The sequence below is a fragment of the Papaver somniferum genome, chromosome 8 (assembly GCF_003573695.1).
Source record: "Papaver somniferum cultivar HN1 chromosome 8, ASM357369v1, whole genome shotgun sequence".
NCBI classification, from domain to species: Eukaryota; Viridiplantae; Streptophyta; class Magnoliopsida; order Ranunculales; family Papaveraceae; genus Papaver; species Papaver somniferum.
In genome coordinates, this window is record NC_039365.1 from 167178486 (window position 1) to 167250574 (window position 72089).

General features: G+C 37.5%; 3 protein-coding genes and 4 long non-coding RNA genes across 7 annotated transcripts; 2 read left to right on the forward strand and 5 right to left on the reverse strand.

Moving 5' to 3' along the window:
* The first annotated feature begins 10677 nt into the window (after positions 1-10677).
* Positions 10678-13227, forward strand: LOC113306611. Its single transcript, XR_003338734.1, has 4 exons — positions 10678-10796; positions 11161-11271; positions 12077-12211; positions 12851-13227. It is a non-coding gene; the product is annotated as an uncharacterized LOC113306611 (long non-coding RNA).
* A 6467-nt stretch (positions 13228-19694) lies between these two features.
* On the forward strand, positions 19695-20646 carry LOC113301930. The gene is made up of 2 exons (XR_003336548.1): positions 19695-19849; positions 20168-20646. It is a non-coding gene; the product is annotated as an uncharacterized LOC113301930 (long non-coding RNA).
* Positions 20647-34070: 13424 nt separating this feature from the next.
* On the reverse strand, positions 34071-35850 carry LOC113304689 (S-adenosylmethionine synthase 3-like). Its single transcript, XM_026553831.1, has 2 exons — positions 35710-35850; positions 34071-35429 (listed from the first exon to the last, which is right to left on the reverse strand). The coding sequence occupies exon 2, from the start codon at positions 35417-35419 to the stop codon at positions 34244-34246; it is 1176 nt and encodes a 391-aa protein (XP_026409616.1). The 5' UTR covers positions 35420-35429; positions 35710-35850; the 3' UTR covers positions 34071-34243.
* A 3810-nt stretch (positions 35851-39660) lies between these two features.
* On the reverse strand, positions 39661-41722 carry LOC113301191. The gene is made up of 2 exons (XR_003336074.1): positions 41274-41722; positions 39661-40159 (listed from the first exon to the last, which is right to left on the reverse strand). It is a non-coding gene; the product is annotated as an uncharacterized LOC113301191 (long non-coding RNA).
* Positions 41723-52784: 11062 nt separating this feature from the next.
* LOC113306403 (F-box protein At4g22390-like) lies at positions 52785-53504 on the reverse strand. Its single transcript, XM_026555347.1, has one exon. The coding sequence runs from the start codon at positions 53502-53504 to the stop codon at positions 52785-52787; it is 720 nt and encodes a 239-aa protein (XP_026411132.1).
* Positions 53505-66517: 13013 nt separating this feature from the next.
* LOC113303607 lies at positions 66518-67044 on the reverse strand. The gene is made up of 3 exons (XR_003337622.1): positions 67020-67044; positions 66792-66859; positions 66518-66679 (listed from the first exon to the last, which is right to left on the reverse strand). It is a non-coding gene; the product is annotated as an uncharacterized LOC113303607 (long non-coding RNA).
* A 318-nt stretch (positions 67045-67362) lies between these two features.
* On the reverse strand, positions 67363-68935 carry LOC113306404 (hexokinase-2-like). The gene is made up of 5 exons (XM_026555348.1): positions 68925-68935; positions 68846-68875; positions 67806-68052; positions 67662-67736; positions 67363-67437 (listed from the first exon to the last, which is right to left on the reverse strand). The coding sequence occupies exons 1-5, from the start codon at positions 68933-68935 to the stop codon at positions 67363-67365; spliced, it is 438 nt and encodes a 145-aa protein (XP_026411133.1).
* Positions 68936-72089: the final 3154 nt, after the last annotated feature.

The window sequence follows — 72089 nt, forward strand, 5'->3', positions numbered from 1 at the left end:
CAAGAAACTAAACAAACAAGCCCACAAGTAATTAAGATTACAAGCCCAAAGAAAATATAAGCCCAAATGTTGGGTTTAATATTACAAGCCCACAAGAAAAATGGAAGCCCACAGTTTGGGTTCTCTTAATGGGTTTAGGCTTACTTGCTTAAGCACAGCCCAGCTGTTCAGTTTGGTTGCAAAAGCCCAGTTGGGCTTTGGATCATCCTAAGCTTTTGTTGAAGCCCAGTTGGGCTTGGCTTATGAATGGCAGCAGCACCACTTCAGGCCTAGCAGCAGGAGCAGATCAGCAGCAGCAGCAACAGCACAACAGCAGGCTTTGGGTCAGGTCACACAGCAACAGGTGCAGAAGGCAGCAGCAGGCAGCAACAGGGAAAGTAATAGCCTCAGTTCCACCAGTTCAACAGCAACAGCAGAGGCAGTGCAAGCAGCAGCAGCACCAGGTTCAAGGCAGAACCAGCAACAAAGGTGTAAATGGGCTAAGCAGTTCACAACAGTGCACTAAAGCAACAGGAAAGAAGATGCTCTGATGCTGTGCAAGAACAACAAGCAAACAAATAGATGAAGATGCAAACAGCAAGAATGCACTGTAAACAGCAAATGATGCAAGTACAGCTGCAAGCTAAGAGCAACAACAAGCAAATGAGCAAGGAAAGAAAAACAACATATGCGCCGCCACCGAGTCCCCGGCAGCGGCGCCAAAAACTTGGTAGGCTTTTAAGAGTGTAAAATAAGAGCAAGAAAGAAGCCTACTTGTTATACCTGCAAGTGCACAGGGTCTGTTGTAGTAGATGTGTGCAAGTCAGGGTCGAACCACAGAGACTAGATGTGTGTGATTGAAGGTTTCCTAGCTAAGCTAGATATCTAAGTGTAGCAGTGGCAGTGAGCTAATGAAACAAAGGCAATGAGCCCAAGGCAGTGAAGTGACAGCAAAGAAGTAAAGGGAATCAAATAAAAACAAGAAACAGAAAAGGAAAGAGGGGTTTTGGGTGAAGACTAGGGATTAGATTCCACCATTTCACCTAGACTAAGTTATCCTAGTTCCACATAAATCTTGTCCCTTGTATAGTTATCAGTGAGCTTCTTGGCTCAACTGACTAACTAGATGGCAGTGGAGGTTCTATGCCTGCTGCTCATCAAAGGGTTGGGTTAGAAAGGAAGCTAAAGGCACTAAGATAATTCTAATCCTAGTAGTAGTTGGGGCTCTCACACTGCAACTACCCACAGAGAATCCACTTAGGTGTTTTAACAACCTAAAGGATGTTCTAATCACAATTAAAGTATTCATCCTAAGTACTAATTGTCTGATTTAGAGTACAACTAGTCAGAGGATTCATAATATACAATTAAGCATGAGCTGTAGCACAATCACATAGTGGTGTTCTAACTACAATGCATACATGATATGCACTGTGAGAGCAAAATGTAAAGTGCTTTGATTAAGACTATCCTAAACATTTCAAGCACAACAAGAATTATGTTTATAACTTAATGAAATTTAGCAATGGCTCAAAGGGTTTCCTCATCACCCTAGCTATGAGCTTAGAACATGGAAATTACACTTGAAACAACATTGCATTCAAACAAAACATGAACTGAAGATAACACAGTTGAGGAACTGGCTAGTCCAGTCCTCTTGGGTGAAGCCCTGGCTAGCCCAGGCATGAACTCAATGTTGTTACAGTTCTTCAATTTATACCCAAAAGAAAAATTAGGGTTACACAAAAAGTAGCAGTAGACAATTTTTTTGGGTTAATCAACTTACCCATGCCCTGAATTTGTCTCCTCTGTCGAACCCATCTCTCTTCTGCTATTGTCTGCTCGATCAACTCCTCGATTTGTGTCTCCTCTTCAACTGTGATGAAACCCTAGTTTCATCTCTCTCTTGATTGTAGCACCTAGGGTGTGTGGGTGCTAAGAACGAGAAAGAAAGGCAACTAGGCAATGGGTTTATGGGGTTTTTGGTGATGGACATGGTATGGAGATGGTGGCGCAGAGGGTGAGGGGTGAAGAGATGGAGTTGCAGAGCTCTGGTCGGGGAGAAAATAGTTTTGGGAGAAAGGGAAAGTTTGGCTCGACTGGTGTAGAAGATATTTGATGATTCGGTGTTGAGCGGTACATCGGAGTCTGATGCACAGCGAACGAACAACGCTGGATGATCAGTTTTGGATGTAATTGAACGGCACGATGGGATGAAGCTTGAAGCGACCGTTGGATGATGAGATGCAACGAAACTGACGGCTCAAGATGGGGTTAGGTACTATGGTGTTTGACAGGAGCTTTGGATTTTGATGCACAATGATGAGGTGGCCGTTGGATGATGAGATGGATCCAATATGACGGCTCTCCTGGAAATGGGTATGGATAATGGAAATGGATTTGGGTAAGGGTTTTGGGTCTTGGGTATGCCAAGCCCATATCTTCTTTAAGAACAATTCTTCCTCTTCAAGCCCACTTCTAGTTGATCCGGCTCTTGCAAACATCATTCTTCGCTTCCTCCTAGCGGGAGTCTTTGACGTTCCTTTGCTCTTTTCGCTCCGTGAGGTAACCAGGCTTTATTTAGTACCTAAAAATGCAAAATTAATTAAGAAAAGTATTTATTCTTGAAAAAAACGAAACACAGAATATGGGATAAAATGGAGCGTTAGTGCACAAAGGATGAGTTAAATGCCAAGAAAAATATATAGAAATATGCACTTTTTAGCACTCATCACCGCACCACCATGCCAGCCACATCTCCGCGCCAAAGGCATGTCGACCATGCCAGCCACATCTCTGCGCCAAAGGCATGCCGACCATGCCTGCCGCACCACAGTGCCAATGGCATCCCATGTCAGCCACATCTTCGCGCCAAAGGCATGCCGACTATGCCAGCCACATCTTCGTGCCAATGCATGCCAACCATGCCAGACGCACCACAGTGCCAATGGCATACCATGCCAGCCACATCTCTGCGCAAAATCCATGCCGGCCCTACCACATGACGATGGCTGCCAAACGAAGGGTTGAAACAATCAAAGGCTACCCTTCCATCTGAGACGCAGATCTCAGCGGTACAACTTCGCCACCTAACGCATGGCAAATTCCGGCCCAAGGAAAAACATCACGGTTTTTCCAAAACTCTAATTTTGGCCGCGCCTAAAATATGCCAAAGCCATGTCGGCCATACTATATGTCGTTTCCTGCCAAACGAAGGGTTGAACAATCAACGACTACCCTTCCATCTGAGATGCATATCTCATAAGTCCAAGTTCTCCAACTAACGCATGGAAAATTCTGGCCCAAGGCCAAACATCACAGTCTTGCCAACACCCTAATTTGGGACCCGCATAAAATATGCCAAAGCCATGCCAGCCCTACCACATGCCGTTGGATGCCAAACGAAGGGTTGCAACAATCAAAGTCTACCCTTCCATCTGAGATGCAGATTTCAGCCGTCCAAGTTCGCCACCTAATGCATGGCAACTTCCTTCCCAAGGCCAAACATCACGGTTTTGCCAAAACCCTAATTTTGGCCGCGCCTAAAATATGCCAAAGCCATGCCGGCCCTACCACATGCTGCTGGGTGCCAAACAAAGGGTTGCTACAATCAACGACTACCCTTCTATCTGAGATGCAGATCTCAGCCGTCCAAGTTCGCCACCTAACGCATGGAAACTTCCGTCCCAAGGACAAACATCACAGTTTTGCCAAAACCCTAATTTTTGCCGCGCCTAAAATTTTCCAAAGCCATGCCGGACCTACCACATGTCGTTGGATGCCAAAAGAAGGGTTGCAACAATCATCGGCCACCCTTGTTCCTGAGATACGAATCTTAGCCATACAAACTTGCCACCAAACGATTTGTGGCAATCTCTTGGCCACAACGCCAAAACCCTAATTTGGCCGTGCCAAGAACATGCAAGCGCTGCAACCATGCCTATGGTTGCCAAACGAAGGGTTGCAACAATCTACGGCTACCCTTCCTCCTGAGATGCAGATCTCATCCATACAAACCTACCACCAAAGGACTCGTGGCAATGTCTTGGCTGCGATGCTAACTCTTGGTCACGACACCAACTTGGCTACGATTCCTATTCTTTGGTCACGGCACCAACTTGGCTACAAACGCCAAATCCTTTGGCCATGCCACACGCAGCAACATGCTACACTTTTTCCATGAAAACACTCGAGACATCAAAACATGTTACAAACTGGGGGATGCTCATCATGGTATTGGTCTGGCGGTTTACAGCGTGCGGCATACACTACGTCCGTTACAGGAAAGTGTCATAAGGGTGAGGCGGTTAGTAAGTACAAGAAGTAATGGTGAAATGTTTCCTTCATTATGGAAACATCAATTCTAGGCGTTACCCGTTACCATTTTCTTCCATTTACTCAACTGTTTCCACTTCTTACGAGACCAGGGTACGTTACATTGTGAATTGTATAAATATGTCTCACCTACCACCAAAGACAAGTTTTGGGTCAGGAGAATACAACACTCAGAAATCACTTGTTAGCTTTCTCATCTGTTAGCTTTCCACTTTCTGATACAAGTCGTCAAACAACTACTCTTCACGAATCAACTATTCTGGTCTCAACACTCTCTTCGCTTCCCTCCCTAGACCAACCCTTCTCCTTCACTTTATGACCGAAGCAAGTCTGGAACGGCCATTTCTTGGTTTAGGCCGGATTTGTACAGATTGATCTCTCGAATCAAAGTACTCCCTTGAAGTACATTTTTTTAGGGTTTAGACTCGTTTCTTACCCACACACTCGAAATCAGCAAAATCAACAGAAACTGTTTTCACCCTCAAACACGGGGAAAATAAAAGGCGTGTTCTAGGACTAAAATTAAGGTTCTTTAGATGAGGCAGACAATGACTTTGGATAAAGTGTAATGGATATACTTTTAAAGTGATTACATTTATAGCAGTTCTAAATAGACCGCATAAAAAAATAATGAAAAAATCTCTCCTCACATTAACACGGGTCCCGCGTGTCAGGGATTAGCAGGGGGCCAGTTTTTGGCCCCACCATTAGGAGAGTGTGAGAGAGGATGGTTTTCTTTTAGTTTTTTTGACGGTCTGTTGAGACTTTTTGTTACTAGTTATTAAGTTGCACTGCTCCTCTTTTTCTTTTTTGGCTCTTGAAACATTAAAAGTGTGTATGTCAAGGGATGTCTAAATTTCAAAGGACATTTTCTTTTGACTGATACATGTTCCATTGTTATTTCAGATGATTTATCCATATATTTGCGAATCCATTTTTGTTACGTTAAATGGCTAAGATAAAGGAACAATGGATATTAAATTGGGTTTATTGGCGGAGAATTCCTTAATCGTGGATGCGTACGCAGGGATTTAAAAACATGGATGTCAAGCAAATGATTGATGCGGCAGAGTTCTGTTATACCAAATCTTCTACATATGAAAAAACTAGTGCTTTAAATATGGATGTCAAGCAAATGACTGATGCAGCAAAGTTTGTCATTTGTAAAAGTGTTTTATCTTGTTTTTTGAGGCCTGGTGGATATTTTTCCCTTAGAAATAGTATGGTTTCAACTTTCAATCCAAGATTGTAGTTTCGACTTTCAATTTTTTTTTTGATGATTTTGGTTGGCATCAATTTTGTTGATTCTATTGAGTGTAATTTAGAATTCTACTTTGGTTTTGATTCTAATGAATCTGACCATTACATAAGAATATCATTTATAGTGGTAAAATTCTGGGAGTCTGTCTCACCTTTTGAGTGGACAAAATGGTCAGAAGACCACAAGGGATAACATTGTAAGTCGAAGTGGACTTCCACGGTATTATTAGGGTCTGGTCATTTATAAGCAGAGATATATGGTACCCAAGGCTGTCCACTTAATGAAGTGTAACATGGATGGCGGGGTAAGGAACTTTTCGTTAAGGATACAACTATTATCACTCAATCAAAGCCGTAATTGTAGCTGTATCCTCCAATTCTACAGTTGCAATTATGTCGACATTATAACCTCTATCAATTACATAATTGAAGCACACAAAATATGTAATATCTTTTGTAATTAAAGTCCTATATGGATCTATATAGTGAATGAGGATCCACCGTATCAAGTTTGGAACATTTCACCAAATCTTCTTGTTCTATCTTGGTATCAGTGCAGAAGATCCAAAACTCACGCTTCTCTTCTTTCTTTCATCATGGCTGAAACATCAACCCTTCACCAAATTCATATTAACCATCTGATCAGTGTCAAACTTAACGAAAACAACTATCTCTTGTGAGTGACACAGTTTAAAACCCTTCTCAAAGGGTACAAGCTACAAGGTTTTGTTGATGGTACACTGGAAAAACCAGCAAGAACCATACCCAGTACTGAAGAAGGTGAACAACCAACTCCTAATCCTGATTATGCAAAATATGAGGAACAAGACCAAATAATCTTAGGATGGATCCTCTCCTCCTTATCTGAAGGTGTATTAGGTCATGTATCAGGTATTTCAACATCACAAGAAGTATGGGAAGCTCTTCAAAAGAGATATGCACCAAAAACCAAAGATCATCAAATGAACCTGAAAAGACAACTACACAGTCTTTGCAAACGTAATCGTTCAATGCAAGATTATTTCTCGAAAACTAAGCAACTTTTTGATGCACTTGCAGCATCAGGAAAACCCCTCTCTGAAGAGGATATGCAGCAATCAATTCTGTTTGTACTAGATCAGGCTTATGACTCTATTATCACAGCCTTAAGCACTGTCGATAAGACCGACATGGATACTTTTCAAGTCCATATGCTTTCATATGATCTCCGTCTTGAACAACAGTTAGCCATTTTGCAACAACCATTACCCAATGTTGTTTCCTCAGCAAACTCCATGCCATTTCAGAAGCAAGACCAAAGGAGATACTCCAACAGTCGTCCACAAAATCAACACAACCGTCATCCTAGAAACATGTATCAAGGTGAAGGTCCTTGTGAGATCTGCAAACGCTAGAATCATGATGCTCTATTCTGCTGGTTTCGTAACAAAGTGGACAACTCAACTTAGAACAAGCAACCAACTGTATACTTGGCTCTACCTGGTGGTCCTACTGATAATAACTGAGTGACTGATACAGGTACAACTCATCACCTAACTACAAAACTCAACAATCTCAATATTCGGCATGAGTATGATGGAACTGAACAAGTGCGTATAGGAAATGGTGAGGCTCTCCATATCGGAAATATTGGTAATGTCTCTTTTATTCATAATAACAGATCTTTTCATTTAAACAATATTCTTCATGTTCCTCAAATAAAGACCAACTTACTTTCAGTCTCTAAATTCTTCAAAGATAATAACGTATTTTTTGAATTCTATGCAACTTGTTTTGTTGTGAAGGAAATTCAGTCGGGGAAAACTCTGTTGCAAGGAAGACTTAAGAATGGGATATATGTCTTTGATGTTGTTTGAGAGATTCAACATACAACACCAGCTGCTCTTCTATTCAATACAGTCCCTCTATGGCATCAAAGATTGGATCACCCAATGCTTTGCACTGTTTTTAGAATGATTAAAAATATTTCCCTTCTTGTTTCAAATAAGAAGTTTGATTATTGTCACTCTTGTCATATGAGAAAGAGTCATAAACTTTCATTTCCTACTAGTAGTACAATTACTGATGAATCTTTGAGTTTAATTATTGCTGATTTATGGGTTTCACCGCACATTTCAAAAGATGGTTTTCGATATTATCTGCTTCTTCTAGATGTTTACTCACACTACACTTGGATTTATCCACTAGCTAGAAAATCAGATGCCTTTCCCATCTTTATTCAATTCAAAAAGCTAATAGAAAATCAAACAGATCATAAGCTCAAAGTATTTCAATCAGATAATGGTGGAGAGTTTAGAAACTCTGCTTTCCTTAATAATTCTGGTGTCATAGATAGGTTTTCTTGCCCTCATACATCTCCACAAAATAGCATTGCTGAAAGACGCATTAGACATATCACTGAGTCAGGATTAGCTCTTTTGTTTCATGCTTCCATGCCAAAATACTACTGGGTAGAGGCTTTCTCTACTACATGTTATCTTATTAACATACTACCTGCATCTCAACATGAGACCAAATCTCCACTACAACTCTTATACAACAAAATACCTGACTTCTCTTTTCTAGAAGTCTTTGGTTGTCTATGTTATCCTTGGCTCCGCCCATATGTCTCTAATAAGCTTGAACCAAGATCACTACCATGTGTATTCATTGGTTACAGTGGTGCTCACAAAGGCTACCTATGCTTACATGTACCTACAGGAAGGTTGTATATCTCTCGGAACGTCAAGTTCGTAGAAACAAGCTTCCCATTCGCTGCCAGGCAACATGTATGTACCACTAAACCCGTTTCCAAGTCATCCATATCCACCAAAATATTTTCATCATCCACCTTTTCTACTCCATCATCTGAGAACATTGTTTCTCAACCACCCTCTCCTCTGCTACATACTCCATCAATGTCATCTATTGTGGATAATATGCAGTCACCACCTATGTCTCCCAATGTGGATATTGTGCAGTCAACAATTAATACAGCAGCATCAGAATATGCAACTACAACCACTTCTACAACAACACTTCCCTCTACATCACATCCAGCTCCTCCACCAGCTCCATCGGCTCCATCATCTCCACCTCAACAACATCATATGATCACTAGGGCTAGAGATGGTATCAAGAAGCCGATCAACAAACTTTGTCTCACAGCAACGAAATATCCACTTGTAGAGACAACACTCACCGCCCCATAGTCTTATACAGAAGCATCAAAAAATCCAATATGGATACCTCCTATGGATGATGAGATTAACGCATACATTCGTAATGGTACTTGGAGCTATGTACCATATGAGCCATAGATGAATTTAATTGGTTAGAAATGGGTTTTCAAGGTTAAACAGAAAGCAGATGGTACAATTGACAGACCAAAAGCTCGACTAGTAGCTAAAGGATACAATCAAAGAGAAGGTTTTGATTATGATGAAACCTTCAGTCTTATGATAAAACCAAGTACTATCAGACCTGTTTTATCAATTGCAGTGGCAAACTGTTGGTCTTTGAGGCAATTAGATGTTCAGAATGCTTTTTTGCATGGTGTTCTGACAGAAGATGTTTATATGAAACAACCAGTTGGCTATGTTCACTCTGACTATCCAACTCATGTCTGCAAGTTGAAAAACTCGATCTATGGCTTGAAGCAAGCTGCACACACTTGGTTTTCACGGCTAAGCACCTATCTAATTGAACTGGGTTTTAAAGGATCAATTGCAGACAGTTCACTCTTTATTAAGAAGAATTCAGATGAAGTAACATATGTCTTGATTTACGTCGATGACATTATAATCACAGGTTCCAATTCTTCTCTTATTACAAATCTAATAGTTGCTCTGAATACTGTCTTTGCAATTAAAGATTTAGGTGACCTCAGCTACTTCTTGGGCATATAAGTTATTAAGCAAAAAGAATCAGTTCTATTGAGTCAACAAAAATACATCACTGATCTGCTTAAACGCACAAAGATGGATGCAGCAAACACTAGTCCAGAAAGGGCTATTAATCACGTTTTTAAATGACAAATTAATTATGTGAATAATATTTTACAAACAAATACCGTCTTATAACATGAAAATAGTGGGGTCCATCATTTAATATAAGAAAACCGTCATTCTGGAACGTGATAATTTACCAGTCATGTGATTTAACGATGATTCATTAAATAACAGAAAAAATGCGATAAATATTTTAGTTTTTGTACGCCCACTACAAACTTCTATCGTGCACCCAAAAATGACTAGCCACATATACTACCGTGTAGTTATAAGTCTGAGAGTGGTTGGTCATAAGTCTAATTTGCCACAAGTCTTTCGCATAGTCATATATTGGTCCTATTCTCACAGATAGGGCTGCACATGGGTCGGGTTGGGTCGGGTTTGGCCTCACCCACCACCCGATCCAATGCTGGTGGGTAATTGAACTTTTCACCCGCAACCGACCCACCATAACAATGGGTCGCTTTTCACCCGACCCACAATAAGGCGGGTTGGGTCGGGTCGGGTGGTGGGTTACCCGTCATATTTTATATCTTGCGGGAAATTGAAATCAATTTCAAATGAATCCCTAGATTTATTTAGAAAGTCAAGAAAAATCAACAATACATAGAGTTCAACTAGTTGGGAACAAGTTTTAAGTTGATTCATACCTTCAGTTCACTAATCAAGATTCAAGAACAACGAATTGACGAAGGAAGAAGAGTCTCCGTGACTCTGTCTCTGAGAAGGAGAGAAGAAGAGGCCGAAGTGATAGGTGTGGGCTGCGAGTGCGATGCTTAGTTAGGGTTAGGTATTTTATTTTTTCAATCCAATGGCTGAGATTCATTCTAGGATAGAAAATCTAAGGGGTAGCATGCTAGGGAATATTGGGCGGGTTGGTGGGTCGGGTCGGGTGAAGGAAGTTCCTACCCGCAACCGACCCAACATACGGTGGGTTTTCACGTGCCTCACCCATAGTCGACCCATACCTAGGTGGGTCGGTTCGGGTACAGGTATTTTTCGACGGGTGTGGGTCGGGTCAGCGGGTCGAGTCGGTTATGTGCAGCCCTACTCACAGACCCAGAATCAAAAGTGAAGTAGTTCGCTCGGATGGAGATGACCCTCGCCTCGTCCTTATCACCCGGATCATTTGGCTTCCGTACTTCTTTTATCAAAAACATTGTAAACCCTAGCCATAATTCCTTTTGCAGATGATGATGAGGTAATGGAGGTAGACGATGTTCTTCTCGATCTGTATGTATCCATTTTCCAAATCTCCTTCTCTACCTATGGATTTTTGGATTTGATTTCATTCGATTGATTTGGATTTTAGTTGTACTTTCGCTTTGATGGTGTTCCAATTCTAAAAACGTGAAACTGTACTGATTTGATAAAGATGGAAATCAATGGAAAAATGAGGAGTTAGAACTACAAAGATTCTTAAACATAAACAGACTGAGAAAGCATGTTTGGTTATGCGACAATCTAAGGCATTGAAGATCTGTGCTAGTCATTTAGCTTTGGCGTTTTTTGTTTTTGAATTGATTAGGGTTTACTTGAGGTTTTGATTTGATCTGTTAGATTTGATTAAGGGGTTTTTTGTGATTTTGATTTGTAGTGTTACCAACAATTTATATTCAAGAGAAATCATGTCTATGGCACGCTACTGATTTCTCTGATGGTGAATTGAAAGAACAGTTCTTTTGTGTTCGATTTGCATCCACCGAGAGTAAGTATTTTCTTGACATTTTCATTGATTTTAATTTTATTACTGTATATTTTTGAAGAACGTTTTGCAGCATTAGGGTTGTCTTTGTTTTCTTGTTTGATTGCTCATGTTAATAGTCATAATAACTCAATGTGTCATTTGGCTTAGGACATATGTTGAGTTTTTTATTTGTGAGTTGAGACTTTCTAGTAGGATACAGTGATTCTTGTGCAGAGATCCTATTCTTTTTGATTTTTTAAAGATTCAGTTGAGATTATGTCTTGAGTTTAGATTATTATATAATGTAATGCTCTTTGGTTGGCTGAGTTAGTTTCAATGTTCTCTTGCGATGGCGTACCAATTCAATCTTAGTAGAAAAAAGCTAAGGGTGTACATGTTAATTCCGCTGTATGACTTAGTGATACCATTGGTTGCTTAACTGGTCGAGTCTCATAAGCATAATTGCAAAATAAAATTTGCAGAATTGTTGACATAAACTGGCTTCAAGTCTTGATGATTCTTAGATGGTCAAGCCAACATTTAATAAAAAAATTGCATTCTACTTTAAATTGTTTGCAATTAGTATGGTTAAAATGGATGCAAATTTAGTATTATTCCCCAGAAAGGTGCACATTCTAAGAGTTCCATTTTTGTAGATGTGAACATAACATTCTGGAGGCATGTATCTATGCATACCATCACATGAGCCAATTGTTACTGTTGCTAAAGCCATTGATATCTCTCTCCTTAGTATGTTGCTTATTTCGACTTTATAGTACTGGAATACTACCTAAATTGATGAATATTCTTGTACTGTCCTTTACAGTACCGGAATACTACCTAAGGTTGCTGCATCAAAGTTTGGGGTACTGGTACATTTTTTGGTGCCGGTGTATCTTATTTGCAAACAAAGCTAGATGCAGGAAGACATGATCATGCCTCCACTATCTCTTGTCTGCAGGTGAAGCTTTCTATAAATTTGATTCAATTTAATTACTAGGAATACGCGTATTCTAATGGTAGAGTATGAATAATATTTGAGATGAATTATGCAAGGTCAACCAATTTATACCCAAATACTTGTTATACTATTATGATTTTATCTGTCGTGTGACATTTGCTGAATGCATCAAGTGATGTACGTGGTGTACGTCCAAGTAGAATGGTTGTTTAATTTTTTTTCCTTGACTATTAGGCACCATATTATTCCACAATAATTTTTAGAGCAGGTTAATTTCACAAAGGAGTTCAATGTGGCTATTCATGTGCGCAGTTATACAGATCTGTACGATTCACAGATGAATTTCTGATCATGTATTCAGATTTTTTTTTGTCACCCTCTAGTTGGCATGATTCTACTAGGCAATCTACACAAGTTTTTCTTACTTGGACAATCCTCCTACGAGTCTATGACCCACATGGGAAGAGTATAAGTTTGTCTCCCTTTCTAGCTCGTCCCAGGATTGTTTCCACGTCTTCATTGTCTCTCTTAAAAAATGATTCTTCATGTTTTGGTTATATACCTTTAATGCTGTAACATTTTATAGCTTTGATGTTTGTTGGGGGTGTTTTTAAACTAACTTGGCATCTTCTTACACAGGATACTGGGATTACTCGACATCTCCCTTACGTATTGCTTTGTGAGGAACTGAAGGGAGCTGTTGCAAGTACTTTTGTTGCTTTTACCATGCCACCCAGCAATGCCGAATATAACTGCCTCTTAATGAAATGATGGATTCAAGTGGAATGTTATACAATGTATATGGAGTACTTTGGAGATGTTTCACTAGGTCATATGATTAGGCGTCCAAAAACTTCTTTAATCCTATAGGAGAAACCGAACTAGATAGAATGTTTCCGTTAAAAATTTTAAGTGTGATTTTGAGTTGTAAGTGCAAAATGAATTTATCCTTTTTTGGTTGTAAACTTGTAATGTGAAATTGAAGTATCTTTAAATGCAATGTATATCCGATTTCAGATTACGTTCCAGATTCCATTGATTCAGCTGATTCAGTTCAGATTCTATTTCAGATTCAGTTCCAAATGTAGCTTTGGCTGATTCAGTTTAAATACAAAATCAGCAAAATAGATAAATAATATTATCAATTAAATTCAATTATTTAATATCAATATTTTATATTAGAACACGAGATTTATGACAAAAACACACTATCATTTTAAATAACGAACCACTATTGTTATTCTTAATTACAAACTTTACTCGTCATTTTTAATGACAAACCAGATTCGTGATTTTAAATAACGGTTTTTATCCGTCATTTATAAAGAATTACACCAAATAAATAACGGGTCGAATAACAGATAAAAATCGTGATAAACGATGTTTTATGACAGATTTCATTCGTTATTTATAGCCCCTTCTGGACTAGTGAAAACCAGTTGCTACTCCCTTGACTATGAACACTAAAATCAGCAGAATGGGTACACAAAAATTTGAGGATCCAACTCTCTATCGCAGTGTCTGTGGAGCATTGAAGTATCTATATTTCACTCGCCCTGATATTGTTGTCGTAGCTAACAAACTGTGTCAGTTCATGCGAGACCCTTACATCGAGCATTGGGAGCTAATCAAACGCATACTCTGGTATCTCAAGCACACAATTCAACATGATTTGGTTTTGCGAAAATCTCAGATATCAGTCTTCATGCCTACTCTGACTCTGATTGGGCTGGGAGTCTCGATGATCGCAGATCCACCAGTGGATACTGCATCTATTTTGGCAATAATCTTGTATCTTGGAGTGCAAGGAAACAGAAAATTGTTTCCAAGTCAAGAACGGAAGTAGAATATAGAGGCATAGCCATAGAAACTTCTGAACTAATATGGCGTCAATCATTGTTAAAAGAACTTGGTGTTGAAGTAAGAGCTCCGTCAATCTGGTGTGACAACTTGGGGCTACATATCTCACAGCTAATCCAGTTTTTCATGCTCGTATGAAGCACACAGAAATTGATTATCACTTTGTGCATGAAAGAGTAGAAACGAGAAACTTCTAGTACGGTTCATCTCGACTAAAGATCAAATAGCTGACATCTTCACTAAGGGTTTGTCAGTACCAAGGTTTCTTTATCTCAGAAACAAGTTGAACATTCAACAACTCATGTACAACTTGAGAGAGGATGTTAAGGATACAACTATTATCACTCAATCAAAGCCGTAATTGTAGCTGTATCCTCCAATTCTACAACTGCCAGATTATGTAGACATTGTAACCTCTGTCAATTACGTAATTGAAACACGCAAAATATGCAATATCTTTTGTAATTAAAGTCCTATATGGCTCTATATAATGAATGAGGATCCACCGTATCAAGTGTGAAACATTTCACCAAATCTTCTTGTTCTATCTGTTTCTGTTTTTGAAAAATATAGTATAAGAAGAGTTTGATGTTCCCTAGCTATTGAATGGAATGGCAGGCGCATCGCGCGTGCATGCTATACGAGTGAAAAGAAAAGATTAACATAATTTAGAGAATCATTACTCTAATTAATCTGATTGATCTTTGATGTAATCATAGAAATAAGATCTTCATTATACTCTTTGTTATCTGGTCGATCCATGTTATGAAAGCCAGAACTAAGAAAAAGAAAACGGCCTTGGGCGCATTATAGACTCCATAAAGTTCCAGGAGGCATACTCAAGCGCCTCGGAGCGAAATCTGGCCGTTTCATAAACATTTCATCCTCTTTTAAGTATTGTAATGACTGAAAATCAAACACTCTGGATTGATAAATTTTATAGAGTTGAGTGTTGAGGCCAAGATTCTCCCACTCCATCCTTCATCATCCACACTTCGTACACAAATTTTTTGCAAGATCTAAAGCCCTTAAGACTTCCCAATGGTAAGAGGAAGGGTTTGTGTTTCGATGCAAACATAATTTTGCAAACCAATGAAGAGATTCATTATAGAACAGCCGTGGTACCGGTGCCTTTGCTTTACACACGTTAGGGATATTCCTTGCCATGCACTTGATCTCAATGGATATAAATGCATTTCACTAGTTTACTATGAGAAAAAAAAAAGCTTCCTCTAGCTCTCATAGAATTGAAACCAAAGAAACAATAAAAACACACAAATTAAAGAGAAGCGAAGAATAGGATATCTGTGACACTGCAGTCCCCTATCTTTCATGGTTCTTGGGTTTACACCAATATCCCATTTCAGACGATGATTATTACTTAAAAATGCATAACGAAACTTTAAACCTGATTCTAACTATGTAATACTGACCAACTGAAAGTAAGTGTGAAATGTCTTCATCGGCTCAGCAAGAACTTAACCTCACAATTTATTGGTCTTGGAAACATTAGTAACTGCTCTGTTGCTTTCTTCTGTGCCTCGTAGTTTCCGGAGAGGCATGGGGAAGCTACAATGGTCATCGTTTCAAGAATTCCAGAATACTTCAAAAAGAATCCTATCACAGCTAGCTCCCTTGGCGTCCCATTGAAATTGTTGAATTTGATTGACAGAAGGTGTACTAGCGAACACGCGGAACAGTTGTGATCAGGTGACCAACTGTCGTCATCTCCTTTGCAGCAGATTATGCCCTACAACAGCCAAAGCAAAAAAAAATCAGCTAATTAAGACACAGCAGCAAAAATAAGGAAACACCAAGTTTCAATGAGAGAATGGAATACCAATGCTTAAGAAAAAAAATTTATTGCATTGGAAGTAAGAGGTAGGTCACTTGCCTTGGCAAAGACAATCGATTCTAGATAAGGCGAAAGCTGGAGAAGCCTGAACAAAGTTCCATAGTCATGCAGTCGTACTCTGAACTAACTTCCAGATGGATCAAGTTCTTAAATGTAGGCAAATTGATTAAGAGGAAATTCACCTCACGCAGAACCTAATCATTAAGAAAAACAAAGTATACCAGTGCATAAGAGTCAGAAAAACCAAAGCACATTAAGATCGATCCTATACCAAAGACAATGCCTTGTTGATCAAATTTATGATAACAAATTAAATTCGTAAGAACATTTGAAGTATTTAAGCATACCTGAAAGGAGTTAATAGACATTTTGAGAAGCTTTACATGAGAAAGCTTTTCAAAAAGCTTTATCATCTTTTTGGCCCGGTGTTTCCCACAATAACTATATAAGCCAATATCCGCCTCAACTAATGACGGTAAGCTGTCAATCACAAAGCCCGCCGGTACGTCTACTCCGTAACTGATGGACTACAGATTTGGTGCATGAATCTTCACTTTAGAATGTTCAAAATAACATAAATTAATGTGCAAGTTCTTCAGTGCAAGATGTGCAATGCACAAAACTTCCTGGTTCAATCCACCACAGTGTATCAAACTCAACTCTTAAAGGATGGGGCAGTTAGAAAGTAGCTTTTCGATCGAGTTCCCGCTCTCAAAATCCATATATCTTAACCTCATAATCTTCAGCCTTGGAAAAGACACCTTGTTTGGAACATTAAGTTTTGTCCTGTCCAAGTCCAACAGTGTCAACGAGTCAGAGGTAAAAAATGATCGAGGAAACACAAACGATGTTGTAAATTCTATTGATAGACAAATGTGAGCACACAAACCACGAGGGGTCCGAACGCTCACAATCAATCATTATCATCTAAAGAGATTATGATGATGGTACCCTGGTGTTGATTCATTGGCTCAAAACCTTCGGGTTTATCATGGCCTCATCCAACAACTCCATGCGTGGCGTTTGTGCATGGGATATAAGTATTAAGGAAAACAAAACATATAAGTAAACATGCACGGAGCTAAATGAATGTAAAGTGCTGAAATGTAAATAAGACCAAGGTTTACGTGGTTCAGCACTAAGGCCTACATCCACGGAGTTTGTTGTTTTACTATGTTCTTCACGGTTACACGAATAGTTGAATGAATTTTGGGGTTTACATGTTTCTCTCCTCTAAGGGATTAACTTACCCTTACTATTTCTCTCTCTCTCTCTCCTTCCCTTCCTAATATTTTCGATCCCCCTTCCTCTTGGTGGAGATTGGGTATTTATAAGGTTAGAACGTGGGACCCATCTCTGATGACCGTTGGAACCTTATCTTCTTGTGTCCTTGCGTCTATCACGCGGAGGTCTGCGTTTGCCCCTTGATCCCGCAGAGGCATCCTCGGTCGTTCCACAGGTTGGTCGACACGTACACTGCTCAGAGTGTTTAATGTGGGTAGTTGAGGGGTCTGCTCGTGTCAGACAAGTGTCTTCTGCCCCTGTCAGTCCGTGTCAGCTAACTTTCTCTCCACCGTTGATCTTAGCTCCTCTTTTGGGGATGAGATAAAGTAACTCCTCGGGGTTTATTTGGTGTTTCGTGACGCATCATGTTTTGATGTTTTGGCCTGCATGCTTTCCACGTACCTTTTTATATGCACGTGTCTGATAGTGAGATATATGTGTACACAACAAAGTTCTTGAACTTTTCTCATTATAACAGTACTGATCCATTTCTTTACTCTAATTTTATCAAAATGGTGATCCCAACTGAGATAGAATTTCTGAATTTCACGCTTCTGTTGGAAACTTAATGCCACGTCCAGAAAACGCATGAACTGTTGGGTTTTCATGCGTATTTCTTCTTGAGAATTAGAAAAAGCTCGCCATTCACGAAAATAAAAAGTGGCGATAGAGTAGGACACACACTTCCATCTTTTAGATAAAATGCAAGTAGAAAGAGCACATTTCATCGGAAGCAAAGAAAGAATATGATGAATTAGTTCATCAGGCAAATTACTTATCTTATCCTCTCCCGCACTCACATTGCTGTTGTGCAATTTTTGGAGTTTCTTCTTGTGCAACATGATTGTCAATGATTTTTCCTGCAGAAAGAAAATGGGAGCCGAGCCGGTAAAGAAGAAGCTTTGCTCTAATATGCACTTTCAATAAAGTAACCCTTAATCTTTCATAAAAACATAAAAACAGAAGTTATAGAAGATGACCACTTATCCCTCCCTCCTTAGTATTGTACCCAAAACCTTAGGCAGCACCGCTGTTTCAATCCTTTCATGTGCATTTCAACCATGTCCCAATAAGGTGGAACTAATATTAGTCTTTGAGCCAGTTAACTACAAAAAGCTATGGCAAGCATTCCGTAAAGCTGGAAGTCTACAATAGTATAGGGAAAGGGTTGAAGCTATGGCAAGTATATTCAAGTTGTTAATGGTTGCAGATTAGAGTCGTTGCTATAAAGGTACTACGAGATATAGAAACAGTGAAATTATATCGATGCACTCATTTTTGTAAACCATAACAATGAATTAGTAAGAAACACATTACAGCACATATATAATTGTATCAGGAGCAGTAATATGCTTCATAGTTTCGCTCTTATATTTTCTAAGTTAAGTCTTTGTAGCACTCGTTTCAGTAATGTCAATAAAAGAAGCATATTGAATTACGACCATTTATACCCACCACTACCTCAGAAACAAATGGGCAAATCCTTTCAAGTTTAGGTTTTGTAGTCAAATAGGGCGCATGCGATCACTAGATCTGCAGATAGAGAAGACACTATGCTAGTCATTTCATCAAACGGTTTGCACTAGTTGTGTAACTTGTGTTCCCCTTATTCGAAGTTAGACAAAGAGTTCTTAAGAGTTTACCTTAAAAGAAAAGAACTCCTAGAATTTCCAGTAGAATCCAACGACCACCAATGTTCAGCGCAGTAAATCCAAGTTCAACGACGCCGCAACAAAAGTTTTCTGTTCACCTACAAAAACCTCAATATGAGATACTTGACTAAGTAAGATCGGATAATCGGAGTGATTACGCGCGTACCCTAGGTTTCCTTGTGTAGGTTGGTTTTTGTTAATACTTGTTGTACAAGTCTTTCAAACATGGTGAGAAAAATAACTTGTGGTGAATTTTCCAAAACAGTACATATCGGTCCCTCTTAAAAGTTCCAGGCTGAGCGTAAAATCGTAAATGCACAAGAATTTGAGATCTCATCTTATTAAAAACGGAATGAAAAGGAAGGCTATTGAGAAGATAAAATAGTTTATCATCAAACTAGATTTATTCTCTAGTATCTCAATATAAAAAGTCATTAAAAAAAGCCTTATTCGTAAAAGATAAAATAGTTTATCATCAGCCATTGACCATAACTCGAGAAAAGAAAACGCTTCCAGTTATATAGTCCAGTCCACCATATTATTCCACAGGTTCACCATTTCCAGATTGTGCATACCCAACCGTCCATATTTTTGGGCCAAACAAACTGGCCCGCATCAAGTAACAAAATGAGAAAAAGGAAAAGGGAAAGTAAGGATATATGATGAGTAGGGAAGAATAAGAATAAACCGACCCTTGTTGTGTCATGGGTTTCTTGCCACACTTTGCTTTCACTGTTTTTTAACGTGGAAAGTCTACATAGATATTAAGTAAGAAACCATTAAGTCGGTTTCACGAATCTTCTTTCCATCTTTCTTTCTCAAACCTTCCTCATGAAGATTCTGGTGGAGTTGTGATTAATATAAATACAATCCCATCTACTCATTTCATCAACTTAAGCTGTTTGTTTTGTGATTCTCGTGTCTAGGTGCTTGTGTAACTGATCAAGATGAGTGATCCCAAGTATGCTTACCCATACCCTGCTCAAGGTACAATCACTTCATCACTTCAATTACTTGTTTCTTATTACATAATTTCTTTGTAAATTATACAGATATCGGTTTTCTTGTGCTTCTCTTAATTTAGTGGAACTGGAGCTTCTCTCCCTCCCTCTCCCTCTCTCAATTTATGATTTGAATCAGAGGATTCAGTCTGTTCTATCTTCCCTTTGACACCTTTGAAATGTTCTGTGGAAAACAAAACCTACCTTTTTGATGAATACTGGTGGGCTCTTCTTCTTTAGAATCGCTTTTTCTTTTTCTTTTTTTTTTTTCAAGATACTGTTTGTTTGGATTATCTGTTGACAGGTTATTATCAAGGCCCCCTTGTAATGGCACCACCACAATATGCTGCTCCACCACCAAGAAGAGAACCTAGTTTTCTTGAAGGATGTCTTGCTGCTTTATGTTGTTGCTGTCTCATTGATGAATGTTGCTGTGATCCTTCCATAATTTTTATCAGCTAATTAGTGATCTTGGTCATTGTATCGTCTAGTTGAAGTGTTAGTGAATTTACTAAGAACCCTTTTCAGCTTTTTGATTGTTGTTTCTTGCATTGTGAACCTGTGATGGGTTGTTTTTTTTATTTTTGCTCGATAAAGAAAAGATATATTGAGAAGATTAGCAGCCAAAAATAGCAGCTAACCACCAAGCAAACATTCTGTGATAGGGGTTGATAACTTGATATCAAGTCTTAAAGAGTTGCTCCTTCATGATCTTTGGGTTGTATTTTATGTAGTTTCTTACGTAAAGCCATGTTTTGACAATGGAAATGAGAGCATCTCAAGTTTAAAAATCCGGGTTTAGTTAGTTGGCATGTATCACTGCCACTGGCCACCACTGAAGTATGCTCATTAAAAACAATTCTCCCATGGTTATGGAAAGTCTAATGATCTATGTAATAGAAGATATTTACCTTATTTACGGTCACAGGATATTCTCCTTAATTGACCAAAACCATAATAATATATATATGCCCATTATTCTCTCTAAAAGAGGTAAGGGGTGTTTTACCAAAACTCTGACATGGTATCAATAGCCAAAGATTGATCCTTCTTCTTCTTCTTCCCTAACAACTTCCATGGCGGGTGATAAAAAAACCCTACACCCGGCCTTCACAGTTACTAATATCAAAAACCTTATACCCATATTTTTAGACATCAAACAGGATGAGTACTCTTCATGGGTCTTTTTGTTCAAACTCCATCTTCAAGCACACAACCTAATGTTTCTTATAGATGCATCAACCCCGCCGTCGGATCTAGACGCTTCCACCGTCCTTCAACTGAACACCTCACCCATTTGCTGCTCGCTGGGCCTATCCATCTTACTCAACTGCTGGCCCAAGCACACCGTACTCAGCTCCTGCTCGCTGGGCTTCTCCACCGAGCGCCTATCCAACTGCTGGCCCAAGAACTCCTAACCATCATGTCCCATACTGGGGTTCGTACTCAACAGCACCAGGGCGTGGCCGTGGTCGCCAGAACCATGGGCGTGGGCGTGGCCGTGGCCGCCACACACTACCTGCCCGCACACATCAAGCTCTCCTCACTCCCACAACTGAATATCTACAACCAACGGATATTGCCGCAGCGTACAGCTCCATGAGTTTATACTCACCTGATGACAATTTCTATATGGATACCGGGGCCACATCACATCTCACTGCGGATTCAGGTACTTTAAATACTGTTTTTAATACTAGTAATATTCACTCCATCTTAGTTGGCAATGGTCACAGTATTCCAGTCACTGCCTCTGGTACCAAGCTCATAGATATTCCATCTCGCACCCTAAAGCTCAAAGATACTCTTGTTGCTCCCGACATAATCAAAAACTTGGTTTCTGTTCGTAAATTCACCACTGATAATCATGTGTCTGTTGAATTTGATCCGTCTGGTTTTTCTGTGAAGGATTTGAATTCGAGGAAGCTTCTCCTTCGATGTAACAGTTCCGGGGAGCTTTACCCTATTACTGCTTCTGCCGTATCACCTACAACATCGTCTCTGTCTCGTCCTATATCCCTTGCCGTGTGCTCTCATGATATTTGGCACAACCGTCTTGGCCACCCAGGGAAAGCTGTCTTAGATAATTTACGTGCAAACTCTTCCATTCAAATTAAGAAAAATCAGTCTACCAAACTTTGTCATTCATGTCAAGTTAGTAAACATGTTCGTCTGCCATTTTTTGAACCAAATTCTGTCACTTTTGCCCCTTTTGATATCATTCATAGCGACTTATGGACCTCACCATTGCATGTTGAAACTGGTTTTAATTACTATCTTATATTGTTAGACGACTTCACAAATTATCTATGGATCTATCCTCTCAAATTAAAATCCCAAGTTTATACCAAGTTCTTGGAATTTCATTCTTTCGTTAAAACTCAGTTTGAACGAGAAATCAAATCTTTTCAGTGTGACATGGGTCGTGAATTCGACAACTCTTCTTTTCATGATTTTGCTCACAAAAATGGGTTAGTTTTCCGTTTCTCATGCCCTCAAACCTCCCCTCAGAACGGAAAAGCTGAGCGAATGATTCGTTGTGTCAATGACATCACTCGCACGCTTATGTCTCATGCTTCGGTGCCTCCCAAATATTGGGCCGACTCCCTACATATGGCCGTCTACCTCCACAATATTCTTCCTTCCAAAATCCTAAATTTCTCTTCTCCTGTATCCATCCTCTATCAACGTCAACCAACATACTCTCATATACGTACTTTTGGTTGCCTATGCTATCCAAATTTGTCCGCCACTACTCCTCATAAGCTTTCTCCTCGTTCCACTAGGTGTGTTTTTCTTGGTTTTCCAACACATCACCGTGGCTATCGCTGTCTCGACTTAGCCACTCACAAAATCATCTTGTCTCGTCATGTGACGTTTGATGAACACGTTTTTCCATTCAAGGACAATGTGTCTATTCCATCAAACTGTCAAGACTCTTCTTCCGCACTGCCTTCCACTCTTCTTCCCATTCGCTTCCGCTACCCCACAGCTTCCTCTTCCGCTACACAGCAGCGCTCAACTGCTGCTCCACCACCTTCCACCACTGCACATGCACCTTCTCCTGCAGTGCAGCCCTACACACCTCCTCATCGTCGTTCTCCTACTGTCACTCCAACAGCGCCTGACTGCACTATCCAGGTAGTCACGCCTCCATCTTCCACACCGCCTGATACTACAGCCAACTCAACTCGTCCTATTACTCGTGCCTCCCGTGGAATCTTCCGTCCCATTCACCGATTGAATCTCAATGTTCAGACACAACATCATATCTCCAATCTGCCTAAATCTCACCTTTATGCTCTTAGGGATCCCAACTGGACCAAGGCCATGCTAGATGAGTTTATTGCTATGTTAAAAACTAACACTTGGGACTTAGTACCACGACCTATTGGAGCTCATGTTATTCGTTCCATGTGGTTATTTCGTCACAAGTTTAATGCAGATGGCACATTACAGCGACACAAAGCCCGTCTTGTTGCCAATGGTAAATCACAACAGGTTGGAGTTGATTGTTTTGAGACTTTCAGTCCGGTTGTTAAGCCTGCCACCATTCGTACCGTTCTCAGCATTGCCACATCCAGATCTTGGCCGATTCACCAATTAGACGTCAAGAATGCTTTTCTACATGGCGACTTGTCTGAGACAGTTTATATGCATCAACCTCCAGGATTTGTTGACCCCGCTCGTCCTGATTATGTTTGTCGTCTTCGACGATCTCTTTATGGTCTCAAATAGGCGCCTCGGGCGTGGTTCCAGAGGTTTGCGACTTTCATCACAGGTTGTGGTTTTCGGGGTAGTGTTTGTGATCCATCTCTGTTTATCTACCGGTCCGGTAGAGACACTGCATATTTATTACTATATGTTGATGATATCATACTCACTGCCTCTACTGATGCTCTCCTAGCCCGCTTTATCGACCTGATGAAACGGGAATTTTCTATGACTGATCTTGGCCCGTTACATCATTTTTTGGGTATTACTGCTACTCGTTTTTCCTCAGGGTTGTTTTTATCTCAGTCACTCTACACAAAGGACATCATTGCTCGTGCATCCATGACGAACTGCAATCCAGTATCAACTCCGGTCGACACACTCTAAGCTCAGTGCTACCTCTGGACCCGCACTTTCGGATTCTACTTTATACCGCAGTCTGGCTGGAGCGTTACAATACCTCACTTTCACTCGACCGGATATATCCTATGCGGTTCAGCAGGTATGTTTATTTATGCATGCCCCTCGGGAGCCACACATGCAAGCCATTAAGCGCATTATTCGATACCTTCAGGGCACTATTGATCATAGTTTGTCTCTATCGGTTTCGAATATTTCTGGCCTCACCGCCTATTCCGATGCTGACTGGGCGGGCTGTCCTGACTCACGCCGATCAACATCTGGTTACTGTATTTTTCTTGGAGACAATCTTGTCTCTTGGTCTTCCAAACGTCAAGCAACGATGTCCCGCTCCAGCGCTGAAGCCGAATACAGGGGTGTCGCTAATGCTGTGGCTGAAACAACCTGGCTACGAAATTTACTTCTTGAGTTACATATGCCATTACAGCGGGCTACTCTGGTGTATTGTGACTATGTGAGTGCTGTCTACATGTCTGTTGATCCAGTTCAACATCAACGCACGAAACATGTAGAGATTGACATTCACTTTGTTCGTGAACGGGTTCGTATTGGTGATATTCGTGTCTTGCACATCCCTTCCGAACATCAATATGCTGATATTTTCACTAAGGGTCTTCCAAGACAGTTATTTATTAATTTTCGTTCTAGTCTTAGCGTTTGTTCCTCTCCCGCTCAGACTAAGGGGGTGTAATAGAAGATATTTACCTTATTTACGGTCACAGGATATTCTCCTTAATTGACCAAAACCATAGTAATATATATATGCCCATTATTCTCTCTAAAAGAGGTAAGGGGTGTTTTACCAAAACTCTGACACTATGGGAAAGATGTTACGAGTCCAGGTCTGTCCTATCCTGAAGGCACAGGAGGGTGATGCCTTAGCTAAGTGTGCGTAAAACCGGTATTGAAAAAAAAAAAGATACTTGCAACGACAGAATCACATACAAGGATGTGGAAATTTTCTCTATCGCTGAAACCATAAAAGCTATAAAGAAAGCGAACAAGAAGGAAAAACAAAACATCACGAAGTAGTAACTAACACTCGGGATATAACTTGGAAGTCGGACAAACAACCAGCCGACCCAGATAGACCTCTAAATCATTTATCCACATATATCAACAGCAATTTCGTCATTGGTCACAGTTTCATCGTGTTGCGTGGAAATTAGTACACGAAATCTACTTAGATGGGTTGGTCACAGAAGCAAGCGACTTTCTCTTCCCACTTAGCTACAACACCATTATTTACTGAGGCTCAATGCCAAATTATAACGCACCCACTCAGATCAGGGCACCATCACGATATCTTGTTAAAATTTATTAGAAACACATTTACATTAAAGTAACTCTTTTATTAGTTTGGTGAAAACACTATACAGCTTGGGGTTGACACTAAATGTGATAACTGTTGGTTAAACTTCCACATAGAAGTCACTAACAAGCTGGTTAGGACAAGATTAGGAAATTGATGTAATCCTAAGGGAATTAGAAGTCATCTAGTTCTAAGAAAAGGAAAGACATGTAATAAGATAATAGGACTAGGAAAAGGAATTCATAGTTCTATATATATATGATCACCAAAGTTGTGGTTGATCATATGAGCAAGATTAGAGTTTGTGTTTAGTTTTGAGAGATTTTCTAAACATCAATAAAGAGAGTTGTCTTTATATAAGCTAAGTTTCATCTTGCAATTGCCATTAATTGGTATTAGAGCTTGTTTCTGAGCCATGGAAAACGAAACCACCATTATGGGTGCAAAACAGTTCACGCCACCATCAATACAAGTTTCAATCCTCAACGCCACAAACTACACAGTATGGGCCATGAGAATGAAGGTACTGATGAAAATCTACAAAGTTTGGGAAACAATTGATCCTGGTACATTGGACCCAGACAAAAACAATGTTGCCATTGGATTACTCTTTCAAGCAATACCAGAATGTCTTGTTCTACAAGTTGGTGAACAGGAAACTTCAAAGAAAATTTGGGATGCAATAAAGGCACGTAATCTCGGAGCTGATCGAGTTAAAGAAGCCCGTCTGCAAACCTTAATGTCTGAATTTGAAAGAGTGAAGATGAAAGACACTGATACTATTGATAGCTTTGCAGGAAAGCTATCAGAGATAGCCTCAAAAGCTGCGTCACTTGGACAATCCATTGATGAAGATAAACTGGTAAAGAAGTTTCTCAATAGTTTACCAAGATCCAAGTATATTCATATCATAGCTTCTCTCGAACAAGTCTTAGATTTAAATAAGACTAGCTATGAAGATATAATTGGAAGATTGAAAGCATATGAAGAAATAATCCTTGATGAAGAAAACAATGGAGAAGCTCAAGGAAAACTCTTGTACACAAACTCTTACCAACAAAACTCTGCGACAAGAGGAAGAGGTCGTGGAAGAGGTGGTAGAGGAAACAGAGGCCGAGGAAGGGGAGGAAGGTTTAACTCACAAGATAGAACAACAAGTCAGAATGATCAAAACCAAGGGAAAGAAAAGAAGGATAGATCAAACATTATTTGTTACAGATGTGATAAACCGGGACACTTCTCCTCTGTATGCCCTGAAAGAATACAAAAGATGGAAGAAACAAACAAGAATGAAACAAGGGAAGCAGATACATCACTTTTCATGCACGAAGTTGTATTCTTAAACGAAGGGAAACTAATACCAAAGAATACGAATCAAAGGATGGAGAAGAAGGAATCTGGTATTTAGATAATGGAGACAGCAATCACATGACTGGTAAGAGACACTACTTTTCTGAACTCAATGAGAAAATCAAAGGACAAGTGAAGTTTGGGGATGAATCTTCTGTAGAAATTGAAGGGAAAGGATCAATTCTATTTCAGAGCAAGACCGGGGAACAGAAGCTTGTTACAAACATCTACTTCATCCCAAACTTACAAAGCAACATTCTAAGTTTAGGACAAGCTACAGAAGTTGGATGTGATGTTAGAATGCGACAAGATTATCTAACAGTTCATGACCCAAGTGAAAGACTTTTAGTTAGAGTCTCACGCTCACAGAATAGACTCTACAAGATAAGTCTCATGATTGGAAGGCCATTGTGTTTGAATATGAGACTGGAAGATCAGACATGGAAGTGGCACGCAAGGTTAGGACACATAAGCCTTAGAACCTTAAAGGCAATGTCTCAGAACAAGATGGTTCGAGGACTACCACAGATAAATGATAAAGCAAAAATCTGTGAATCATGTTTAGTTGAGAAACAAACTCGTCAAGGTTTCCCAAAAGTAACAACATTCAGAGCCTCAAAGCCATTAGAGCTTCTTCATGCTGATTTATGTGGTCCTATTACACCATATACACCACAACAAAACGGAGTGGTGGAGAGGAGAAACAAGACTCTAATGGAGATGACAAGAAGTTCTTTAAAGGCTATGCAGGTACCTAATTATCTATGGGGATAAGCTGTACGATACTCCACATACCTAATAAACAGGATACCTACGAAAGCTCTGAAAGACATCACTCCATATGAAAGTTTGCGAAAGATAAAACCAAACATAGATCATTTAAGAGTGTTTGGTTGCAAAGAATACGCAAAAGTTGATTCTGCAACTCTTAAGAAACTGGATGATCGATCTCAGACCCTTGTGCATCTAGGAATTGAGCCTGGATCCAAAGCTTATAGATTATTCAATCCAACAACGAAAAGAGTGATAGTGAGTCGAGATGTGGTATTCGATGAAAAAGCAAACTGGAACTATAAAGAAACTAATGATGGATCAAGTAGGGATCCAGGAATGTTTCACATGATATGGGGTCAAGTAATTGATGAAGGCGAAGGACCCATAATCATCAATACCAATGATGTTAATCAAGAAGAAGAAGAGAATAATGAAAACACTGAGAATAACGAAGAAGAAGAAGAAGAAGAAGAGGAGATCGATGAAATAACTCAACCCATTCCACTGCGAAAATCAACAAGACAGATACAAAAGCCACAGTATATGGAGGATTATGTTCTTCAAGCTGCAGAAGAATGTGAGATTATGCTACTTTCTGTTAATGATGAACCAAGGAATTTTCAGGAAGCAAAGGTCTCGACTAAATGGACACAAGCATGTAGAGAAGAAATTATTTCAATCAACAGAAACAAGACTTGGTTTCTAGTTGATAAGCCAGGTGGGGTAAAAGTGATTTGTCTTAAGTGGATCTTCAAAATAAAACAGAATGCTGATGGTACTGTCAACAAATATAAGGCAAGACTTGTAGCTAAGGGATACGTTCAAGAATCAGGCATAGACTTTGATGAAGTTTTCGCACCAGTTGCTAGACTAGAGACAATTCGTCTCTTAATAGCAGAAGCAGCATCAAACTCATGGGAAATTCACCATTTAGACGTTAAGACAACATTCTTACATGGTGAATTGCGAGAAGATGTGTATGTTGAACAACCAGAAGGTTTCGAAGTAAAGGGACAAGAACATAGAGTTTACAAGTTGACAAAAGCTCTATATGGTCTAAGACAAGCTCCTCGAGCCTGGAATACAAAGTTAGATCAAATCTTAAGAGAAATCAGATTTGTTAAGTGCTCTAAAGAAACATCAGTATACAGAAGAGAAGAAAAGGGAACGCTTCTTGTGATTGCAGTCTATGTAGATGATCTATTTTTGACTGGCAACTCCCTTAAGGTGATCAATGAGTTCAAGAGAGAAATGTCATCAAAGTTTGAGATGTCAGACCTCGGAAAACTCACTTATTACCTTGGCATAGAAGTCCATCAAGGAGTAGATGGGATTCAGATTAAACAAGAAGCTTCTGCAAGGAGAATTCTGAAAGAAGCAGGACTTGAAACTTGTAATCCAACTAAGATACCAATGGAGTTTGGACTTAAAGTTTCAAAGGCACAAGAAGAAGCTGAGATTGATCCAACGAGTTATAGAAGAAATGTTGGATGCCTTAGATACTTGTTACACACAAGACCAGATTTGGCTTTCTCTGTGGGAGTAGCAAGTTGTTATATGCAGAGTCCACGCAAGTCTCATGGTGATGTAATAAAGCAGATATTAAGATATATAAGAGGAACAATCACGTATGGATTGAAGTATGGTCGAGGAGGATCAAAAGGAATTGTTGGGTATAGTGACAACAGTCATAATATTGACCAAGATGATGGAAAAAGTACAACTGGTCATATATTTTATCTAGGAGAAGCACCTATTACATGGTGTTCACAGAAGCAAGACATTGTAGCCCTCTCATCCTGTGAAGCTGAGTTTATGGCTGCAACAGAAGCAGCTAAACAATCAATATGGCTTCAAGAACTGTTGGGTGAAATCAAAGGAAGAGAACCTGAAAAAGTTCTTATCAAGATTGATAATAAGTCTGCAATTGCACTCACTAAAAATCCAGTGTTTCATGGGAAGACGAAACACATTCACAAAAAGGTATCATTTCATACGAGAATGCATCAAGAAGGAGGTCATTAACGTAGAACACATACCTGGAACTGAGCAGAAAGCAGATATATTGACAAAGGCATTAGCTCGGATCAAGTTTGAAGAAATGAGACAATTGATTGGAGTACAAGATATGTCACGGGTAAGGTTGAAGCTTAACGGGGAGAATGTTGGTTAAACTTCAACATAGAAGTCACTAACAAGCTGGTTAGGACAAGATTAGGAAATTGATGTAATTCTAAGGGAATTAGAAGTCATCTAGTTCTAAGAAAAGGAAAGACATGTAATAAGGTAATAGGACTAGGAAAAGGAATTCATAATTCTATATATATATATGATCACCAAAGTTGTGGTTGATCATATGAGCAAGATTAGAGCTTGTGTTTAGTTTTGAGAGATTTTCTAACATCAATAAAGAGAATTGTCTTTATATAAGCTAAGTTTCATCTTGCAGTTGCCATTAATAACATACAGATCTTTCCGTCAATTTGACTTCATTATGAGGCAATGAAACACTAATAATACTCTAAGATATACATGGGGTCTGGGGGTGGATTCCAGCAAGAGAAGACAGGCGGCTAATGCGGATACCCGAATTCAGTCGATACTGGGGGATATCAAACTTGGCATGTCTTATGGTCAAAAATTCGGAAAACTGCGTAACTTGATTGGCTACGCGCTTGCATTTTTCATCCAAGACCTGTAACGAGAAAAAAAATCAATTATTTTCTATTAAAAATGAATAATATGTATGCTACAATAAAGATGGCAGAACTCAAGGAAGGTAGGTTTTTTGGCTTGTAAAACTATTTGCTTCGACGAAGTTTCATAACTTGGGTATAAGTCTGGCTAGAGAATTGAATTTGCAGCAAGTAATTATAGAAGGTGATACTCAAGGAGTTACAGACATGATTAATGGTCCGCATGATCATAATCCGTCTCATATTAAGATGGAGATTATTAGAGCAAAGGAGAGTCGTTTTGAGTTTAAGGACATTATGTTTACGTTTGCTCCTAGAAGTGCTAATATAAAATGAGAGGTAATTGATCTGACTTAATTCCTCGAAAAATAAATAAGTAGAAAAATATAGTAGAAAAAAGATTACGCACCATATATTCTCCTCTTATTTCTTGGATGTAACTTTCCCTGTCTCTCTTTCTCTTTAGTGACGTGTAGTCTTGAAGACTGAAGGCCTAGGACCTCTTCCTCTTCCTTCGAGACTCTTCTTTCTTTTCGAAAAAAGGAAAACATGATCTCTTTTTATCAAATATGTAGTCCTCAATTTCTTCTCTGTATTCAAAGTCGGATACACACTCTTCCATCCACTCAATGTGTGATTTAGGAATATAACCACGGGCATCCAATATATCCCAAATAAGTAATTTCATTTGGAACAAATTCAAGTAGGCCAATTTTTCTTTAAGATAAGTTTCCTCGAGAAGGTTATCCGACTCGTGCCATTCATGGGAGAGCTTTGAATCGAGTTCTTTAAGCACCTTTACATGGTGAAGCAAAGAATCTTTTGTAGGACAGCATTCTTGGTCAACTCCTCCATTTAAAGCATTAATATAAGCAGATTGTATAGAACTTACGTATTTGAAATATCCATCAATAATCCCCATTTTAAAACCGGAACTAGTAGATCCCCAGTTATCAATCAAATTCACCGTATCCAATTGGGAAAGCCTGAAAAAAGAACTTTTATGCTTGTCAGTTTCCCGGAAAACTTCCATGATGACTCGCTAATAAAACTTCTATGCTTGAGAGAGAGCGAACCAGAGAACTTTCGCCGGCGGAGAAGGAAGAATACTATAAGTGATAAACTTCTATCACTACCTTCTCACGTAGATTGATGACGAAGATCGTCCGCTAGAAATAATGCAGAACGGATGTGGAAAATAATAGTGATTACACTGGACTTGTCTCTTTTTATAGAAAAACAGTAGAACAAGTTAAGGAAACTAAGGAAACTTTAGTTAACTCGAAACCAGTATCATTCTAAAAATAAACAACTTCTTAAAATAAATAAATTCTAAAAACAATAATTACCTAAAACTAGTTTGTGTTATGTTGTGATTGTTTAATTTGCATCTCTTTTATTAAAAACTAGATTTGGTAATGAGGAGGAATAATTTCTTGAAACAGAGAGAGGTCGAGCAAACGATGGACGGAGACGGACAGAGAACAACAAAAGATCAAAATTAACCAAAATTCAAAGGTCTTAACCTAATCAAATATTTGATGTTCACATCTACCTGAACATCAAATACTTTAAATAGTAAACAAAGGCACCCTCTAAGACTCCCAAGCTATAATTATAGATATTCTTATCACTCTGGTAAATGTAGCCCTTCAACTGCCAAGTCCATAGATATTCTCATCACTCTGGTAAATGTAGCCCTTCAAGTGCCAAGTCCTTGAATGTCTCAGTACCGATATCCAAAGCTATTACGACAAAGTTGGGTCACTAATTTTAGCTCCTAACCAGTGCAGAACTCTATTTACAATTACCCAGGGTATTTTATAACTAGGAAAAAGATAAGGTACACGACGACCAATATCTTTCCATGAATTTGATCCCAACGTATACACTTCGACGTCAGATCCACTATCATCATAATTATTATAGTAATAGTCCACGACTCTTACAACCTTGTAATCATCAGCATGATAGTCATAGCCAAAACCATACAAAGGCCAGTGTCCTGATCACTTGAAAAATGGTTTGGTGAAGGTAATTCTTTGTACTCATTAGAAGATGGGTTCCAAAGATCTATAGGCCCTTAAGACTCCCGAATAGTAAGAGGAAGGGTTAGTTAAGGTTCGTGTTAAACTAATCGAGTTATTATCGGCTAAAACGTCTCTTGACCGGTCTAATAGCGTTGACGTGCTTGAGGGTCCTTACAGTAACTGGCCAAATCGATATTCTCGGTAATTTTGTGGGCACTTTTGGATCCCTGGGAAGGCGGTATGGGACGTTTGCTCAGAAGGTCTAAATTGTTGTTCATGACAACTCGACGGTACGTTATTTGACAACTAGCCGAACGAATACCTTGTTGAGAAATCCTTTGGAAACTAGCCCAACGGATATTTCTTTGCAATATGATTTCTGAGCATCTGGTGTGAGACTTTTTCTCAGGAATCCAAACCGAAGAAATTGTCCATAATAGTTTTTGTTTTGAATTTCAGAGACGAAATTCAAAAAAGGGTGAATAATGTAACATTCCGTGTTTTTAGCATGACCCGTGCTGAAAGATGCGCAATGGCATGAGATGAAACTTCATCTCAAGCTCCGTTGCATGTTAAGAGGAACATTGGCCTAGGCCAATACGATGCCAAAAATGGCATATCGCGTTGGCATATTGACCAAGGCTAATATGGCACGAAAAAGTGTAAGCTGTAAGCTATATTGGCCAAAGGCCAATCTCGCATCAAAAGATGCATTAGGACGGTTGGGTGGCTTGCCTAGAACAAGGTAGCGTCACAATGACGCCTTTCACAAGTCATTGGCCTATGGACAATATCGCAATAGGCCATAGCAGGCTGGCCTTGAAAATACTCAGCCATCATGGCTGGACATCGGAGTTGGCATTGGCAATGACAATGTACAACCATCATGGCCGGACATTGGAACTGACATGTGAACCAAAACAGAATGCTCAGCCATCATGGCTGGATATTCAGGGAAACATGGCAACGTCCATGAATAGTGAAGTAAACACCTCAAAAGTGAGACCTGGTGAATGATATTTGCTCCCCTAACCTAAGTTCTAAAAATGTCAAATTAGTTTATATAGGGAGGGGTAGTTGATTGAAAGTTCACTTGCGGACTATGCACCAAGTAGGCTTCATAGCTTAGCCGGAACGGTGTAAATAATGCTTTGGCCTCATTTATAGCTGCACGGCAATGCCAATGGAACATGTTAAGCATGAGCATGACCATGCCATGCCGCGGACTCGATGATGCATTCCTTCAATGCATTTTGACCGAACGGCACAGATAGTTATAGGCTGCCTATGATGGCGTCACATGAATAAAACTGCAATGACCTCAAGTACATTGAATTTACTGATTAGGTTGGAGTTTGTGATCCATTATCTGCTAATATCTTGATTGCTCACCCTTCTATGTTGGCAACAGTACCACAGTTTCTCTTTGGTTACAAATTCTCTGAATGTGATCTTATATTATAATTCTTTCTTGCACAATAGTTAGAAAAATATCTAAACATGGGTCTCTGTGAGTAATTTCTAATATGTATTGGTTCTGCATATGTGGGTCTGCAGTTAACCTAACTGGGATGAAGATTTTATTGATCCTTGTAAACTTGTAGTTGGTCTATGACCACCTGTTCTTCTGAAAATCTTGCCATTGAACTGTAAAGTCTCTCACTTTTTCTCTCTAGGTTTTTTGAAATGTCTAAAGAATTTGATATCAGGGACATGGTTTTTGATGGGTTTTATTTTGTTGCAGAGGAGCCCCTAGTCAGAATTTATCAGGAACTTTATTAGAGGGAATTGGGAATCTTACAAATCTTGGCCAATACCTTAAGAATGATACCGACTAATCTAGTTATGTGGCTGATGATGGAATTTACATACAATAAGATATGGAAATTTTCTTCTTTTATTGAAATCATAAAATCAACAAATTCCATTAACATTCTTCAAAAGGAGACGAATCCCTGAAAGCACACAAGAAAGAAACAAACACTTATGATCTAACTTGAAGTTAGGCATACAAAACATAGATTTTTATTAGTGAACAACCACCCAAGACACATAATGGCGGACCTCAGCAAACAAACTTTAACTTAAGCCTTCTTGAGTGGCTTCACAACCTCCCAAGTGAAGTCAGGGTCATCCCTACCAAAGTGACCGTAAGCTGCAGTCTTCAAGAACCTGCTGTTTCCTCCCCTCTTAAGATCAAGGTTGATTGAGATCATCCCTGGTCGGAAATCAAAACTCTCCTTCACAATCTGTAGAATTTCCTTGTCTGGGATCGTCCCTGTTCCATAAGAATCAACAAATACTGACAAAGGCTCTGGAACACCAATAGCATATGAAACTTGGACGATGCATCGTCTAGCTAAACCACTAGCGACGATACTCTTTGCTGCCTGTCTTACAATGTACGCCCCACTTCTGTCCACCTTGGTGGGATCTTTGCCGGAGAATGCACCACCACCGTGAGCTCCCCAACCGCCATAGGTGTCAATGATGATCTTACGTCCAGTAAGACCAGCATCACCATGTGGACCACCAATAACGAAACGACCTGATGGGTTCAAGTGGAAGATGGTTCTATCATCTAGGTACTTCTCGGGAATGACTGGCTTGATGACATGCTCCTTAAGATCAGCAGCAATTTCGTCATTGGTGACAGTTTCATCATGTTGCGTGGAAATCAAAACGGTGTGGACACGGATGGGAACCATGGCACCCTTGTCGTTTTGGTATTCGACGGTGACTTGGGTCTTACCATCAGGTCTCAACCAGGCACAAGTACCATTTTTGCGAACATCAGTTAGACGAGCTCCAAGCTTAGTTGCAAGAACGTGGCTAAGGGGCATCAACTCTGGGGTCTCATCAGTGGCATACCCGAACATGTGGCCTTGATCACCGGCACCAATATCCTCAGGACGTTTGGTTAAGTGACCATGGACACCCTGAGCAATATCAGGACTCTGTTGCTCAATATTAACCAGAACCTTGCATTTATCAGCATCAAGGCCGAAGTCATCAGATACAAACCCGATATTACGACAAGTATCCCGAACAATCTTCTCATAGTTGACATCAGCCTTTGTTGTAATCTCTCCAAAAACCATAACCATGTTTGTTTTGGTGCAAGTTTCGCAGGCTACCTTACTGTCAGGGTCTTGTTCAAGACAGGCATCAAGAACTGCGTCGGAGATCTGGTCGCACAGCTTGTCGGGGTGTCCCTCGTTAACAGATTCAGAGGTAAACAGGAAAGTTTCCAATGCCATCTCTTCCGAACTATCAAAATCAGAACAATCAAACCCATGTCATTTTCGTACCAAGTACTTCAGTTCAATCTCAAATACTACACAATTTATCAAGATATAACTGAACGACTTTTACGTAAAGTAAGCAAATAAGTTTAAATTATCTGAATTATACTGAATCACAACTTAAGAAGAGTCAAAATCCTTCAGTTACATGATAAAACAGTGTAAAAAAGACCTGATTTTTCTTACTGAAATTTAATAGGAATTAAAAATAAACAGAATACAAAAATGATTTTAATTTAAAATACCTGAAAAAAGAGCAATACCCTTGAAAGAAAGTGCTATAAAGATCAAATTCTTGTTTTAGTTCCTTCTTCCTTTTGCTGAACTCTTGCAAGTTTTCATTTCAGAATTCAATTCGGTTCACTATTTATAGACTCAGCGTTCAGTATACAATTTGGTGGTGACACTAAACTTGGTGTTGACATACAATTTGATATACATACATTTTATTATACAAATGTGCTAATTAGCTATTGGTGTTGACACTAAACTTGAGTAAGTATAAAATATTAGAAATGTGCTAACTATTAATAAACACAAATCTTTCGGTCGATTAATTTGTCTTCATTACGAGGCAATGAAACACTATTCTAAGAAAGAAAACTAAAGATTTATCACATAGTGGCGGCGTATGTGAGTATATCAGACCTCTCCCTAGTCATAGTTACCTCTAAAGATCCATTTCTCTTAATTACCTGTTACTCTTAAAATATTTCTTAATTAATCTATTTGGAAGTGGGTGCCGCACAACATGGTGGATGAATGTATATTTAACAATCCATGGAGTTGTTGAGGTTGGTACAGTGTTTTGTTGGAGTATCTTTCCCTTAGAATATTTCATTCTTAGCTTAGTTACATGTCACGGATCAAGAAAAGTTTAGTTAAAATTCTGATTAGCATTACTAAGAAAATATTTTGCTCGTGCATTGTTCTTATCTAACAAGATTACAACAAACCTCGCTGTGATAATAGTTGGAAAAACATTTATATGAAAAATTTGTGCAAATTAAATTGATTAAATGGCGTTCTAATATTAAATGGTTTGTGGATAAATATGTTTGTGTATTATTATTATTATTATTATTATTATTATATTGATGGGAAAATGAATATATTAACTAGCAAATATAGTACATAAGATTTATAATTTTTTCTCATTTTTACAATTTGGTTTCTATCAAATACATTAGAGATAATGCTAGATTGCTTAATTTTTTGTTGCAATTTCGTAGACATATGTTGAAGGCTCTTTATTCTTACTTTCTTGGCAATTCGATCCGCTGCTGAATTGTATTTTCTATTTGTAAACTTTACCTGAGTTTGAGGAAGATTTTTTAAAATTGTCTTGGCTTCTTGAACGGTGTTTTCGGTTGTCCATGAGAGATTTGTGTTGTCCATGTTGATGTTGTCTGCCAAGACTTTACAATCAGTTACTATTGAAACGCCAGACAGGACGTTGTCTCTTAGCCATATGACCGCTTTTTGTAAAGATTTCGCTTCCGCATGAAGAGCCGGAGTAACTGTCTCTGATCTGCTGAAAAGTGCATAAATGTCTGGTGATCTATTGAATAAACGATGTGAGCGCATCCCGTTGAAAAGTCTTCTTCCTTGAAAGAAGCATCAATAAATATTATCCGATCTGTGTTTATATCTGACCATTTGGTATTAATCGTCATCAACTGATTGTTATCCAGTCCCTTTGTTTTAATCTTTTGAGGGATGGATTGCAAAAATATGTTGATCTGATCAATTAGTTGCATTGGATTTGGGGTTATCTTTTCAAAAACCACCGAGCATCTGTATTTTCATATGAACCATAAAATGGTTGAGATTTTTCCTACCAAATTATCCAAATATGGGTTTAAAAGCCACCCTTTAACCCATGATGTAATCGGATTCGTATTAGCTGAAAATGTTAAATTCCCTAGCGAAAATCTGAACCAAATAGCTCTGGCGAAAGGGAAAGATCCGAATAGATGATTCTCGGTTTCCTAAACATGAGAATTGCATAGTTGGCAGTTTGAGTCAATTTCCGGGTTATGCGCCCCTAGTCTCGAAGATGTAGGCAAAGCTTTTCCATCTAGCTTCCACACAAAAAGTTTAATTCTTGGAATTGCTTGAATTTTCCATATACTTTTCCATGGGAATCTATTAACGAATTATCATCTTCTTGAGCTTGATTTGCTAAGAAATTATAAATGTTTTTTGCCGAGAAGAGTCCTGAATGATGGTGTAACCATTGGATTTTGTCTTCTTCTTCTTTTCTCGGGGTCATGGCTTGAATTTTCTTTCTAACCTCCGGGCTAAAGTAACTGTCTAGTTTTCCTTGATTCCATTTATTCTCTATAGTTATGAGCTCTTGAACTCTTTTTGGAGTTGTGTCCTGCGAGTCTTGTGGTTGCGGTATTATTTCCGAATTTGGAATCCACCTGTCTTCCCATATTTTAACCGAGTTTCCATTTTTAACTTGCCAGACGAAGTTTCCTTTAATTAAATCTAGACCTTTTCGAATGCTTGTCCAAATCCAAGATAATTTAGAAACATTAGAAGCTTCCAGAGGATGAGAATTCGGGAAATATTTTTCTTTGATAATTTTTGCCCATAGTTGGTCTTTTTCTAAAATTAATCTGCTGGCTAGTTTAGTGAGAAGTGCTATATTAAATTGATGAGGGTTTTTAATACCTAAACCACCTTGAGCAATAAGCTTGCATATGTACTTCCAAGCTCTGATGAATCCTACTTGTCTTTTTTGTCCTTCTTTATTCCACCGAAAATTTCTTTGGATACGATCTAATTGATTCAAGGTTTCTTTCGGTATGGCAAGCACCTTCATTTGGTACGTTGGGAAAGCTTGAAGGATAGATTTTATCAGAACCATCCTCCCCGCTTCAGATAGGAGTTTGGATTTCCAGCCTTGTAAAGTGGAGTAATATTTTTGTAGAAGCGGCTCGAAGTTCGCTTTCCTATTTTTATCAAAAAATAGAGGAGTTCCGAGATATCTATCATCTTTGGTCATCAGGGGAACTTTAAGAATTCTGGCTATAATTTTTCCATGTTTAGGATGAATTTTTTGGTTGAAGTAGACACTGGATTTTTGTAGGTTTACCATTTGTCCTGTTATATCCCCGAATAGGGATAGAACGTCTAGAATATTTTTTGCTTCCCCAGATCAGCTTTTGTAAAAAGGAAACAGTCGTCTGCGAAGAAGAGATTGGAAATATTTGAAGCATTTTTATTGATTCGGAGGCAGGAAATTTTCATCTCCATTATCGCATTTTCTAGAAGCCTTGATAGGATTTCCATATTAGAAAAAGGTTCGGAGAAAGGGGGTCTCCTTGTCTTAAATCTCTCGAGGTTTTGAATTTTTACCCGGGATATCCGTTGAGGAAGATTAAGTAAGAAGCAGCAGAAATGCATATTAATATAAGATCTATCCACTTTTCATCAAATTCAAAGCTAAGAAGGCCCCTTTCGATAAAATTCCACTCCACTCTATCAAAAGCTTTTTAGAGAGATTTAATTTAAGGGCCAGATACCCTTTTGTCGCTTTCGAAGTTTTCATAGGATGGATGAGCTCATGTGCGATTATAATATTATCGGTGATTTGTCTTCCCGGAAGGAAATCAGATTGGTTGGGAGAAATAATTTTGTTAAGAATAGGCTTTAAAATATTCGCGAGAATTTTTGAGATTAGTTTGTAGATGGTGTTACTTAGACTTATTGGTCTAAAATCACCCAGAGTTTGAGGAGTTGAAATTTTTGGGATACGGATAAAATGAGTGGTTTATATCATTATCAAGAATACCGGTTTTAAAGAACTCCTGGACTGTATCAACAATATCTGGACCGAATATTTCCCAATTAGCCTTGAAAAAACCCGGTTGAAATCCATCGGGTCCTGGAACGCCCCACTGATTCATATTGGATAAAGTGAGCCAGATTTCATATTTGGTTGGGATTTCTAGGAAAGAGATATTTTCCATGTCAAATATACAAGGCTTTATGATGCTGGATAGGTCAAATCTACAATTGTTTATTTGGGTTGTACCAATGTGGGTAAAGTGGTTTACCAGAAGAGAAACCAGACTAAGAGAAAATGGATGAAATCAAAGCTTTGTACGAGGAAAAAAAACGGCTAAGAGAAAATGGATGATATCTAAGCTTTGTAAAAGGAAAAAAAAATGTGACTAAGGACGGAAAAAAAACTTGGAAAAAGAATTGATACCAGTCTTCACGACTAGAATGCAGCAACAGAACAAAAGATAGGCTGCTCAAAAGCAATTTAAGTTGAATTACAGATTATCCGATTGGCAGAGCTTCAAAGGAAAAAGGTTTAGACAATTGCCTAAATAAAAACAGATTAAGCACAAAGGATATTTAGGTCAAAAGCTGATCAGAAAGGTAAAAGACTACTAAAAAAAACAATAAACAGTAAAAAAGAGACTACTGAAATCAAGCTACCAAAATGATACTAAGCTAAGAATTAGAGCTCAAACAAGTAAGATGCTCATAGGCTCTGACTTTCTCCCGTTACACCAAGATCTTCAAATGGGGATATAGAATAGATTCTTCAAGTAGAGTTACGTTGCTAGGTGATAGAGTTGCTCCCAAAAGTATCTTCATTTCCGAACCTTTAAACAAATTGATGATCACAACGAGATATTGACGGTTCAATCCCAATTGCTTCTCTAATCTCTGTTGCCCTTTCCATAAGAAATCTAAATCATTGCTTGTCATAAATCACTCATCTAGTTATGACTGGAAACCACAGAGTCCACTTGAAGGAAAATATGAGATTATGAAGTTCAAAGTTCACCATAATGTCAAATTTTGTAAAAACACTGACGCTAGAGAATTCTAAATCTGATAATTGCCATAACAAATAAAATTTCTGAAATTAAGATGAATGAGAGAGTTAAGACCCAGATTTTCTTTTCCTTTTTTAAATTAAGACAAGAGAAGAAAAAATCTTCAGCTAGATTCCAATTGAAAAAAATCATTAGATGACACCCAAAACTCTAGTCTTATGGGAGAGATTGGATGGAGAGATTGGCCAAAATGTGTTGTAAAATGTGAAAAAACCGTTGGGAAAGAGTTAACACTCAATCTGGCTACTTCTTTCTCCTAACATTTGCTCGCAGTTTCACTAGCAGTGAGATAGAAACGCCGAATGGTTCGGCGCTCAAAAAGTGTCCAAAACGCTGAATGGTTCGGCGTTAAGAAAATCTAACGGCTGAGATTTAAAGCGCCAAACCGTTCGGCGCTAAAAAATTAACCAAAACACCGAACCGTTCGGCGCTAAGAAAAAGTGCCCAAAACGCCGAATGGTTTGGCGCTCCCTGATGACGTGTATGGCCAATCTCACAACTAGATATCTAATCCATAGGACTTAGGAGGTCGCCCAAGCTGACGTGGATGGCCAATCTAGCAGTTTCCAAACTCTCCCATAAGACTAAGCCTAACTAAATAGAAAAATCTCCATGCAACTCAATCTCGGCCGAATATGGTTAAAAGACACCTCAAGATTAGCAATACCCAAAAACAAAAACTATCTTAAACTTTCAAAAGACACCAAAAACAATTTCTGTCAGAAAGGGACAAGAAACTACCTAAATACTCAAGTTCAAGGAGAAATAAGAGATTAAAAATTAGAACCACATCACCACTGTCAAGAAGCAATCATGGTGATACAAAACCAAACCCATTGAAAAATTCATTTCAATTAAGGACAGTAATTTGCAATTATCAGATTATAAGAATTTAGGGTGAAAAGAAATATCATAATCTCAATTTAGGGCTAAAAAAATACCTGACCCCCTCAATAAACCGTCTTCCTTATCAGTTCTGAGAAGCAATATTTTATGTGATTGAACCACACTTGCAGAGAAAAATACAAGCTCCCACTTCCTTGAATAAATTTTTGAATCCCCTTAACGCTAAATCACATCCATAAGCTTGTGTAACGGGTTTCCATCAGAGCCTATGAACGGCGGAATTAGCCGCTCATGGCCTGATTAAAACAACAGAAATTGAAGAAAGGTTGGAAAATCGAAAAAGAAACTAGAAAATTTAGGTTTGATGATTGAAAAATCTAATTCATGAACAAAAGAGGTGATTTAGGTGCTAGTCTTATACATGCAAAGGATTAGATCTTCGACAGTGGAGAGAATCGGAGATGGTGGGTTGAAACGGCCGTCGCCCGATTCGCAGAGCTCCCCAGATTTGGGGTTCCAGTCTCTCTATGTATATTATTTTAATTTTTTTTTTTTTTTTTTTTGGAGAATGCGAGCAAATGCTTTCAATTCCATATGTTATACTTATATGAATATGTGACATAAGTGTGTGGGCTTCCAACCCAAAACTAATTGATAATAAGTTGAGAGGTTCTAAGGAGGATTATAAACCGCAGGATCACAGATTGTCCAGACAAATAGCCTGTTATGATACCATGTTAGAACATGGGCATCCAACTCAAAATCAATTGACAATAGGGAAAATTAGGAGCAGGCCCAAAAAAAAAATATTCTCGTTGTCAGGCCCAAAATTATTTTTGTTTCCCTGACATCTATGATTATATGAATTTTGAATAATGACTGCATAATCCTAATTTTTCAGGGGTATAATTAGTAACACAACTTGGATACAACATATCTAAAAAGCCGCGCCTTGGAATTTTACAAATTTTATATCGTTGGAAATCTTTTAAAGAGATATACACAACGAGTATAAACAACAAAACAAATTTTTTGTTTTTCGCGAAAAAATCAGAGGTGACCATCATTTTAGGAAAAAATTTCAAAAACTTGATACATAATCATTATGCAGCCACAAAAAAAGATGCATAACACATTATGCAGACACAACAAAAGGATGCATAAAACGTTGTGCAACCATATTTTGGTTCATGCATTTACTTATTTAGTTATGCAACCACTAAAACGATATATACGCCTAAAAAAATAACATCACAAAAAATAAAAGACGCATAATGAATTAAGCAATAATTTTCTCGACTACATAACAAGTTATGTATCCATTGTTTTGGTTAAGTTTAGTGCTTACAAAAAAAAATTAATGCATAATGTGTTATGCGGCCATATTTTTGGATGCATATCAAGTTATGCATCAATTTTTTTGTTTCGGTACTTACAAAAAAGTTATTGCATAATGCTTTATGCATCCATTTTCACGACTGAACAACATGTTATGAAGATATTTTTCTAGGTGCATGACAAGTTATCCAGTCTTTTTTTTTGTTGGTTTCAATAGTAACAAAAAAGTTGCTACGTAACGTGTTATGCAACCGCTTTCTGGACTGCATAACAAGTTATGCGACAAATTTTATAGATGCATAATAGGTTATGCAACCATTTTCTTAGCTGCATAAGAGATTATTCAACAATACCGAAAAATACCGAGAATGATAAAAGGCATCATCAAGATACACTTGAAAAATATGAGAAGAAGCTATTTGTTCTTGCTCAATTAATACATATTATTAACTCATAATCAATGTCTACAGGATAAATGAAGATCCCATCAAACAAAATTAATCGTAAAATGATGAAATTTACGTAATCAACATACACCATAATCCATAGCAACAACAGCTGAATATTAGTGCAACATCTCCTCGGCATTACCATCCTCCATGAGTATTGTCATCTCCATTTACTGCGGTAATAAAACTCATTCTCCATCTGCTTCAACTTGTGCTCAAAACCACACCAGATTCCACCTGCAATTCAGCTCAATAGTCTGCAATACCATGACATCACCAACACTTTCTGAATATATTTTGGCTTCCCCACAATAATAATATTACTTTAATGATGGAAATGTTTATTTATGAGTGCTTGAAACCACTTGTAGAGACATACGGAACCAAACATATTGATTTAGAGACATACCGAACCAAAACTTGTGCTTACAGCTCTTTGCAAGCAAAGTCTTAAGGTTATTTTAAGAAAATATATTCTTCTAGTGTCAGAATGTATTCTAGATTGCACAAGCACACTGGACAATCAATATCTCGACGAAATACAATACTTTGAAGATATCTGCAGTGTTTACTGGTAAACTTAACAAATTTGTTTAGCAAACTACTATTGTTACTGAAAGAAAATGTAAATAGGTTAAATCGGAATTGCAGAACATAAGTAACACCAAAAAAACCATTATCAAAAAGATATAAGATAGCCAAACAATATTAACAAACCGAATATTGTCACAGTATGTATTTAATTCGCATGCTAGATGAGAAAAAAAATGAAAAGTAATTGAAAATAACAAATCTTACAAAAACGAGAAAACTAACAAGAAACTAACATCAATTATTGCAAAGAATTCGAATTCAATGTTGAGAAAACTAGTGGAGTTTCATCCACAATTTATGTAACGTAAAGAATCACAAAATATTTAACTATTGAAATTGAGACTACCTTCTGGTTCAGAGCCATTGTTAACTACTTCCCCTTTGCATCCGCAAAACACCCAATAGCAAAACAAAATCAATACTTTTCGGTACCATGATTTAAATTTCTTAAATACAAACCAATTGTATGTTAATACCTTCAGAAAGTATCTATGTGCCATTATTTGAAGGCGCTAAACCCACATCTAGTCCCAAATCTGTACTTTCTCCTGCTGCGGACTAAAAGAATGGAATTTTTTTTTAAATGTTAGCATGCGAATTGAAACTAGATCTAACAAAAACGAGAAAACAAATCTTAAACAGGGGGTTAGTCGTGGGAGAGTTCGAGATATTTTAATGTATTTAGGTTTTCTCCTATTAGTCCTGAGGGAGTTTGAGGGAGTCTCTCCAAATATCTGTTAATCGTGGGGGAGTTTAGAGGAGTCTCCTAAACTCTCTAGAAAACACCTGTTAGTCGCTGGGGAGTTTAAAAAAAGCTCTTGAACTCCCTGTTAGTCATAAAACCCTACAATACTAGGAAGTTGGTTGCTTTGGGGAGTTCGAAGGAGTTTTTAGTGTATTTTGGTCTCACAACAAATCTCTCAAAAGAGTAGAGATTTGGGAAGGAGTTTGGTGCGTAGAAAACCATAGGAGAAAGAAGAGGAAACGTTTTTTTCCAGGTATGTTTTTTTTCTTCTTTGATCTCCATGATTGTTTATAATAGTTTGATTTGTGTATTATTTTGATTGTTTTCATATCTTTGATCTCCGTGATTGTTTATTTTGATTGTGTGTATAGTTTTTTTTTGTGGGTACTCTCTCTGTCAAAACCCTAATTTGTGGTTCAAAAGATCTTGGTAAGAAATTGCATAATTTGATTATAATGATATCTTTATATTCAACCGTTGGAATATGATGAAATTTGAGTATGTCGTAGTTTACCTTGTTATAGAAGTACAGTAAAATTTTCACGCGGATCAGGTCACGTTTGCTACTGCAAAGCTTGCACAATATATGACTATGGTCTGCTGAGTTTGAATCCCAAATAAAGGACTGATTCCTATTTATCTCATTCTCCGCTTATCGGACAAAGCTGAAATTTTAGTATGATATTTGTATATATGAAGGTTACCTACTATAGAAATTTCATGAAGTTTTGATCACTTTAGGTACACCAAAGTGTGAGAAATCCGGAACTGAATTCTGTATGCACGTATTGAAAGTAGTCGGGTTCTGAGTAATGTATCTTTTTAATGAACCGTTAGAATGCTATGATTTTTGAGTGTGTTGTGGAATATTGAGTTGTGAGTGTACCATACAAATGTAAAGAGGAACGGGTAAGTATTAGTACTGCAAAGATTGGACAATCTGAAACTGTGTTTCGGTGAAACAGAATTCTTTTACAGCTATCTTCATAATTTGTTGTGTCATCATGCATCAATTGGCTTGCTACTTTGCATGGGTGTCATTGAGAAACACTATCACTTGTTAATTCATCTTAGTTATACACATACTTATCTTCTATTCTATATGCCAAAGTTCAATACAGTGGCTACTTCATTCCGTATTGGCGTGTTTTAGCCAATTCATACGGTGCTTTTGTTATAATGATATCTTTAAATTCAACCGTTGGAATATGATGAAATTTGAGTATATCGTAGTTTACCTTGTTATAGAAGTACAGTAAAATATTCACGCGGATCAGGTCACGTTTTCTACTGCAAAGCTTGCACAATATATGACTATGGTCTGCTGAGTTTAAATCCCGAATAGGGGACTGATTCCTATTTATCGCATTTTCCGCTTATCGGACAAAGCTGAAATTTTAGTAAGATGTTTGTATATATGAAAGTTTCCTACTGTAGAAATTTCATGAAGTTCTGATCACTTTAGGTACACCAAAGTGTGAGAAATCCGAAACTGAATTCTGTATGCACGTATTGAAAGTAGTCGGGTTCTGAGTAATGTATCTTTTTAATGAACCATTGGAATGATATGATTTTTGAGTGTGTTGTGGAATATTGAGTTTTAAGTGTACCTTAAAAATTTCAAGAGGATCAGGTAAGTATTAGTACTGCAAAGATTGGACAATCTGAAACTGTGTTTCGGTGAAACAGAATTCCTTTACAGCTATCTTCATAATTTGTTATGTCATCATGCATTAATTGGCTTGCTACTTTGCATGGGTGTCATTGAGAATCACTAGCACTTGTTAAGTCCTCTTATTTAGACACATACTTCTCTTTTATTCTATATGCCAAAGTTCAATACAGTGGCGTACTTCATTCCGTATTGGCGTGTTTTAGCCAATTCATACGGTGCTTTTGTTGCAAGGAGTTGCTAAGGGATTTTCCTTGATTAACAATTTGTCTAAGTAGCTCTGCGTGTTAGTACTGTGTAATCTAGTATCACATTTTTTTTTATCATGTTTACATTAGACTGTTTGGTGTTATTACTATCCTTGCTTTGTTAAGTTCTAGTATTAGTCTAAGTACTAATGTAGCTAACATGTCACAACATAGAATGGAAAAATCCAGCTAACCTGCTGAAAACAACAAGAAGAAAAAGAATACGGAACCGGAAACGGAAGTGACTACGAATTACAAACAATGGACAACTCGAGAGACTGAGAAATTATTGGAACTGTTGGTAGAAGCTACACTTGAGAAGAAGAAAGACACTAGTGGATGTTTTACTAAGAGAATAGTGGAAGAGGAGATACTTCCAAAACTTAACCAAGCATGTGGTTGTGACAAATCTTTTGAGAACTATAAAGGGAAACATAGATGGATGAAGACTAGATTTGGTCAATATCAGGATTTGTTTAAATCTTGTACTTTTGGATTCGGTTGGGATGATGCTAACAAGATGATTACTGGATCCGACGAGATGTGGAACAATTATTTTGAGGTATGTGTATGTTACTTACTGAAAACTAAATTTGATATTTTTTTCTTCTATTTTGTGCAGAGTTCTAATTCATGCTTTATCCTTTATTTATTTTTTGTATGTTAACAGAGCCATCCAAACCAAACTAACTTAAGGGAAGATAATGGTAAAGACTATGGTGACTTGCTTATTGTTTTTGGGAATAAATGTGCTTCTGGAAAAGTTACAGTTGATCTTACCCATGAGGGTTCAAGTGCTAGAACCTGTGATAAGGAAGATGAACAAGATGATTACTTCGATGTTGATTATACTCAACGAGAGCAATATGATAATTCTTTTAACGTATCATACGTGGGATATGGCTTAGAGGAAAGTGATGAACAAGATAAAGATGAAACTCAAGATATGAACACAAAGAAAATTCCTGTCAGAAAAACGGCACCAAAGAAAAGACCAAGGTGTGACATTGGTGACTCTTCTACATCAACTAATCCTACTGGGCAGTCTGATTATCTAGAGAAATTGATTGCCAACAGTTCATCGATTGCTTCTTCTATTGATTCAATGCATGCTCTTATTGCGAAAGAGAAAGAAGACCGCAAAATTGAAAAAGAAATGCGCAGAATTGATAAGGATAAGAAAGATAACCAAGTATGGGATCTTGTTTATGGCATGAATGAAATTTCTTTGGAAGATAAGCTGAAAGTAATTGAAATGCTGGACAACAATCACAAGAAGAACTTATTCATACGTTTTACTCCTGAAGAGAGAAAGTTGTGGATTGGTTCAAAGTTAAAAGCATAAACCTGTCATCTTTGCAAGTTTCTATTAGGTTTAATGGGCTTTTAGAGTTACAACATTTGATCGTTTTTCTTCATAACTATTAGTATTTAATTTTTCTTTTCTCCTAGTTGAGAACTTATTGTTATGGATTGATTGCTACTAATTTTTATGGGTTGACATCTTTATGGTTATTATGATTGAATTTATGAACTTTATATTCTATATGCTTATTTTCTATATACATATACTTTTATGCTTTTGAAATAATGATGATTCTAATAAAAAAAAGTACTTTATCATCTTTTAGGTGAACATGTCTGATTTGGATTTATCTACTGATAGTGAAGATGAAGCCTTTGATACAAGAAGAAAGCAGTGATGATGAAGAGGTAAGCAGCAATAATGAATTTGAACTATCCATATTTTTGAATATACTTTCAGCGGTGCATTCATGGTTGATGGATATAATCAAGCAATTGCAATACATACAAAGTCAGCGTATTGAAAGACCAATGAGACGCCCAGTTACTTTGTTTGGATATAACTATATAAGGAGATTTTGCGTCAAGACCCAGAAGACTTTCGAAGAAGTTATAGGATGTACCCTGATATTTTTCTAAAACTATGTTGTATCATTAGAGAAACTACATCATTATGTGATACAAGATGTGTTTCTATTGAAGAAATGCTTGGTACATTTTTACTCGTTGTTGGCCAAAGTTCACGATATTGCACAATACGTGACACATTTGGTCGCTCTCGGTGGACAGTTAGTAAAAACTTCAAAGGATGTTGCGAGCTTTAAATTCTATAGCTCCGAGGATGATGGCTAAGCCAACAAGTGCAACTCCATTTAAAATTCGTGAGAGTACACGATTTTATCCTTACTTTAAGGATTGCATTGGAGCTATGGACGGTACACATATCCCAGCAATGGTAGAAAAAAAATGCAGCCGTTTATCGGAATCGACATGGAATTACATCTCAAAATGTGTTAGCGGTTTGCAACTTCGACTTGGAGTTCATATACGTGCTCAGTGGATGGGAAGGGTCTGCTCATGATTCGAAAATACTTAACGACGCAATGACAAAAAGAAATGGACTGAAAATACCGCAAGGTAATTTTACTTTTATCTAATGTGAAGTTTTGAGTTTTTTGGTTAAGTTATATTCGGGTTCTACTTGACGAAGTTTTCTTTTTGTGTTTTATTCAGGTAAATATTACTTGGGGGATGGTGGGTTTGCAAACCGACGATATTGTTTAACACCATTTCGTGGCCAACGTTATCATTTGAAAGAATTTTCTGGTACGGGTAATCATGCGAAAAAGGCTGAAGAATTATTTAACATGCGTCATGCTTCTTTGAGGAATGTAGTTGAAAGATTGTTCGGTGTTGTGAAGTCTCGTTTCTTGATCTTTAAGTCTCAACCTCCATTTCCGTATCAGGTGCAAGCGGAGATAATGACAGCTTGTGCAGGCCTACACAACTTCTTACGAAAAGAATGCCGTTCAGATGAGTTTCCGGTCGAGGAAGAGGAAGAGGAAGATAGCCATCCATCAACGCTTGTAAATGACGATGAAATTTTGACACAACAAACTCAAGAACAACAACGTCAAGAAGCTAATGCATGGAGAAAGAGTATAGCGGATGATATGTGGGAAAATGTTCGTGAACAAAGGGAGTTAGAATTGTATGGAGACCGTTAAATTGAAGGGAAAAAAATTATCTCGTTGCACAAAATAACATACTATTGATACAGAGATATGATCATTTTCATTTATTTTTTTTCTTTTGATTAAAGATCAATGTTATTTGCAAATAAGGGTTTATTGTTTCTTAAAAGAGAATGAGTTAGGAGTGAACTCTCTCAAACTCCCCCAAATTCCCCCAAACTCCCTCTAATAAACTCTCTCAAACTCCCTACACTCCCCCAAACTCCGTGAACTCAAAAACACAAAACTCTCTCAAACTCCATACACTCTCTCAAAATCCCTGAGATTTAAAATACACTCAACTCCCCCGAAATCACTCGAGGACTAACCCCCTGAAAATCACCTTTCTATTTGGAGAACTCTGCGATACAACAAAAGAAATTGAAATCGAACTAAATGTGGAAAAGAAAAATGGCGAAATCAATCGGCTCTGCGATTTCTATCACCGTAACTTCCCAACCATTTTTCTTACTGTGATAACCATTTTATTCACTGATTTGATTTCTAGGGTTTTCCCTATGGAAAGGCCCTAAGGAGGATTATAAACCGCAGGATCTTACAAATCTGCTCTGATACCATGATAGAAATGTGTGGGCTTCCAATTCAAAATCAATTGGCAATGAGTGGAGAGGCCATAAGAGATTATAAACTGTAGGATCTTAGATTTTCCAAACAATGCGGGACTAATAGTTCCAACAATATGTATATAAAAATAAAAATAATTAGAATACATAAAGAAGAGTAATAGAAAGATTGTTTGTATTCTAAGATACAAACAAAGCAAGACATGAAATTCACGTAATCTGTTGAGGTTTCCGACCATATTTGAGAAATGGTGTGAAAACTCTAATATCACCGTTCGAATTTACGTTTTTCTCAAGATTAAATATTTGGGGTTCCAGAGAAGGTTACAAACTTTGTAATATCTTCTTTTTGTTTTTGTCTTTTTTTTGTTTTTTTTTTTGTTTTTTGGTCCAAGAGCATAACTCAGTGGTATCCCATCAATTCCAGTAAGGAGGAAGTCAGGGGTTCAATTCCCGCTGCCGTAAATATTTGTAATATATTAGTTGTATAATGGGTTAAGCGGCGTTGGCTCTGGAAGTGGGACCAGTCCAACTGGTTGGGTTTGGGTAGGGACCTGGATCCGGCTTTCGCGTATAAAAAAACAAAAAAGAAAAAAAAAACAGACAAACTTTGTAATATGGTAGCTCATTTTCTAGCCAAAAAAAATCTAGAGATGACAATTCAAGCTTTCAATATGAAAAAAATGTACCTCATGATATCTCCAATATAGTGAAGAAAGACATCTATAATATTTTCTTCCAATAAGTAAATTTTACTTAGTATCAAAAGAAAAGAAAAAAAGAAAAGTATTCGGGGTTCGAGAGAGGTTACCAGTAACTATAACAAGCTAACAAGCAAACGCAAGATATTTGGGGATTCAGACGCGTTTGTTGGTTTACCTTACATTTGCCAAGAAAATGATCTAAAAGTCCATGTTAGCAGCATTGTGGCACACTACACAATAGATGTCATCAATCCATCCAGATTGGTTTGACAATTGATCCAAGTGGTGGTGGCGGCTTGCTAAAGAACCCGATGTTCTATGGGCTAAGGTGATTTAGGGTGGAGAATAAACCAACCTAAGGGGAAGCACGGCCTAAGTGAAAATGACCCTTTATTCCCCTTTGTTCGGATTGGGTGGTTTTGGGTGTGAGCTAATCGCACCGTTTAGACCGTGAGTGCTGCAGACATTTAAGCACGGCCTAAGTCTCTGGAAGAATATATACTCAACGGCGGATGACTTTTTCAAGCTCTGTCAATTCAAAATTGGCAAGGGAGACAGAATAAGACTATGGGAGGACAAATGGAATATTCAAGGCCCGTTGTCAATGCTATGTCCGAGACTCTACCAACTGACCACCACCAAAAACATCTCAATTTCAGTAGCTCATCAAATGGGAGAAGAGGGTATCTATTGGAATTTGGGATTATCTCATAGGAGAAGACTGTATGACGCTGAAATAAATGAACTGTCTGTTCTAATTCCGTTAGTTGAGGCCATTGTTTTAATTCAAGCGGAAGACGATCAGCTCATATGGCTCGGGGACAAGAAAGGTGTGTTTTCTGTGAAAGCCGCTTATGAAAGGTATACTCAAAGTATTCAGCCTCTCCCATCTTTCCCTAAATCTAAAGTCTGGTCTACAGCTTGGCCACATAGAGTTGGCTTTTTCCTTTGGCAGGCTTGTTTAGGAAAATTACCAACCATGAAAAACTTGCATCTTAGACGATCTAACCTTAGCAGCTCTATTCTCTGTAAACTCTGCAACAACATTAAGGAAACGGCAGACCACTTATTAATTAGCTGACCTCAAGCTCTTAATGTTTGGAATTATTTCCTTGATTGTTCTAACAGAAATAGTGTCGTTCATCAAACTGTTAAGGATGTGATTAGTGACTGGAAAGAGATTAATTTCTCTGAAAGGGGGAGGCAATTATGGAAGACATTCCCAGCTTCTATAATGTGGGGGTTATGGAAAGCTCGAAATGCAATCGTCTTTGATATTTTTAAACTAAATGAGATGATTATAAACATCAAGATTGATACTTTCAACTGGGTAAAGGGTCTGCATTGCTTCAAAGGAGTCAATACTTCACTTGTTCTTGTTGAGTGGGAAATTTCTTTGTAACCCCTTACTAATTCTTTGTTTTCTGTGCTTTGGGTTTTTTCTGTTTTTCCCGTCGGCATGTTTGTCTGCCCTTGTCTAGTCTTCTTGGCTACTGGGTTTTGTAATTCTTTCATTATTTTATTCTTTGCCGAGCAAAAAAAAAAAAAATGATCCAAGTATCCAACTAAAAGGAACTGGATCAGAATTGTTCTGGTGCTGTTCCAATTTGTCCAAGGCTAAAGCATACCTAGCTTAGCTATCAAAATCAAGTGAATAAAAGATACCCGGCATATCGGAGTACGGATGGGTGAAAAATCTAAAGAATTTTCTTATCTTGACTAAATAGATAAGATTAAAACTGAGATACGTAGTGATACAACGATGTGAGACTCATATGTAGCCACTCATCATGATGCTTGTTTTTGACCTCTATGTATGCTGGGATTAATATTCGTTTGGGCATATGTTTTCCTCGCTTGTATGCAGGACCTAAAACGAATGAGAAAATGCAATTATGTGGAGACAATATAAGATTCCATGTGAATGAGTTCTAGAGGATCTCTGGCAAATTTGCCTTCTAAGGTTGTTGTTAACATCTGAAGATACAAGCACAAATAAGAAATATAATAGCATGATTATTAAATTTCTTTGCTTAAAAAAAAATCAAAAAAATACTAGAGTAACGAGCAGATCATCCTTATGGGAAAAAAAAATCAAAAAAAACTTGCACTATAATTGAGTTTCATGTGTGCCAAAAACGTCATTGTCCGGATGTATAAGGTTATGCTAACTTTACCTCTCAACCTCTACAGCTAAGGTAGCGTATACGATGACAAATCACGGGCTTAATGGCTCATAATGCGTCATTAAGAACTTTTTCTTCCATCTCTCTACTACCCACATAAGCATCCGACTTGAGGGAAACTAAGCTTTTCTCATAAATATCCAGGGATAATGTACTACCCACATAAGTATCTGAGTTAAGGGAAACTGAGATGTTCACATAAATATTCAGGAATAATGCTTCGTATGATACATTTTCCAAATCAAATCTATCGAGGTTCAAAGTTTTACATCTTTCGTTCTTCAAGTCATGCACAACCAAAGTCTTCTCACCACTATCATGTTGAATCCCTAATAGAACCTGACCATTTTCTGAACACACTATCCTCCTCAAGCATTTCAGCCGAGAAATCTTATGCATCTTTACCCAAGATTCCCTCACTCCATAATCCTTCATCATCCATACTTCAAAATCATCCGTTTTAGTACTGCCAAGCATACCAAGACAACCACCAAACACATCCACATATTTATCATTAACGTCCAGACTTTCCGGTTGTGAGATTTCTAGGACAGACCCATCTCCAATGTTCAAAGCAATTAGAACTCCAGAGTATGCGAACCAGTGAAGAGATCCATTAAAGAATACCCCTGGTGCTGCATAAGTATGAAGCTCAAAAGGGATATATAATGGTTTACTCCATAAATTGGATCCCAATGAATATTTATCAACTCTTGATCCAGGGCGATTTGACTTCGTAATAGCCACAAACTTGTAGTCATTAGTCATTCCATCGTAGCCAAATCCATGCGAAACCTTTCGCGTTAGATATCGAGCTAGTGCTGTTGGTTTTGTTGTTTTTGGTATTAATTTGTATTCTTCCGTATACGGATTCCAAAGGCAATATAAAGGGCCAGAATCAAGGGTATGATAACTTAAGCAAACCAATCCATTACAAGAACCCAAAATCTTACTATAAACGGTTTTAAGAAAACTGAAGGGGTGACGAGTTTCCTTCTTACGTGATAGTGATGCTGATGAATCATCATACTCTACAGAATATGATTTTCCAAGACTTAAGATGAAAGTAAAGTTGTTGCCTGAATTAAAAAAATTAGGGTCGCGGATTTGGAGTTTCCAAGGTTTGCATACACACCTGAATCTACAGAGAGACTTCCCTGGTAGTTTCATGGATGATTTCTTCCGGAAGATTTAGCAATGGTCGCTTCCTATTCTTCTTCTTCTTCTTTTTAATTTTTTTCACGGTGGAAACTTGTTTGAACCATGGGGCTTGCTTCTTCAACTTCATTGTAGTACTTTTTTTTTTTACTTTTACTAGGGTTTTGGGCTAGTTGTTATATTATGGTTAAATTGTGCATTGATATTCATTTACTGAAATACCCTTATGACTAGCATATACATATCGTTTTGGTCCTCTTATAACTCTACACGACTACACACTCGGAATAATCCGTATGGTTTTTTTCAATTTGAACAACTGCAAGTCTGCAACTTATCAGCGTTGCATAAGTTCCCCAAGGCCCAAGGGTTATGGTGAACTGAAAAAAATAACGAGTATGAAGGGATGATGGCATTTCCTAGTTCGATTGGAATAAAGGGGTGCCGTTATGTGCCACGTTATGAATGATATGACGTCGTCGTTGACATAGGCACTCATCGTTCTTGCTTGAGTATCAGTGTGTAGGATTAATTTGTTTGGGGAGGTTAAAACTGACTATGTTTTGTAGAGGTTCATGTTGCTCAGTGGCAGTAGTTAAACGTGCCTATGCATAAGGGCTTAATTTGTACACTTTTAAAATATTGAATATTGTTTCCATCTTTCCATATTTGAAAATCTAGTTTTTTTATAAAATTTGCCCTTTTGCTCTCAAAAAAAAAATTTTGAACATTGTGAGAATGTGAGAATATTTAGCTGTCTTAAACTCTGAGAGGCGTACATGAATTTTTGCAACCGACTGATCAGTTTTTTTCTTCTGTAATTTGGTATCAAGGAGGAATACAAAAGAATAAGAAAATGTAAGATTTAGGAAGATAAGAACTTAGAAAACTACACACATAAATTAAAACGAACTGTTGAGGAATAAACTAAGATACTACGAAGAAGACAGAAGGGATCAACAAGAGTTGTTGATACAGTAGTGTGGATCAACTATGAGAGTTCACAGAGTATGGTTGGATCAACTGGTACACTTGATATGAAGTAAATGGATCAACAAGAGTTGTTGACGCATGGTACGGTATTTAGAAGTTACTTGGGTTGCAAGTATTACTGGTTTTAGAGTTTGTTTACGTGAGTATTTTCTAGAAGAGTCTTTGTTAGAGTTTGATTATGTTAGAAAAGTGTTTATTACTTGAGAGTCAAGTTTGTAAACATATAAATAGGTTGTTAAGCCGTGAGTTTTAATTACATCAATTAAGAGAAGTTTGTTGGAGTTTAGTTTTGTGTTCTTTCATTAAGTCTTTGATATCAGATTTTCTACATCTGGTATCAAAGCACTGGTATCAGATTCTAGGACTGTGGGTATGAGAATTTAAGTTGAAGAAGATGATGAGTTTAAGTTCAATCAAGGTGCCAGTGTTTGAAGGAAAAAACTTTGAACATTGGAGGTTACAGATGGAGAATATTTTTACATATTAAGAAGTATGGGATATTGTGAAAGATGGTTATGTAGAACCAGCAGAAGGAGCTGTAGTTGAAGGAGCTACGCAAACTCTATTAACTGAAAACAGAATAAGAATTCTAAAGCTACATATATTCTTCATCACGGTGTTCATGAATCTCTCATGGACAGAGTTATGTATATCAAGTAAGCTAAATTTGGTTAGCTACTACACAGGGTCTGACAAGGTCAAGAAGGTTAGATTGCAAACCCTAAAGAGAAAGTATGAATTATTGCAGATGGAAAGTACTGAAACAATATCAGATTTTTCTCAAAGACTTTGAATCTTGTCAATGAGATGAAGGCTAATGGTGATACTGTAGAAGATTCAACAGTTGTTGGGAAGATATTAAGGTGACTGCTATAGAGAAATGCAACACAGTTGCAACTATAACTCTTAATCAGTTATTGGGTTCATTACAAGCCTATGAACAAAGATTGCTAGAGAAGACAGTTCCTACAAAACAAGTTGAAGAAACACTTCAAAGTCAAGTTAGCTGGAGAAGCAACCAAGGAAAACCTAATGCTGGAAGGTTTCAAGGAAGATATAACAATGGAGGAAGATCTAATAATGGAAGTTATCAAGGAAGAAAACCAGTTGATAGATCAAAAGTTCAATGTTACAACTGTAGAGATTTTTGGCACTTTGCTCCAGAGTGTCCAAAACCTAGAAACACTAATATTGCTGAAAGTCAAGAAGAAGAAGAAACAGAAAAGCAGAAGGCTGAAAACATGTTACTAGCATGTCATACAACAGAAGAACAACCTCAACTTAAGTGGTACTTAGATACAGGTTACAACAATCATATGTGTGGAATAAAATATTTGTTTGATAAGCTTGATGAGTCTGTCAGATCAACAGTAAAGTTTGGCAACAGTTCTACAATTCCAGTTATGGGAAAAGGAAGAATTGAAATTGTTCTTAAGAATGGTTCAAAATAATATATCATGGATGTGTTTTATGTACCAGGATTATATCAAAACTTGTTGAGTATGGGCCAACTATCTGAAAGAGGATACTCTATGAATATTTACAATGGTTTGTGTTTCATCAGAGATAGAAGAAGAAGATTGATTGCTAAAGTACAGATGAACAAAAACAGGTTGTTTCCTTTGACTATTCAACATCAAAAGGAAAGTTATTACATTATTAGTGTGCATAATGATACTTGGTTACGGCATAAGAGGATGGGACATGTGAACTTTAACAGTTTACAAACTTTATCAAAAAAAGGATATGGTTTCAGGATTACCTTTCATTCAAATTCCAGAATCAAGATGTGAGAATTGTATCTTTGGCAAGCAGCATAGAGATCCATTTCCAGTTAACAAAGTTAGAAGAGCTGAACAACAGTTGGAGATCACTCATAGTGACTTGTGTGGTCCTATAGAAGTTACATCACATGGAGGTAATAACTATTTCATAACTTTCATTGATGATTTTATTAGGAAAGAATGGATATATTTACTTAAGCAAAATAGTGATGCTTTTCATGCTTTTAGAAGTTTCAAAGCATATGCTGAGAAACATATTGGTAAAAAAATCAAGATATTAAGAACTGATAGAGGAACAGAATATACTGTTGTTGATAGTTTCATGGAAGAACATGGTATTCTACATCAGCTATCAGCAACATATACACCTCAACAGAATGATGTAGCAGAGAGAAAAAACATAATTATAATGGAGATGGCAAGAACTATAAGAAGAACAAAAAATTTACCAAGGAATTTCTTGGATTATGCAGTAGATACAGCAGTATACTTACTTAACATATGTCCTACAAATAGTTTGAACAATATAACACCAGAGGAAACTTGGAGAGGTGTAAGACCAAGTGTAAGACATCTGAGAATTTCTGGATGCATTGCATATGCACATGTGCCAAAAGAACTGAGAAAGAAGTTGGATGATAAGAGTGAAAAATGTATTCTTGTAGGTTACAGTTCAGTAACAAAAGGATACAAGCTATATGATCCGAAAACTTGAAAGATAGTTATAAGTAGAGGTGTGATATTTGATGAAGATTCACAATGGAATTATAATAATGGATCAACAACGAATGTTGATCCTCATAACAATGGATCAACAAGGGATGTTGATCCACATAATATTGAGTCAACAAGGAATATTGATCCATCTACTGCTGTCATAACAGTTCCAATTGTGGTTGAAGAAGAAGAGCAAGCTCAAGACAATGTTGAGAGCACATGAAGAAGCAAGAACTGAAGCAATAACACAACAAGAAAATACAAGACCAAGAAAAAAATATATCATACCTGCTAGGTTGAATGATTATGTTGTATCAAGAGATGTTGAAGATATTGATGATGATGTGGTGAATTTTGCACTATTTGGAGATTGTGATTCTGTAGCTTATGAAGAAGCTTCTAAAAAAAAAGGTTGGATTCAAGCCATAAATGAAGAATTGAAGTCAATTGAGAAGAATAACACTTGGGAATTGACAACACTTCCACCAGGAAAGAAACCTATTGGTGTTAAGTGGGTTTACAAAAAAAAAATACAAGTCAAATGGTGAGATAGAAAGACTGAAAGCGAGGTTAGTTGCTAAGGGATATAGACAGAGACAAGGAGTTGATTATTCAGAAGTATTTGCACTACTTGCAAGACTTGATACAGTGAGGATGATCATTGCTTTAGTTATACAGAAGCTTTGGAAGATTTTTCAGATGGATGTTAAGTCAGCATTCTTGAATGGAGTTTTAGAAGAAGAAATTTATGTTGAACAACCAGCAGGTTACATTATGGAGGGGAAGGAAAATGAAGTATACAAGCTAAAAAAAGGTTTGTATAGTTTAAACAAGCACCAAGAGCTTGGTATACAAGAATAGGTTCTTATTTCATTAATAAAGTATTTACAAGATGTCCACATGAGCATACTTTATATTTGAAAACTAATACTCTTGGCAATCATATTATAGTATGTTTGTATGTAGATGATCTTATTTTCACTGGAAATAGTTCTAAGATGATCAATGAATTCAGCGAGGATAGGGTGAAAGAGTTTGAGATGATAGATCTTGGTTTAATGTCATATTTTCTTGGCATAGAAGTACAACAATATGAAAGAGGAAATTTTTATCAATCAACAAAGATATGAAGAAGGTATACTAAAACGTTTCAAGATGCATAATTGCAATCCAATCTTAACACCAGTAGAGGAGAGATTGAAGTTTACAAGAGAAGGATCAGGAGAACTTGTGAATTCAACAGACTTTAAAGGTCTTGTTGGATGTCTGAGATATTTGACTGCTACAAGACCTGGCATTATGTATGCAGTTGGTTTGGTTAGTAGATTTGTGGAAGAACCCAAAAAATCACATTGACAAGCTGCAAAACATATTCTGAGATATGTTAGAGGAACAACTAGTATGATAATTCTCAATAATGTTTCAGAAGATCCAAAATTAGTTGGTTTTACTGATAGTGATTGGGCTGGTGATACAGAAGGAAGAATAAGCACATCATGTTATGGATTTCAGTTAGGAACTGGTTTTTTCTGTTAGTCATCAAAGAAGCAACAAGTTGTTGCTTTATCTACAACATAAACTGAATATATAGCTGCTAGCAACTGTGCTACACAAGTTGTATGGTTGAGAATGATGCCGAAGTCATTGTTTCAAGAACAAAAAACACCAACAACAATAGTTTGTGATAACAAGTTGATAGACGCATTTATGTGTCTATATTAGTCTTAATTCTCTGTAATATTAGTACCCGATTTTGTTTATTTTGATATTTTATGTCTTGTAGGTGTTTTTGAAGAAATAAGTATTTGCGACGAGAATAATGAAATGGGATTGGCCTGGTATTTCCATGTATCAGCAACCACAATGACAAAATGCAGCTGGCCTGATATTTTCATATATCAGCAGCATTCGCGGCCAAGGAACGATGCTAACGGAAACATAGAATTATCCTCGTTTATTTGGTCGAGCACTCTGACAAGTTACTTCTGGAGAAGCACCTTATCATTTCACAGAATGGTCAAAGGGGGCGACGTGTCAAGGTCTACACCACATCTCATTTTCTTATCAAACCAGAAGAATAGTTCTAAGTAGCTGCTGTCGAACCAAGGCAAGGGTACTGAAGAGAAAGGGGGGATGGACCGGATTCAGCCTTGGACAGAGTTTTATGGAGTTTTCAAGCCGGTAAACTAACTGGAATATAAGCGGATGCTGCTGCCAGTTGGGTTGTTGAACGGTGAAGTGAATCATGATTTCAGGTGGAAATTCAGAGGAGAAACTGATGCTGCGAAGAGTATAGATGCATGTTGTTGGCTGTGGACGGAGTCTGGTGTTTATATGGACTGAAAATGGGTTGTATGCAGATCGTGTTTGCATGAATGGAGTCGAGATGGTGGTACAGCAGAAAAAATGGAGTTTATATAGTCGCTCGAGTGGGTTACATGTCTAGGTCTAGGAGTTGGCTGAGTTTGATTGTCAGTAGTTGTTGGTTTGAACAGAGATGGCAGGAGGGCAACAGACGTACGAGAACGATGGTGTTATATCCAGGGAAAGATGCTCGTCTGTTGAATATGACTGAACTTGGTGGAGCTGTTGCAGTCGTCGAAGAAAGGAGATGACAGTAGTCTTCTACTCAAAGTTGATGTGACGTCGATGAAACTAAGAAGCTAGAACTGTGGTATCGATTGGCAGAGTTGGATTCTGTATTGGAATGAGGGCTATGTGCTGTAGCCTAGCGATAAAAACAAGTAATAACCGATAGGGATTATGAACTGCGACAAATTCCTTGAGTTGCTGCTGACTTCGGAAGAGAGCCCAGCTTGAAAACTGGTGTTAATGGACTGGGCCTTGGAAGATATAGATATGAGTCATCGGATGGGTCTTATTTTGGAATGCTTGGCAGCACTATATAAACACACAACAGAGAACAAGAGGGGATGGGAGGCGAGAGCCGTAGACAGATAAGAAGGAAGGAAGGGAGGCTGCTGCTGTTGCGGCTTCACAACCGTTTACGGTTTGAAGTTTTTTTTCAATTCTGTTTTTCGATTAGCTATTGATTTTATTTGATATTTGTTTATGGATTTTGAGAAAGCCATGGCTAACTAGATCCATATTAGGGTTTAGTTAGAAACCAATTCAATTGTGTACTCTCTACGATGATATTTTTAATAATGATTTGATTGATTAGTATTTTCACTTCATATAGCTTGGTGTATAATTGTTCATGTGATTATTTTGATAATTTATGCTTTTCAATTGATATGGCGTGCTTGGGTTAAATTCTTTGACGTGATATGCTTTAGGATTGATAAATAATGCTTTATAGAATCACTACCGATGAAGCGAAGGAATTTACAGCGGAGAAACAATATTTTGGAATTTAACATACTATCTTCCGAGACATCAAATCAATTTCAATATTTGTCTTGAGTAATATATAAAAATTAGTAGAGTTCACACGATTTAATTGGTGGAAACCAAAAACCCTGATAACCCGTTTTCATTTTGTTTATTGTTAAAATTATTATTATTTCATTTTGTTCCGACCTTTTGAAAATCGTTAAAACATTACTTATTTGATTATTTAGTTTTGGTATTAGTTAGCAGAGTATTTCACACTCCTCGTGGGAACGACATGTACTTGCCATTGTCTACTAGTTAGACGCTGTGCACTTGCAGTATTTTATTGTAGGTTTCCCAACCTACCAAGTTTTTGGCGCCGCTGCCGGGGAGTGGTTGCACAATACACTCTGATTGATATAAATTTTTGTATATAGTTTATTTTCATTTTTTTTTTACATAATTTTTTTTTCTTCTTTTTCTTTTAGATTTTTTTTTAGTTCCTTTTTACGCAGTTTATTTGATTTTTTTAGGTACCTTAGAAAGTGTTGCGGGTGAAAAGAAAGTATGGATTCACAAAGCTTTTACAAGAGCGACTTGAAAGATCCATTAGAGGTTTGCTTAGCTCATTTTGGGTATGATTTTGATGATGATAGTGTTATTTGTGAAGTCAATGCCTTATTAGACTCCACACCGCTGCTAGACACTAATAAATGGAAGCCCAAACTAGAACCTCTAGTTTTGCCCGAGCTTCGACTAGTTCCATCAGTCGAGGAAGCTCCGACTTTGACCCTTAAGCTATCAAGTTATGATTGTTTTCATCTTGGAGATATTAATACTGAAACTGTTGTTTCTGAGAATGGGTCAATTAGTCATGATATTATTGCGCCATTGCGCCTTTGTTCCACGGATGAATTTGAGCCAATATCTGTTTGTGTGTCTGATTTTGTTGATTTTGAACCAATATCCGTCGAAGTTATTACCGATTTAGAGCCTGATTTAGGGCATGCACCTCAGCAAGAAGCTATTGAACAATTTATATCTCATTGTGTGAATGATTTACATTTCCCGACAATACGTGACTTGATTACTAAAGATTATTTTATAAGGGGAGTGGATTCACATATATTTTTGGATGAATATAGTGTTTGCAGGTGCATATTTTCAGCCGACCGGACTAGTTGGGATGATCCTCAACTTTTCAGACTCTATATATATGATTGGATGTCTACTTTGGGGTACCAGCCCCACCTTGTTTGAGGATATTTTACTGACAGCAAGGAAACAAATACGTTTCACTTCTTGGGAGGTATCCCATGCTCATGCAACACGGTAATATCTTTCCTTAACTCTTTTGCTTCGAATGGTAATAGTTTCTCCTTGTTCATGCTTTTAATTTCATCTTTAGAACATTGAGGACAATGTTAGATTTAAGTTTGGGGGTATGGGAGAAACTTTTTAGTTGCAGTATGAATAAATAAACTCCAGAGCCTAGAAATTTATGCCTATTAAGGATGGCACTAACCAATCTAAGTGGATGGAAGCATTTTGATTGTAGGAGTTGAGGAACCAATCTGATTAGATGACAACATCTGGAAGAGTCTATTCATAAAAGCACAGAGCTCAGGTGTTAGAAATAACATGATAGTTTCATCATATCTCGTTGAGTCCTTTTCACTTCTATTTTTATTTTATTTTGTTTTTTTTAAACTATGTTTCTCTAAGTGATTAGGTGGGGCTCACGATTCAAGTTGTTACCAATACTAGGGTGAATTAGAGTGATTGAGATACAAAAAAATAAAATAATAATAATAATAATGGTAGTTACCAAAAAAAAAAAAAAAATTGAGACCAGACCATTTGACCAAAAGGAATAAATTCAATAAAGTCGACCACTGGTACCCTTGTATATGCCAGTTGTGTTGACCTAGAGTTAGGTTATCAACCACTGGTTCCCTTTTATATGCCAGTGTGTTGATATTAGTCAGACTAATATCTCAATCCATTAGGATAGGTTCATTTTGGCGGAGGCCTTCAGACAGATATGGGAAACGCCGTTCACTTAGTAAACATCAAAACCATCTATGTTTTTATATATCCATCTCTTAATCTTTCCATGTGATTAGTTTGACTCCGAATATAATGTCCATAGTGCAACTATCTGAGTAGAGCTCTGTCACTTATATATGAATTTTAGTATGCTTGAGTGCAAACTCGTGTACATCAATTGGAATTTCGCATCAGGGTACTTCCTCTTGTAGTCAATAAGTATGCCAACCAAGGAGATTCTTTACTGCCTTCCAAGGTTCGTTGTAGATAGCTAAGGTCTGGAGTACAGGTTTTGTGGGTATATCTCTTGTAAGCCCTCCCGAGACTATAACTCGGCCACTAGGGACACCTAGGGGTTTAAAGGCTTATTGCATACGCTAAATGCAATCGACGATGCCTGCGAAAGTGAGTTAGGATTTTATTTTGTAGTTTTGATTTGCTCGGGCCTAGCAAATAATAAGTTTGGGGGTATTTGATAGACGCATTTATGTGTCTATATTAGTCTTAATTTTCTGTAATATTAGTACTCGATTTTGTTTATTTTGATATTTTATGTCTTGTAGGTGTTTTTGGAGAAATAAGTATTTGCGACGAGAATAATGAAATGGGGTTGGCCTGGTATTTCCATGTATCAGCAACCACAATGACAAAATGCAGCTGGCCTGATATTTTCATATATCAGCAGCATTCGCGGCCAAGGAACGATGCTAACGGAAACATAGAATTATCCTCGTTTATTTGGCCGAGCACTCTGACAAGTTACTTATGGAGAAGAACCTTATCATTTTACAGAGTGGTCAAAGGGGGCGACGTGTCAAGGTCTACACCACATCTCATTTTCTTATCAAACCAGAAGAATAGTTCTAAGTAGCTGCTGTCGAACCAAGGCAAGGGTACTGAAAAGAAAGGGGGGATGGACCGGATTCAGCCTTGGACAGAGTTTTATGGAGTTTTTAAGCCGGTAAACTAACTGAAATATAAGCGGATGCTGCTGCCAGTTGGGTTGTTGAATGGTGAAGTGAATCATGATTTCAGGTGGAAATTCAGAGGAGAAACTGATGCTGCGAAGAGTATAGATGCATGTTATTGGCTGTGGACGGAGTCTGGTGTTTATATGGCTTGAAAATGGGTTGTATGCATATCGTGTTTGCATGAATGGAGTCGAGCTGGTGGTACATCAGAAAAAGTGGAGTTTCTATAGTCGCTCGAGTGGGTTACATGTCTAGGTCTAGGAGTTGGCTGAGTTTGATTGTCAGTAGTTGTTGGTTTGAACAGAGATGGCAGGAGGGAAACAGACGTACGATAACGATATTTTGTTCCGACCTTTTGAAAATCGTTAAAACATTACTTATTTGATTATTTAGTTTTGGTATTAGTTAGCAGAGTATTTCACAATCCTCGTGGGAACGACCTGTACTTGCCATTGTCTATTAGTTAGACGATGTGCACTTGCAGTATTTTATTGTAGGTTTCCCAACCTACCACAAGTCTACAATTTCACTAACTAAGAATCCAGTACTTCATGGAAGAAGTAAGCATATTGATATAAAATATCATTACATCAGAGAGCTTGTAAGCAATAAGGAGATAGGTGTTGAGTTTGTTGAGAGTGAAGAGCAAGTGGAAGATATTTTCACCAAGTATTTGAAGTCTAACACTTTCATTTACTTGCGTGGAAAGTTGGGGATGATTAGCAAAGAGTATCTTGGTTTAAGGGAGGATGTTGAAGAATAAACCAAGAAACTATGAAGAAGATAGAAGGGATCAACAAGAGTTGTTGATACAGTAGTGTGGATCAACTATGAGAGTTGATAAAGTATGGTTGGATCAACTGGTACAGTTTATATGAAGTAAATGGATCAACAAGAGTTGTTGACGCATGGTATGGTATTTAGAGATTTACTTGGGTTGCAAGTATTACTGGTTTTAGAGTTTTTTTACGTGAGTATTTTCTAGAAGAGTCTTTGTTAGAGTTTGATTATGTTAGGAAAGTGTTTATTACTTGAGAGTCAAGTTTGTAAACATATAAATTGGTTGTTAAGCCGTGAGTTTTAATTACATCAATTAAGAGAAGTTTGTTTGAGTTTAGTTTTGTGTTCTCTCATTAAGTCTTTGATATCAGATTTTCTACATGAACTCTCAAACACAACAAAAAAAATGTCAAAAAAAAAAGAAAGATATGGCACAATCCCTTTATGAAGATATCATAACTCCTTTTCATCTGTATGGCGCGGGCCTGAGTAAACCAGAAATGTTTTTATGCTCTCCATTTAGTTATGCATTCCAATAAGAACCACGTAAATTTGTCTGCTAAAAGCTAATTCTTCATTTATAACTTGTGCTTCCTGCTCTATATTGCCCACAATTGAAAGTATTTTATTGTAGGTTTCCCAACCTACCACAAGTCTACAATTTCACTAGCTAAGAATCCAGTACTTCATGGAAGAAGTAAGCATATTGATATAAAATATCATTACATCAGAGAGCTTGTAAGCAATAAGGAGATAGTTGTTGAGTTTGTTGAGAGTGAAGAGCAAGTGAAAGATATTTTCACCAAGTATTTGAAGTCTAACACTTTCATTTACTTGCGTGGAAAGTTGGGGATGATTACCAAAGAGTATCTTGGTTTATGGGAGGATGTTGAAGAATAAACCAAGAAATTATGAAGAAGACAGAAGGGATCAAAAAGAGTTGTTGATACAGTAGTGTGTATCAACTATGAGAGTTGACAAATTATGGTTGTATCAACTGGTACAGTTTATATGAAGTAAATGGATCAACAAGAGTTGTTGACGCATGGTACGGTATTTAGAGATTTACTTGGGTTGCAAGTATTACTGGTTTTAGAGTTTTTTTACGTGAGTATTTTCTAGAAGAGTCTTTGTTAGAGTTTGATTATGTTAGGAAAGTGTTTATTACTTGAGAGTCAAGTTTGTAAACATATAAATTGGTTGTTAAGCCGTGAGTTTTAATTACATCAATTAAGAGAAATTTGTTTGAGTTTAGTTTTGTGTTCTTTCATCACTACGGCAAAAAACATCATTGACGACACAAGATAAGAGTTGCAGTACCCCTACGACAACTCCATTTCATGCATTGTGGAACGGGGGTATTGTAGAAAGTCCAAGTTTTTCTACAATGGATGACAAGTGTTGTAGAGGGTGATGTGATTCATGGTTCGACAATAGTTTGTCAATGTTGTGATTATCTTTCGATTTTTTTTGATAACCTAACACAACTCTTGCTTGTATTGTAGAACAATCGTGGACAACATAAGTAGTATATCGTAGAAACATATACAACAACAATTACCAGTATTATGAATAATATTTGCACAACACTTGTATGAATTGTCGAACTATTTTGGACAACACCTGGTTATGTCGTGAAGACATTTTTCACAACCTTTGGTATGTGTAGTTGAAATATGGAATACAACTCTTATTAGAAGTTGTGTGCATAAAACTATTTTGAAAAAAAAATTATAGCTGAAACCGAATTGCATGAATTGCCGAAAGTATTTCACATTCACATTAACATGCCAGTGTAGCACATTTACATTCATTCAAGTTAACCTACCACTCCAATTGCATTACCTAGCTAACTTCAAATCACCTTGTATGAAAGTGTGTTGCGCAACGAAAGAAAATAAAATGATAGATTCTTTGAACATGACTAAAAATATCATATAAATCGTAAAACACATATTGTCCTTCCCTACAAATATGACAGTATCATACACGTTCCAGTATGGTAGTCTGGGTTACATTGCTAAATGGAAATGATCCGTTTTTGCTGCACACTCTCTTCTTGGTAAACCTAACACCGATTATGAGAAACATAGTGGTAGATGATACCGTAGAGGCACTGGCTTAGACATGAAGTGTCGTAGTTCTCAACGAAAGCCTACAGGAGAAGAGTGTCATTTAGCAATACAAAGTAACAGTCAAAATTTTATAATACAAAGTAACAGTCAACCTAAGAGTGTCATTTAACAATACCTTACATTGAAACTAACCTTTCCAAGTCCTAGAGAGGGTTCACCGTTAGGTTGTGGACGGGGGATGACAATATTCATCAATGTACCTGCAATCGCAAAATGTACGAGTTAGAAACAAATTATTCTGAAGGTCCAAAAGTGTAAACTAGTGGTTTTATTGGGGCGTGAAATCAAATATTTCCAAAGGCTGCGAAACACAAAAAAAAAACAAAAGCTCGAATATAAGAAACAAAGACATTAACTTACCAAATTTTCCACCTTCTACCCTCATGTCTTCCAAAATATCTTCATACTCTTCATCATCTTTAAGCTCATCTGCAGTAACCACCTTTGTCAGGCATACGACCTTGGTAGCAATGCCACCTCCATTACGGCATTGTATTGCGGCATCTCCATCACCAACTGCAATCCCATTTTTATCTCAAGACTCAGTTTCAGCCATATTCATTTCAACTAAGAAAAAATACAAGAAAGATGAGCTGTAACTGTAGGATCAGTTGCTTGCAACTCTACCTGAATTCCGTCAAGCTCTCTCTTGAACCTCTCCTATGAACTCGCGTAAATCATCTTGGTCCTCACCCTTGTGGTATCATGAGACCTTCAAAACACAAAGTAAATGTAGAACAACCTGTCCTCCAGTAACCAGAAACAAAATATTTTTGTTCTACAGAAAACAAGTGCAGAACAAATTGTGATCGAAAAACAAAGAAAAGATAACAGCTAACCATCTTTCCTGATTTGGGTAAAAGTCCATGCCACTTGGGAATTGCATGTGCACGCTCCACATAAGCTGCATTTGTTCCACATAAGCTGCATTTATCCGGTCATGTACATTCACATGAAGATTCTGGAAGGATCAAAGCCAAGAAGAGGCCACTGTAAACTTACAAGTGCCGCAACACGCATATCAACCCCTTTCCTTTCCATGGCTTTTGTCAATTCTGCCACCACATCTTGACCGACCTAGTTACACAGATTTTAAGAGTACCAAGATTAGACACGGGTCTAGGAAACACAAGATTGAAATAGCACCCAGGTTAATATCTTTAGCGCATCGTCTATTGAGAATCCTTTTGTCCAATTAAGAAGAGTTCCAGAAGCAATGGATGCCTGCTTTACCGGGAAAGAGAATGTAAAACCCAATTCCCTCTGCTTACCAGGAGCAAGATGAAATTCTTCACCTTTAACTACTCGTCGTTCCCTTCCACCCAATTGTACACGCAATACACGGAAGTTTGTTCCACCAAGGTCCAGTGCATAAAGTAATCCATGCTCGTCACTAGAAAACAGAACAGAACACATCAGTTAACTGGATAATAATCTTTCAAAACTATTCGCGCTCTCAACAACACAATGTAGAGAAATGACTATGTTAAACGCTCCAAACCAGTACAACATATGAAATTTTTCCTACTTCATTGCTGGTAATAAATTCCATCTTTAGAACGCCAATTCCATCGGTAAGTAGAAAAAGAACCTTAGATTTCAAACCAATTCACTGGCCCTTCCCACATGCAAGTAATGAGACATGAAGTGGGATAATTCTAGTCAAACAAAGAGAGATAAAGGCACTCTTGCAGAAATTGGTAGGTCGAGAATCGTGTATCTAACTCTGATATATGAGGAACTCAGCAAATTGATGGACTAAGCAATCAAATTATCGGCTGAAGCACAAATGTCCGCTAAAGACGAGGCTAAATGAATTAAAATCTATCAGAAAAGAAATAAGAATCACTAGTAGCCATGATATTCAATTGTCAAGTCTCCGTCAACTGTATCCAACTTAAGGAAAATTTCACCCATCTCCAGTTACTCCAGTAAACATCCACACTTACATGATATTCTCTTTTTGTCAGACAAAGAAGTCAAACAATACCATTAGAAGAAAGAAAGCACAAAAAGGAGATTGCTATTGTAACAGCACTATTCTTAAAATTTCTATCTGAAATTCCCAAAATTAAAAGTGAAAACTTCCATTCAACATATATAGACCTACAGAAAAACATCAAATCAATCGAATACCAATTTACACATGCAAATTAACTTCCCAAAAATATACCTATCTTTTTTACCACAATTTCAAAGTTCCAAAATGAATATCTCTACAACAACAAAAAGAAACCCATAAAAATTATAGCAAAAAGGAATCACCTGTTACCCATCAATAGCAAGATTTTCATCAAAACAAAAATTTTAGAAATCACCATTAATGGAAAAGCACAAAAAGCAATCACCTTTTCCAATAAAATTAAAAACCCAAAATTCAATATGACTAAAAAAGAAAAGCAAAAAAGAAATTAGAGGTACCGACCCAGTGGGAAGATTATCAACAAAACTGATAAGCATCTTGAGATTACTACCACCACGGCCTCCTTTGCTGCCTCCTCTGCCTCTACCACCACCACGGCCTCTAATTTTTCAAATCAAACATTCCCATCTCTAATCCTTCCCTAAAACCTCAATTTCAATTTCAGTCACTTGATTCAATTACATCCAAGAACCCTAATATCTATTTTGGGAAAGAACAGAAACTTTAGCTTCTCTAATCTTCATTAAAACTCACACATCAATCACTAATTCTTCCTCATCATACTGTGTTCACAAAACCCATCTTTAATTTCTCCATTTATAACTCAATTAACGATTTACTAAGAAAACCCTAGTTCTCGATTCATAACAGGACTCAATCTTCTTCTTCATAATTAGCAGAAAAACCAACTCCTTCTTCTTTTATACATCCTCACGATTTAAATTTCCTCAATCCATACCTCAATTTCACCTCTCGATTTTCAACTGAAGAAGAGCATAGAAGAAGAACGAAAAAGAAGAAAGAAGAAGAGAGAATAAGAAGAGAAAATGAGTTTCAAAGAAACCATTGCAATTTGAAAGAACCGATCTACAACTTCCGTAAGTTTTTTTACATAAGAGAGTGATCGAGAAATAGATTATGTGGTGAGTTAGGGTTTTCTTTTGCAAGGGAGGCGGAAGATAAGGTTAGAGACGAAGATAAGAGAGGAAAATGAAGAAACTGTGAGAAATTTTCTTTTGATCTTCTATATACCTATCTTTAAACGGCCAAGATTTGATTAAATATGGTCATACGGATTAGGGATATCTTTGGACGGTGGAGACTTGATTTGAGACTGTCATACGGATCAAGGAAAGTGTGTTTTCTTTGTGTGTTTCTTTGTGCTTTCTCTATGTGCTTCCGGATTGAATTTCGACTAGTCACATAAGTCGTGAAGTAATTTCGACTATCCATACATGTCATGAAGTAGCTTTAGTTCACACCGGAAGACTCGGGTTCTCAGGATACACCATTGAAATCGATAAATATGAAGCTCTTTGTGTGTTTTTTTGTTCTTTTTTTGTGATTTCGATTTGTGCTTTTGTGCTTTATTTTTTTGCTTTCGGTTTATTTTAACTAGGGTTAGCAAGATACATCATCGAAATTGATAAATATAAAGCTCAGTGTCGACTCGAACTTCAAATGTGGCATAATGGCATACAAACTATGAATCGAGAAGCTCCAGGAGGGTTCTGACTTCAAGCTTAGCATAATACATCATCGAAATTGATAAATATGAATCTCAATGTCGATTCGAAATTAGGTATAACGACAAATAAAGTATGAATCATGAAGCTCCAAGAGGGTTCTGACTTCAAACTTGGCATAATACATCATCGAAATCGATAATAAATATAAATCTCAGAGTCGATTTAAACTTAAAATATGGTATAACGACATAGAAACTATGAATCATGAAGCTCCGGGAGAGTTCTGACTTCAAACGTAGCATGATAAATCATCGAAATCGATAAATATGAAGCTCAAAGTCGATTCGAACTTCAAATTCGGTATAACGACAAACAAACTATGAATCATGAAGCTTCAGGAGGGTTCTAACTTCAAACTTGGCATGATACATCATCGAAATCGATAAATATGAATCTCAGAGTCGATTCTAACTTCAAATATGGTATAACGACATAGAAAATATGAACCAAGAAGCTCTGGGAGGGTTCTGACTTCAAACTTAGCATGATACATCATCGAAATCGATAAATATGAATCTCAATGTCGATTCGAACTTCAAATTCGGTATAACGACAAACAAACTATGAATCATGAAGCTTCAGGAGGGTTTTAACTTCAAACTTGGCATGATACATCATCGAAATCGATAAATATGAATCTCAGAGTCGATTCGAACTTCAAATATGGTATAACGACATAGAAACTATGAATCATGAAGCTCTGGGAGAGTTCTGACTTCAAACTTAGCATGATGCATCATCGAATCGATAAATTTGAAGCTCAATATCGGTTTGAACTTCCTAAGAACGATGAATTCATTCATCTACAGCTAAGATTCCATTGGAATATTCTCCGAAACCTTAAACACACCACAAATTTGTTAACTTCGACATTGAACCTGGCTACGAGCTCAAAATCTGGCCGCGAGTAGACTACAATAAGTCGGAAACTGTGTAAGAACGATGAATCCACCCATCTACAAGTAAGATTTCATCGGAATATTCTCCGAAACCTTAAACACACCACAAATTAGACACTGAACCAGGCTCTGAGCTCGATAGTTGGTCGCGAGTGGACTATTATAAGTCGAAAACTTTATAGGAACGATGAATTCACCAATCTACAGATAAGATTCCATCAGAATATTCCATTTACAGGTAAGATTCCTTCGAGATATTCTACGAAACATTGAAAAAATCATATTTCTGCATATTGTATGCGTACCCGGATCCAAGATCGAAACCTGGCCGTCGAATCCCCCAAACCTCATTTTTTCTCACATTCTATATTTTAACTTCAACAACACTTATAAGTGTTGTTATACGTTTCTATTAAAAAAAAAACTAAACTTGTGAACTGTAAGGATGGTTGATGAGCTAGACATCCATGCATTAGGTTCATGTTCGAATCTCTCCTCTAACGTATTCTTCATTATCATATTTTTGTGTTCTTCAACAACACTTGTGAGAATTGTGATAGGCTAAGTCACTACACTTATGAAACAAAGTTGTTATACCTAAATGTCGTCACAACAGTTTTGCTAAAGGAGTTGTCGTTTGTTTTCTTAGCGCAACCCCTTATTCCTAAGAGTTGGTAGTGATGATATACGACAACTCTTCCTTTGAAACCAGTTGTAAAACATAGGACTTTCTACGATGTATAGCGAAGTGTTGTAAATCTCCAGTTGTAGATGTATATTTTTCCCGTAGTGCATTAAGTCTTTGATATCAGATTTTCTACATGAACTCTCAAACACAACAAAAAAAATGTCAAAAAAA

Coding starts and splice junctions, on each gene's coding strand:
- LOC113304689 (XM_026553831.1), bottom strand. CDS start 35,419: ATGGCATTGGAAACTTTCCTGTTTACCTCTGAATCTGTTAACGAGGGA.
- LOC113306403 (XM_026555347.1), bottom strand. CDS start 53,504: ATGACTAATGACTACAAGTTTGTGGCTATTACGAAGTCAAATCGCCCT.
- LOC113306404 (XM_026555348.1), bottom strand. Junction 68,053..68,845: donor TTTGGAACTTTGAAATTGTG/GTAAAAAAGATA, acceptor TCTGTTTTCTAG/TGACGAGCATGGATTACTTT. Junction 67,737..67,805: donor CGCTAAAGATATTAACCTGG/GTGCTATTTCAA, acceptor CTGTGTAACTAG/GTCGGTCAAGATGTGGTGGC.